Below are 72,089 nucleotides of genomic sequence, written 5' to 3'. Positions count from 1 at the left end.
AAAGTGATTGAAGCAGGGGTGTGATATACCAATAATATACTTTCTATATAGTGCATTTAGGTAGTGCAGCATTTGTTTGCGGTTTTGTTGCGTTAACGCAGCTACACAAAGTGACAAACGCCATCGAAACAAATCATTTGTACTGGTGTGATATACCAGTTGCCCCCCCAAAAAACTGATTGAAGCATGGGTGTTATATGCAAATAATATACTTTCTATATAGTGCATTTAGATAGCGCAGCATTTGTTTGCGGTTTTGCCGCGTTACCGCAGCTACACAGAGTGACAAATGCTATTGGAACAATGATTTCTACTGTTTTTCAGCTGATCAAAAGTTTAGGACCACATGCCTTTAAAAGGCCAAATCTGTACAATGTGTATTCATTGTCATTCATTTTCTGTCAGGTAGTCACACGTTGTGATGGAAAAGGCAAAAAAACTCTCCCTTTTTGAATGAGGTCGGGTTGTTGAACTGCATAAGCAGGGTCTCTCACACCGCGCCATCGCTGCTGAGGTGGGACGCAGTAAGACAGTCATTTGGAATTTCTTAAATGATCCTGAGGGTTATGGAACAAAAAAGTCAAGTGGAAGACCCAAAAAAATTTCATCAGCACTGAGCCTGAGGATCCAATTGGCTGTCCGTCAAGACACTGGACGGTCCTCGACCCAAATTAAGGCCCTTACTGGTGCTGACTGCAGCCCCATAACCATCAGACGGCATCTGAAACTGAAGGGCTTCAAAAAAAAAAAACGTCTTCATAGACCTCGTCTCCTTGAACGCCACAGAACTGCTCGTTTGGACTTTGGAAGAAAGTTTTATTCTCTGATGAGAATTTTTTTTACCTTGATGGTCCTGATGGTTTCCAACGTTACTGGCATGACAAGCAGATCCAACCTGAGGTGTTTTCTACGCGCCACAGTGGAGGGGCCGCCATAATGGTCTGGTGTGCTTTTTCCTTCAGTGGAACAATGGAGCTTCAGGAAGTGCAGGGGCGTCAAACGGCCGCTGGCTATGTCCAGATGTTGCAGAGAGCATTCCTCATGACTGAGGGCCCTCGTCTGTGTGGTAACGACTAGGTTTTTCAACAGGACAACGCTACAGTACACAATGCCCGCAGGAAAAGGGACTTCTTCCAGGAGAATAACATCACTCTTTTGGCCCATCCTGCGTGTTCCCCTGATCTAAATCCAATTGAGAACCTTTGGGGATGGATGGCAAGGGAAGTTTACAAAAATGGACAACAGTTCCAGACAGTAGATGGCCTTCGTGCAGCCGTCTTCACCACTTGGAGAAATGTTCCCACTCACCTCATGGAAACGCTTGCATCAAGCATGCCGAAACGAATTTTGGAAGTGATGAACAATAACGGCGAAGCTACTCATTACTGAGTTCATGTTTGGAAGTTGGATTTCTGTTTTGGGGGGGTTTAGTTTTATCAGGACTGTACCAATAATATACTTTCTATATAGTGCATTTGGGTAGTGCAGCATTTGTTTGCGGTTTTGCTGCGTTACCGCAGCTGGACAGAGTGCCAAACGCTATTGGAACAAATAATTTCTACTGGTGTGATATACCAGTTGCCCCCCAAAAAAAGTGATTGAAGCAGGGGCGTGATATTTCAATAATATACTTTCTATATAGTGCATTTGGGTAGTGCAGCATTTGTTTGTGCAGCTGCGGTAACGCAGGAAAACCGCAGAGTGCCAAACGCTATTGGAACAAATAATTTCTACTGGTGGGATATACCAGTTGCCTCCCAAAAAAACTGATTAAAGCAGAGGTGTTATAAACCAATGATATACTTTTTATATAGTGCATTTAGGTAGTGCAGCATTTGTTTGCGGTTTTGCTGCGTTACCGCAGCTACACAGAGTGAAAAACGCTATTGGAACAATGATTTCTACTGGTGTGATCTACCAGTTGCCCCCCCAAAAAAATGATTGAAGCGGGGTTGTTATATACCAATAATATACTTTTCTATATTGTGCATTTGGGTAGTGCAGCATTTGTTTGCGGTTTTGCTGCGTTACCGCAGCTACACAGAGTGACAAATGCCATTGGAACAAATAATTTCTACTGGTGTGATATACCAGTTGCCCCCCAAAAAAACTGATTGAAGCAGGGGTATGATATACCAATAATATACTTTCTATATAGTGCATTTAGGTAGTGCAGCATTTGTTTGCGGTTTTGCTGCATTACCTCAGCTACACAGAGTTACAAACGCCATTGGAACAAATAAATTCTACTAGTGTGATATTCCAGTTGCCCCCCCAAAAAAACTGATTGAAGCAGGGGTGTTAAATACCAATAATATACTTTCTATATAATGCATTTAGTTAGTGCAGCTTTTGTTTGCGGTTTTACTGCGTTATCGCAGCTACACAGAGTGACAATTGCCATTGGAACAAATAATTTCTACTGGTGTGATATACCAGTTGCCCCCCAAAAAAACTGATTGAAGCAGGGGTGTTATATACTAATAATATACTTTCTATATAGTTCATTTAGGTAGTGCAGCATTTGTTTGCTGTTTTGGTGCGTTACCGCAGCTACACAGAGTGACAAACGCTATTGGAACAAATAATTTCTACTGGTGTGATATACCAGTTGCCCCCCACCCAAAAAAAAACTGATTGTAGTAGTTTTTCTATATGGACCTTTGTCTGTCGGGTATATAAAGCAAATGCTTTATATAAATATAAAAAAATAATTAACTGATCAAAATAAAAATAGTTCAAATGATATTGACCCGCGAGATGGACATAAACATCTCAAAAAGAGTTCAATCAAGAACCTGATTATTTTGTGCAATCAGTAAAACAGGGTACAAGCGTCTATGCAAAAATATAAATGGTTTTTTATACAATAGTTTAAAAAAACAATCAAAATTTTATCAACATAAATTTCAATAATATACAATGATATGCAGTATTCAGAATTCACCACTATATGGTGCTAACAAAACACTACTCAACCAACACAAAAATATTATGCAATACGGCTTTAAAATTGTGAGAGATTTACAATCAATGGATTATGTGAAAACTCAATCAAGAAGATGACAGATACGAGCCCTTCCTCTGCCCCAAAATGATGACCAATCTCAGATAATGGTAGTTTTGAAACAGAACTTATAAATTATTGGCTTGATATCAAACTAGGGAGTAAAGATTCCCAACAGAGAGTTTCTCCAATATTATCCCCTTCATTCAGTTATATGCATCGTAACTGAAATCAGAGAAAATACTGATGTAGCAACTAACGTTACACATCCGCAAATGAGCGGGTTTCTGGCTAAGTATCAAGCCAATTAATTTAGATCAATACTACATAAAACAAAAATAATACATTACCCAAGGGTCAAGTGATGTGCAGAGTCTTGGGGCAGCCAGCTCTCAAGAGTTTTTCCCGATAATCCAAATGTTTCTCCAGAGATCTCCATTTCTTTTTTTTTTTTTCTTCTCTTTTTTTTTCCCTCTTTTTTTTGGTAACTGGTTTCTTAACCCAAAACTTATCAGATGAACACACCCTGCTAGTCTGGAACTTTTAAATCATTGTTGGATAGGTGTGTGCATTGATAAGGAGCATGATGTGTTAATACTACCCAGAATGCACTTTTGCTACTGATGTAGTATTAACTGCTCATATCTAGGTGGCACTGTTGTATAAGCAATAAGCATCATCATGTATAGCAATCAGCATCATCATGTATAGCTTGGAAGAAAGACGAGACAGAGGGGATATGATAGAAACTTTTAAATACATAAAGGGAATCAACAAGGTAAAAGAGGAGAGAATATTTAAAAGAAGAAAAACTACTACAAGAGGACATAGTTTTAAATTAGAGGGGCAAAGGTTTAAAAGTAATATCAGGAAGTATTACTTTACTGAGAGAGTAGTGGATGCATGGAATAGCCTTCCTGCAGAAGTGGTAGCTGCAAATACAGTGGAGGAGTTTAAGCATGCATGGGATAGGCATAAGACCATCCTTCATATAAGATAGGGCCCGGGGCTATCCATAGTATTTAGTATATTGGGCAGACTAGATGGGCCAAATGGTTCTTATCTGCCGACACATTCTATGTTTCTATCATACCATTAAGGGTTAACTCATACATGCCTGATATTTTCAATACCACACACCTCGGACATCTGGAGTCCTTGTCTTAGAGCCGAGGGACAAACTTTGATACATGAATGTATACTTTGAGGAACATCTAGACAATTTTCACACTGTGGAGTTCATGTTCAGATAAGAAATACAATGAAGCCTCAGAATCTGCAGGTGCGGTGTATCTTCTAACCATCTAAAAGTATAATATATTGTTACAATAACACTAGCTTTTGAACGGTACAGTAATCTTCTCATGGACTTACTTTGGCCTACATGAAAATCCATACAAAACAGTGAATATAAATCAACATTGCTCTTAAAGGCAATGAATACCTATTATAACTAAAATAAATAGATATAACTGTTTACACTTATAAAAAGCACAACAAATCCCCCTTCATTACAATGTAATCCAATAGAGAAGTTGGACTACATTGGAATGTCACAAAGGGCTTTTCATTCGGATTCCTCAAGAACCGGGGTGCGCAGACTCGGTTTGTAATGCTCCAACCAGAGCTTTGCTAAATTCTTTCTGAAGAACTTTATCCAACGCACCACTTGGATGGTCAGGAAACTTAACCATCCCAGAATGGTGACAATCAGCACACCCCATATATAATCCGCCCCCCATGTCCAAACAGAGGGATTTAACATATCATTGTCCAACGAAGAATACTGTAACGTGTCCATGGTGACGTTATCCTTCCTGATTACCATGCGGACTGTATGGCTAGGCTTGTCTAGCAGAAATTTTAATTATGGATTTATGGTAATCTCTTGGTTTTGGAAGGCATCAATACTCTTCACTTCCCCTTCAACGTCCTCTATGTCGACCGGATATAGAGTACGGTTTCCAATAATATTCCTGGAATTACGGGGCACTTTTACAATGGAGACACGAGAAGGTAGGGCAATGACTTTCACCATCACATTTGAAAAAAACTTCATATCTGGTAAACGGTTACTAACAAGCCATTTGTCTTGTATCAAAACAGCGTTCACTACCTTAGCCTCCTCGATTTTAGACAGGGTCACCTGGCACTTTTCTGATCTATGTTTCTCATATTCAAGACCACGCAACGCGTTGGTTGCGTCATAATTGACCCGGAATGTTACGCAATTGTCCAGAATTGGGACAGAAAGCCAGTCCGTTTTCCAGGGCTGGTAGGCTACAATGTCAGGAGTCTGAATCCTAACGTGGATATTGTCTTCCCAAGTACCCACATTATGAATTCTTTTCATCTGGAACACATTATTTGTAGAAACAACGGGAAATGAAAGAAGAAAACAGACTTCCATCTTTCTAGGATCAATATACAGTCCTGATCAAAAGTTTAAGACCACTTGAAAAATGGCAAAAAATCATATTTAGCATGGCTGGATCTTAACAAGGTTCCAAGTAGAGATTCAACATGCAACAAGAAGAAATGGGAGTGAGACAAAATTTTTTGAGCATTCAATTTAATGAAAACAACGAATAAACTGAAACGGGTGTTTTTCCGCTGATCAAGAGTTTAGGACCACACCTCCAAAAAAAAACAAAAAACCCCAAAACAGAAATCCAACTTCCAAACATGAACTCAGTAATGAGTAGCTCCGCTGTTACTGTATATCACTTCCAAAATTCGTTTCGGCATGCTTGATGCAAGCGTTTCCATGAGATGAGTGGGAACATTTCTCCAAGTGGTGAAGACGGCCGCACGAAGGCCATCTACTGTCTGGAACTGTTGTCCATTTTTGTAAACTTCCCTTGCCATCCATCCCCAAAGGTTCTCAATTGGATTTAGATCAGGGGAACACACAGGATGGGCCAAAAGAGTGATGTTATTCTCCTGGAAGAAGTCCCTTGTCCTGCGGGCATTGTGTACTGTAGCGTTGTCCTGTTGAAAAACCAAGTCAATACCACACAGACGAGGGCCCTTAGTCATGAGGAATGCTCTCTGCAACATCTGGACATAGCCAGCGGCCGTTTGACGCCCCTGCACTTCCTGAAGCTCCATTGTTCCACTGAAGGAAAAAGCACACCAGACCATTATGGCGACCCCTCCACTGTGGCACGTAGAAAACATCTCAGGTGGGATCTGTTTGTCATGCCAGTAACGTTGGAAACCATCTGGACCATCAAGGTTAAATTTTTTCTCATCAGAGAATAAAACTTTCTTCCACCTTTGAATGCCCCATGTTTGGTGCTCTTTTGCAAAGTCCAAACGAGCAGTTCTGTGGCATTCAAGGAGACGAGGTCTTTGAAGACTTTTTTTTGTTTTTGAAGCCCTTCAGTCTCAGATGCCGTCTGATGGCACCAGTAAGGGCCTTAATTTGGGTCGAGGATCGTCCAGTGTCTTGACGGACAGCCAATTTGATCCTCCGGCTCAGTGCTGATGAAATTTTTTTGGGTCTTCCACTTGACTTTTTTGTTCCATAACCCTCAGGATCATTTAAGAAATCACTGTCTTACTGCGTCCCACCTCAGCAGCGATGGCGCTCTGTGAGAGACCCTGCTTATGCAGTTCAACAACCCGACCTCGTTCAAAAAGGGAGAGTTTTTTTTGCCTTTTCCATCACAACGTGTGACTACCTGACAGAACATGACAATAAATCCACATCTTTGCACAGATTTGGCCTTTTAAAGGCATGTGGTCCTAATGTTTGGATCAGCTGAAAAACTGCCTGTTTCAGTTTAATCGTTATTTTCAATTAATTGAATGCTCAAAAAATGTTTTGGCTCACTCTCATTTCTTCTTGTTGCATGTTTAAGCTCTATTTGGAACCTTGTTAAGATCCAGCCATGCTAAATATGATTTTTTGCCATTTTTCAAGTGGTCTTAAACTTTTGATCAGGACTGTTCAATGGTATGGCAATCCTCATGTTGAATGCTAAGTTCAGTTGGATGTCCTCTACTTTCTCTTCACTGAACTTTTTGTAGCATTTTACGAATGATATCATAAGAAACAAAGTCCTTCCCTTAAGTCCTGCATCCCACTTTGTACTTCATCATGATATACTTGAGTATGGAAGTCAATACGCTCTTTTAGGGAAATAAGTTCTTATTTAAACTGTTCATTACTCTCATGAAGATTTAGTGAATGAGTCAATAACTTTGAGTGTAAGTTGGTGGTAACGACAGTATCCTCTACAATGGAATATAAGTCCGATAAATGTTTTTTCTGATTCTCCATCTCTGCATGAATACTCATCAGGTTCCTTTTCAGTGAACCTATCTCAAGTTCCAATGTCTTAATGGAGATGGAATTAACATCTGATACACCGGTGGAAATGACAGTGCCCACTACGCCAAAGATTATGGCGGCTGTAATCGCAGAAATGAACCGCTTTGGTCCTCGACTTGTTGAAAACTGTTCTCTGGTCATGGTTTTCCTTGTCTGTTCCAGGATCTGTGTAATCCTTTCCTGGGAATAGCCGATGTGCATTTGATACCACATCTTTATCTCCAGAGACGAAATCTCGGAAATGTTGAACTGTTTTTCGACGAAGACTCGTGGATCCAAACTGACGTATATCTTTTGGGATAGAACCCTCTTATTCGTCAAGAATCCTGTGGTATCCTGCAGCATGATCCCAGATGAAGGGCCTGGTACAGCAATCGGCCTGGAAATCCTTCCCCAAGATCAGTACGATGTAGACAACGGCAACAACCCTCAATGCCATCTTGCACCTGAAATATATTGTATGACAAATATAAATACATACATCTTCCAATTTTTATCACTCCTGCAAGAAAAAAAATTAATACTACCATACAACTTTGATTTGGCATCGTTTCTTTTCTTGGACAGAGCAAGTTCTCGATACAAAAGTGAGTCAAGAGATAATTAGTTACAGAAAAAAATATATGAGGATAGGTTAGTACATTTGTATGTTCATACTATACCAATCCTGGGTTTCCGTCTTTAGCTGGAACTTTGATATCTCTTCACTCATCATCATCCGGTAATCCTTCCATTTGGCGAACTTGTGACCTAGGATGACAAACACGGAATTGATTAATATGCACTCATTTCTCTATAAATTCATCCCCCTTAGGAATTTTGATCTTGTAGACCACAGGTGACAATTTGTCAATGAGGCAGGTACTTCTTTTCCTTCACCTGATCCCGGGTGAAGTTATAGAGATAAACCTGATCGGAAATTTAGTACTCCTTTTGAGTAGTCTTCAGATCATAGTAGGTTTTGGCGCTTACGGCTGCTTTCTCCAGATTCTTCTGGGCAAATGCAAAAGCATGCTTAAGGTGCTTACGTAGATTCTCTATGTATTGATGGGCTGTTGAAGCATTTATCAAATTTTGGTTTGTTGTCCGGTAGAGTAAATTCTGGGGTAACGCCATCTTCCTGCCTGTGATCATTTCGAAGGGAGAAAGTTTGGTTGCTGCGCTTGGATTGGCTCTGATGGCCATGAGAAGCAGAGGCAACTTTACATCCCTGTCCTTACCGGATTCATTGACAAATTTCTTTAGAATGTTGACAATTGTTTGGTTGTAGCGTTCCACTCCACAACTAGAGGCTGGCCGGTAAGCTGTATGTAACTTCCTTTTTACTCCCATTATCTCCCACGTTTTTGTCATCACCTAACTAGTGAAATTACTTCCGTGATCGGACTCGATGCGTTGGGGAAGACCGAACCTGGAAAACACGTGGTTAATAAGTAGAGACGCACACACTCTTTAACTGCAAGTCTTGCAAGGCAAACATTCTACCCATTTTGTAAATAGACAAGTCACGGTTAACATATATCTGTTGCCTTTTGATGAAGTTGTTACTGGTCCAATAAAGTATATCTGGATGTCTGACCATGGCATGGACATCCCCCTTTTCATCAGCAGTGCCCGATGAGTGGGTGCTTGCGGTTGGAATTGAGGGCATATTAAACATCCTTGACAATATGTGCGAACGTCTTGCAACATATGAGGCCAATAATCGTAATCCCGTAATAATTCATACGTTAACTTCTCACCTCGATGACCAGCCGTTGGGGCATCATGGGCGTGTTGTAACATCAAACCTCGGTATGCCGTAGGTACCACCCATTGTGAGATACCATTCTTCGGGGTTCTTACCAACAATCCATCCTGTAATGAGAATTGGGACTTACCCTTCATCAAAATTCGTAACTCTTCCTTGCCTGCACAGTCTTCTATGGTTATGGGACAATTCTGCGGATCTTCAATGTGTTTATAAAACATATTAATAACTGGAGTTATCCCCCTCTAGCCCATTGGGGCTCTGAGGTTTTGTTTGCTTGGGTCCTACCTGTTGTCGCTGGGTTTGTTGGACAGATCCTGTAGACTGAGGGTACTTACGTGACTGCGTTTCAAATTTAAAGCTAGGGTTTACCTTGGCTTCTGCTATGCTTTGTTCTGGGGAATTTTTATATCTCCTCTCACCTGTAGCATGGCTTTCACTGATATTATACAGTGAGGTGGCAGCCGTCACCAACCTGTCCAATGGAGCTTTGAGATCAAGATCTCTAGCCAGGGTAAGCTTAATTTGCATGGGCATTGCATCATAAAACAGTTGTTTGAATGCCTCAGACTTCCAGTTTAAGGGATCTATATGCCAACCCATAGGCATTTTTAAGGATGGGGAGGAATTCCCGGGGACTCTGATTGGGTCTACATGTGAGTTTATAGATATCACGTTTTGCAGCAGTCACAGTGCGGTAAGGGCCGAATTCTAATTTGACCTCATGCAAAACATCTTGCCAATCCTGAATTCTCCTCTCCCTAAATGAAATAAAATAGTGGCGATATTTACCATTAAATGCCTATCGTAGGAATCTAATCCTGTCCGCATCAGAATACAATTTTAAAGAATCCATGGTGGACTGGTACAGTTCTAAGTGATTGGCAATTTCAGGAGAACCCTTAGAGAATTTGGGCACAGTGAAATTTAGAAATTTAATGATCCTTTTCTGAACACTGAGTATTTTTCTTTCTAGAGACCACCTCAGCATATGTTGGTCGTCTGAAACTCTCATCCCCCTGATGGGCAATCTTATACCTGCGTGGTAGGGAATGGATCACTTGCTTTCTCACATCACTGTCATAATCACTCATGCTCCGCACACTTCCATCAGACCCACTTGGCACAGGTGACTTAACCCTAACATTCCTCTCTAGAGGAGGACGTGGAGGGGCACTTCTGTGTCCTTTTGCGTCGCTAGCGCCTAGTAAGGCAGTTACAGCTTGAAACGCCTGACTTAATTGGGTTAAGGCCTCCTGTGTAATCATGCCATCACCCTCAGTGGCTTAGGGTCTCGGATGAATTGCGCTTTAAGAGCATGTGATGATGACATATCTACATTTTGGGGTGTGAGAATTGGAGGGTCTGGAGATCCCTCATGATCAGACAGATCACTTTGAACATTAGCTACAGTTTGGCTTAGTTCATTTGTTTGCTGCAGACTGTTATGAAGGATATGCAGCTCCTCTGCCTCACTTTTTAATTTGTGATAGGCAGCATGGCTGTGATCAAGCTCACATTTTAAGTCCTCAATCGATGCCTTTGCAGATTCTAATTATTCTTCCATATGGGATACATATCTTTGCATTTTTGTTATATGCACATGTCTACTCTCTGAGAAAACACTGACCTCTAATATTGCATACAGAATTGATGGCAACATCTTTAAGAGGTGTTGGTTTTTACTGGCAGTATTTTTAAGCACAAGATAAGTTAGTTGTCTCCTGACTGTGCCAAGTGGCGTCCATACATCCACACATTCTCTCTTGGCTTCTGCCTGCAACTCACTTATCCATGCAGCCACGTCATGATCCAAATTTAAATGTGAATTTACATATTCAACAACGTTATGGATTAACTGCTCCGGGCTAGATGGACTATCTCCTGTTGCAACATCACTACCCGCTTCACTACCAGCTGCACTCATTTTCTTACAACAAAGTTATACACAGATCTATAAATAATCTGGTTAGCCAAGAAAAATATGGAACGGTTTACTATTTGCACAAATAATCAAAAAATTAACTCGATCTCGCTGGGGCCTCCATTTTATGTCGGGTATATAAAGCAAATGCTTTAAATAATAAATAAATATATTTAAAAAAATTAACGGATCAAAAGAAAAATTGTTCAAATGATATTGACCCGCGAGATGGACATAAACATCTCAAAAAGAGTTCAATCAAGAACCTGATTATTTTGTGCAATCAGTAAAACCGGGTACAAGCGTCTATGCAAAAATATAAATGGTTTATTATACAATAGTTTAAAATACAATCAAAATTGAATCAACATAAATTTCAATAATATACAATGATATGCAGTACCCAGAATTCACCACTATATGGTGCCAACAAAACACTACTCAACCAACACAAAAATATTATGCAATACGGCTTTAAAATTGTGAGAGATTGCCCAGACTCCTATACCTGTTTCAGACGATCCCGTCGGGTCCCCGCTTCTTATTTCGCTCGATTAAGGAGACTTGCTTCTCGCTTTATGTGGGGTAGGTCCAAGACCAGACTGAACTACAATCTTATGACTAGATCAAAATAACACGGTGGCACGGGTCTACCCGACTTCCTATCATATTACAGAGCGGCGGTTGCCAACTGTGTAATTGACCTCACTCACAATCTTGACAGGAAGTTGTGGGTTGTATTAGAACATGCTTTGGCCCCGGGCCTAGTCCCTGGCGTCTTCTGGTTACCGAAAAACACCCTAACCCAACTGCCCATCCAAAGACTTTCGCCTTTTCTATCTTCCTTAGTAGATATCTGGTCTGGGTTTGCCTCCACAGCTCGATTGGCCACGATCCCTGGCCCATTCACAAACATATCTGGACATCTGTTGCTGCCAGCTGCACTATCAGCCCTACCATCTCTTGGGTTACAATCCAAACCTCAGGTCAGGGTCAAAGACATATATTCCGTCAGGGGGTTTATGGATCTTAAAGACTTAGGGCATCTCATACCTAACTCACCGGACGATGGTTTCACTACCTCCAATTGCGCAGCTTCACTGGATCTCTGGCACCAGTTCGCAACTCCAATCCTCCTTTGAGAAACTATGCCTAGCTACCTCTGCTCCTGGGCATTCTATATCCCTCATATATAGCATTCTGAATTCGGGAGAGATCGGGGATGACATGGGGGAGTTCCCTGCTCTGGTTAAGAAAATTATGCAATCATGGGAAACCGACATGGGATACTCTCTTACGCCTGATCAGTGGAAGAGATCTCTTTTATTCACCCATAAGTCCTCGATATCTTGTAAGATTCAGGAACTCAATTATAAGATCAGCCAGTTTTACCCCTCTGTCCCGGACACATGCTGGAGGTGCCTGAACTCTAGGGGCACCATGGTACACATTTGGTGGGACTGTCCAGGAGTAGCCACACTATAGAGTGATATTTTCACGCTATATGATCATCTTTACAAAACCCACACACCTCCATCTCCCCAGTTGGCTCTTCTCTCAGTTTACCCGGGTAGAATTAATTTGGTCAAGAAAGGCATCCTTAGATTCTTTATCATAGCAATGCGCCAAATCATACCCCGGGTTTGGCGCTCAACAGAAAGCCTTCTCAGAGTTACTTGGGTTGGGGCTTTAGATTGTCTGCTGCGCATGGAGGAGCTGGGTGCCGAAGACCAGGGATCTGGCGTGGCACATTCTAGACAATGGGAAGCCTGGTACCAGTTCCGAGCGTCGGCAAATTTTTCGGGTTGGTTGACTTCAGGTACTATTACTTAACGTTCTCATGTTAGTTTTACTGCTATAAAATCTTGTCTGGATTACAAGTACACTACCTCTCCCCTCCCTTCCTTCCCCCTTCTTCCCCTTGTCCCTCTGTCTTGTTTCATCCCCCCCTCCATTCATCTTGAATCGATGATTGCTGACTTTATATTTGTATGGAGCTATGATACTTGAATACGTATTTTTCCTGTGACTCATTATGTCTATGCTTACTATGGTTTTCAATAAAGACAAATTGAACCATAAAATTGTGAGAGATATACAATCAATGGATTATGCGAAAAACTCAATCAAGAAGATGACAGATACGAGCCCTTGCTCTGCCCAAAAATGATGACCAATCTCAGATAATGGTAGTATTGCAACAGAACTTATAAATTATTGGCTTGATATCAAACTAGGGAATAAAGATTTCCAACAGAGAGTTTCTCCAATATTATCCCCTTCATTCAGTTATATGCATCGTAACTGAAATCAGAGAAAATACTGATGTATCAACTTACGTTACACGTCCGCAAATGAGCGGGTATCTGGCTAAGTATCAAGCCTATTAATTTAGATCAATACTACATAAAACAAAAATATACATTACCCAAGGGTCAAGTGATGTGCAGAGTCTTGGGGCAGCCAGCTCTCAAGAGTTTTTCCCGATAATCCAAATGTTTCACCAGAGATCTCCCTTTCTTTCTTTGTTTTTGTTTTTCTTTCCGTCTCTTTTTTTTTTTCTTTTTTTTTGGTATCTGGTTTCTTAACCCAAAACTTATCAGATCAACACACACTCCTAGTCTGGAACTTTCCAATCATTGTTGGATGGGTGTGTGCATTGATAAGGAGCGTGATGTGTTAATACTACCCAGAATGCACTTTTGCTACTGATGTAGTATTAACTGCTCATATCTAGGTGGCACTGTTGTATAAGCAATAAGCATCATACCATTAAGGGTTAACTCATACATGCCTGATATTTTCAATACTACACACCTCTGACATCTGGAGTCCTTGTCTTAGAGCCGAGGGACAAACTTTGATACATGAATGTATACTTTGAGGAACATCTAGACAATTTTCACACTGTGGAGTTCATGTTCAGATAAGAAATACAATGAAGCCTCAGAATCTGCAGGTGCGGTGTATCTTCTAACCGTCTAAATGTATAATATATTGTTACAATAACACTAGCTTTTGAACGGTACAGTAATCTTCTCATGGACTTACTTTGGCCTACATGAAAATCCATACAAAACAGTGAATATGAATCAACATTGCTCCTAAAGCCAATGAATACCCATTATAACTAAAATAAATAGATATAACTGTTTACACTTATAAAAAAAGCACAACATGTCACAGGGTAATTTTGAAAATGACAGGCAGAGGAAGAGGCAGGCAATTCCTCTGGAGTGGTAGGGGTCGGGAGGTGCATCAGGCCGGAGCCTAAGTGGGAAGTGGCAGAAGGTGCGTGCGATAACGTCTTGCCTCTTCTCCTTCTCCACTCTCCTCCGATTTGTCCTCCACTCCACCTTCCACCGTGCCGACGTCGCGTTTATCTGGCAAAAGGCAGGCTTCCGTGCCCCAAATGTTCGAGCTAAAAAAGATGATGACGCCGGATAACCCTCTTGCCCAATGGCTGACCACTGGCTTGTCGGAACTGCTAGCCCGCCAACTACTGCCATAAAAACTAGTGGACTCAGAGGCCTTTAGAACATTTGTGGCCATTAGAACACCGCAATGGAAGGTCCCCGGAAGGAAATATTTCTCCCAGAAGGGCATCCTGGAGCTATATGGCCACGTTCAGTGGCAAGTGAATGTATCTCTGGCACACAGTGTCTTTGCCAAGATACATCTGAAGGTCAATAACTTTTACTGCCCACTGGGTGAACCTTCTGATGACCGTCAAGCATGTAACCCGTGGCACCCGTGTGGATTTGGTGTTACCGCCACGGATTGCATGCAGGCCTGCCTCTTCTTCTCCTCTTCCTACTCCATCCTCTGTCTCCTCCTCGGCTGACTCCTCCTTTTCCACTGCTACAGCCTCTTCCGCTGCACCCCCCAAGCTCCCCAGAACCTATTTGACGTGCCAGGTGAGACATTGCCATGTTGTGCTGCGGCTGTTGTTCCTGGAAGCCAAGAGCCACAACGGTCCTTCACTCCTTTCAGCTTTGCGGTCACAGGCCGATCAGTGGCTAACCCCGCTCAATTTGACAGTTGGTAAAGTGGTGTGCGACAATGGTGCCAATCTGCTGAGTGCGCTGAAACAGGGCAAAATGACACACGTGCCGTGCATGGAACACGTCCTGAACTTAGTCGTGCAGTGATTCGTTGCCAAATATCCCGGGATCCAGGACGTCTTGCGGCAGGCCAGGAAAATCTCTGGCCATTTGAGAAGATCTTAGATGGCCATGGCTCACCTTGCTGACGTTCTTTGGAGACACCACCTGCCCTTCAGACGTCTGATTTGTGACTGCCCGACGCGCTGGAACTCCACCTTGTATATGCTTGATAGGCTGTTCCAGCAGAAACGTGCAGTTAACGACTACCTGTACGAACTCTGCGGCAGGACAGGTTCTGAGGAGCTTGTTTTTTTCCACTGCACCAGTGGCTGCTCATACAAGACGCATGCAGATTTCTGCGGCCATTTGATGAAATCACCAAACTGGTCAGTCGCAGCCAGGGCGCCATCAGTGACATTGTACCTTACGCCTTCTTTCTGGAGCGTGCATTGCAACGTGGCTACTCTATCTGAGACAAGTCAACAGGAGTCTTAAGAGGAGTCAGAGGAGGATGGTGCCAGGGCGGAGGAGGATCAAGAAGAGCATGCTTTAAACTTTTCGGGCATCCCTGGTGTTGTCCGTGGCTGGGGGGAGGAGACCGAGGACGACATTCTCCTGGACGATGAGCAGGAGCCAGGCCACTCCACCGCTACTAATTTAATGCAAATGGGGGCCTTCATGCTCAATATGTCATATTCTAGGTTCTTCAAAGTAGCCACCTTTTGCTTTGATTACTGCTTTGCACACTCTTGGCATTCTCTTGATGAGCTTCAAGAGGTAGTCCCCTGAAATGGTCTTCCAACAGTCTTGAAGGAGTTCCCAGAGATGCTTAGCACTTGTTGGCCCTTTTGCCTTCACTCTGCGGTCCAGCTCACCCCAAACCATCTCGATTGGGTTCAGGTCCGGTGACTGTGGAGGCCAGGTCATCTGGCGCAGCACCCCATCACTCTCCTTCATGGTCAAATAGCCCTTACTTTCAAAGTTTTCCCAATTTTTCAGCTGACTGACTGACCTTCATTTCTTAAAGTAATGATGGCCACTCGTTTTTCTTTACTTAGCTGCTTTTTTCTTGCCATAATACAAATTCTAACAGTCTATTCAGTAGGACTATTAGCTGTGTATCCACCTGACCTGTGAAGTGAAAACCATTTCAGGGGACTACCTCTTGAAGCTCATCAAGAGAATGCCAAGAGTGTGCAAAGCAGTAATCAAAGCAAAAGGTGGCTACTTTGAAGAACCTAGAATATGACAGATTTTCAGTTTTTTCACACTTGTTTGTTATGTATATAATTCCACATGTGTTAATTCATAGTTTTGATGCCTTCAGTGTGAATCTACAATTTTCATAGTCATGAAAATAAAGAAAACTCTTTGAATGAGAAGGTGTGTCCAAACTTTTGGTCTGTACTGTATATCAAACCCCTAAATCAGTATTTTGTGGAAGCAGGTATCTCGCAGGCCTCAATTAATATTTGGTGGAAGCAGGTATATCAACCCCTTAATCAGTATTTTGTGGAAGCAGGTATCTTGCAGGCCTCAATCAATATTTTGTGGAAGCAGGTATATCAATCCCCTTAATCAGTATTTTGTAGAAGCAGGTATATCGCAGGCCTCAATCAATATTTTGTGGAAACAGGTATATGAAACCCCTAAATCACTATTTTGTGAAAGCAGGTATCTTGCAGGCCTCAATCAATATTTGGTGGAAGCAGGTATATCAATCCCCTTAATCAGTATTTTGTGGAAGCAGGTATCTAGCAGGCCTCAATCAATATTTTGTGGAAACAGGTATATCAAACCCCTTAATCAGTAATTTGTGGAAGCAGGTATCTGGCAGGCCTCAATCAATATTTGGTGGAAGCAGGTATATCAGTCCCCTTAATCAGTATTTTGTGGAAGCAGGTATATCGCAGGCCTCAATCAATATTTGGTGGAAACAGGTATTTCGAACCCCATAATCAGTATTTTGTGGAAGCAGGTAAATCGCAGCCCTCAATTAGTATTTTGTGAAAGCAGGTATATCAATCCACTTAATCAGTACTTTGTTGAAGCAGGTATATCGCAGGCCTCAATCAATATCTTGTGGAAACAGGTATATCAAACCCCTAAATCACTATTTTGTGAAAGCAGGTATCTTGCAGGCCTCAATCAATATTTTGCGGAAGCAGGTATATCAATCCCCTCAATCAGTATTTTGTGGAAGCAGGTATATCAAACCCCTTAATCAGTAATTTGTGGAAGCAGGTATCTGGCAGGCCTCAATCAATATTTGGTGGAAGCAGGTATATCAGTCCCCTTAATCAGTATTTTGTGGAAGCAGGTATATCGCAGGCCTCAATCAATATTTGGTGGAAACAGGTACATCAAACCCCTTAATCAGTATTTTGTGGAGGCAGTTATATTGCAGGCCTTAATCAATATTTGGTGGAAACAGGTATTTCGAACTGCTTTATCAGTATTTTGTGGAAGCAGGTTTATCGCAGCCCTCAATCAATATTTGGTGGAAGCAGGTATATCAATCCCCTTAATCAGTATTTTGTGGAAGCAGGTAAATCGCAGCCCTCAATCAGTATTTTGTGAAAGCAGGTATATCAATCCACTTAATCAGTATTTTGTGGAAGCAGGTATATCGCAGGCCTCAATCAATATTTGGTGGAAGCAGGTATATCAAACCCCTTAATCAGTATTTTGTGGAAGCAGGTATATCGCAGCCCTCAATCAGTATTTTGTGGAAGCAAGTATCTCGCAGGCCAAGTATATCGCAACCCCCATTTGCTGCAAGCAGGTATATCGAACCCCTTAATCAGTATTTTATGGAAGCAGGTATATCACACCCCTCAATTATTTTTTCTGACACAACAGTTATATCACACCACCCTGTTTACTTGGGGCAACAAGTATATCGCAGCCCTCAATCAGTATTTTGTGGAAGAAGGTATATCACACCCCTCAATCAGTTTTTTTGGGGGCAACAGGTATATCACACCCGTTGCAATTAGTTGTTCCAATAGCGCTTGTCCCTCTATATAGCTGCGGTATCGCAGCAGAACCGCACACAACTGCTGCACAGTACAAATGCACTATAATATACTTTCTATGTTAGAAAGTAAATTATAAGTATATCACACCCCTCCGTATATCAAACCTATCGATAGCACACCTATACCAGTCCTTAAAATGGACTTTTGTGGCCCTATTAGCTAGCGTTTGGTGTCCCTAACAGCCTGCCCCTGTTCCACAAAGCAACCTCTCCCTACACTGGCAAAACACAGAATGTAAAATGGCTGCCAGATCGGGTTTTGTGATAGGGTGGGGGTGTATCCCTGTGCTGAAACATCTCAATTGGCTGTCCTGTCCCACCTGATGGATATGTCATGGGTCAAAGTTCGGCGCAATGCAAAATAATATGGCGCCGGCGGACATCTCCATATGTTCGGCGAATCGCGAACCATCAGGAGTTTTCCCTAGTTTAGGAAGGGTAATTACTGTATAATTGCAGATTGATTATCCTTAGAGAAGGTGTCAGAAGACATTGCCTATTGAAACATATTGCACAAATAGGGATAAAGTATGGAATCTGATGTTTTAACCCTTTCCATAAAGTTTTCTCTGCAAAAAAAGCTTGTCCTGCAAAAATAAGCCCTTACAATGTATGTGAATGGAAAATTGGAAATGTTATGGCTCTTGGAAGGAGGAAGGTTAAAAATGACACAAGAACAATAATTTGTCTGTGTCCTTACTGTGGGTGATTAAACAAGAAGCCCAGTTTATCAATAATCTAAATTCAAGAAAACCAGCATTTTATCACATCCCTAAAATTCCTAAATCAATGTCAAAACCTTCCAATAGGCCTACTGTTTCTGGAGTAGATAGTCTGACAGCCAATCTATATAAATATGTAGACGCTCAGCACTGGGGATGCGTGGAAACATTGCCAGCCAAAGATACTCAGCTTGTCCTTCCAATTTAAAATACTATTGTCTAGAAACCAAATTATATAATTGGGACTTTGGATGTCACATCATTGGTTTGGCATGTTTGGTTTGGAGAGATAAACATCGGGATGCTCGGGTGCTCTACCGAGCACCTGAGTATAATGGAAGTCAATAGGAGAACCCGAGCATTAAACCAGGCACCCCCTGCTCTGAAGAGGGGATGGTGTCTGGTTCATAGGAAAAGGTCAGAAATTGATGGAAACACCATCGAAATGGTTCAGGAACAGCATGGGGGGGATGTCTCGATGCATCTTGGACTCCCAGGTCCCCGCTGGGAACCATGTTGTCCGAGTAGTACGCCACCTATACAGACTGGCAATAATACGAAAAAAAATAAAAAATTTGAGGAAAAATTGTTAAGAAACATTCTTTCCTGTATATTTACTTGTATATAAAGTGCAAGTGCTGCCAAAAATTACAAGGAAGAGGTACTCCGATACAACCTGTATATCACATAATGGAGGACCTCATTCACATTGTGGTACAATAGTTCAGGTAGTGGGACTCCTACACTCATAAAGCCTATGCACTAAGTGAAAGGGCCGCCCTAAATTACAAGGAATCGGCACTCCAAAACACCCTTTGTTGCACATAAAGGAGGGCATCATACACACCCTTGAAAAATTATGATTGATGGCCTGCTGGTGAGCCTCAAAAACATTTGGAGCAAGGGCCTGCTGATCTGACCATCTAAAACATTAGGGGCGAGGGCCTGCTGCTGCATTGGTGACTCTAGATAACCTATGGGCGATTGCACGTCCCTGTGACGGCGACAATCCATTCGGATGTCTGCCCTATCAACTTTCGATGTTCTTTTCTGCGCCTACCATGGTGATCACGGGTAATGGGGAATCAGTGTTCGATGCCGGAGAGGGAGCCAGAGAAACGGCTACCTCATCCAAGAGAGGTCAATAGCTGAAATCTCATTGGCTGTTGTTACCTTGCCTATTTTTTTTTCTAATTGTGAACCACCCAGAGAGGGTGGGTCAAGTTATTAAAGCACAAACATCTAAGGAAGGCAGCAGGCGCACAGCAATTACCCACTCCTGACTCGGAGAGGTAGTGACGATAAAGAACAAGAGGCCCTGTTATTGGAATGAGTACACTTTCCGTTAACGAGGATCTATTGGAGGGCAAGTCTGGTGCCAGCAGCCGACTTGCTTCTGACCTCCACAACGTTCACCTAGTGTGCCGCCATGGTGAGGATTGTGTTGACCAGACTCTTGGCTACTGAGACTGGACTTGTAGGTGATGGCCTGCTGCCGCTTTGTTGACTCTAGATAACTTTGGATGTCTGCCCTATCAACTTTAGAGCAATTTTTCAACAAGGACCTTCTGGTATAGCACCGTTTTGCTTGTCCTCTCCACCAGAGGAATGAGAGACGAGAAGTTCTCTTTGTAGCGGGAGTCGAGAAGGGTGAACAACCAGTAATCCGTATTGTCTAAAATGCGTATAACGGGCGGGTCGTGCGAAAGGCAGCCTAACATGAAGTCAGCCATGTGTGCCAGAGTACCAACAGGCAAGACTTCGCTGTCGTCATCAGGAGGATGACTGTCCATCTCCTCATCCTCTTCCTCCTCTTCTGCCAACCCACACTGAACAGATGAAATGAAACTTCCATGGGTACCACCCTCTGTAGCGGAGGCAACCGTCTCCTGCTCCTCTTCATCGTCCAATTTGCGCTAATAAAACGGACGGAGGGTGGTCTGGCTATCACCTTGTGTAATGTCTTCTTCCCCCTTTTCCACCTCTTCCATATGCAAAGCGTCGTCCTTAATTGTAAGCAGCGAGCGTTTGAGTAGACACAGAAGTGGGATGGTTACGCTGATAATAGCGTTATCGCCACTCACCATCTGTGTCGATTCCTCAAAGTTTCTTAAAACCTCACAGAGGTCAGACAACCATGCCCACTCCTTGCTTCTGGTTAGCGAAAGCTGGGTGGAAAGGCGACGACCAGGTTGCAGCTGGTATTCCACTACTACCCTCTGCTGCTCACAAAGCCTGGCCAAGATGTGGAACGTCGAGTTCCAGCGCGTGCTCACGTCACACAACAGCCGGTGAGCTGGCAAGTTAAAGCGCTGCTGCAGCGTTGACAGACCGGCCGAAGCTGTCGATGACTTGCGGAAATGTGCACACACATGGCGCACCTTTACCAGTAGCTCAGGCAAATTGGTTTAGGTTTTGAGAAACCGCTGAACTACTAAGTATAAGACGTGGGATAGGTATGGGAACTGTGTGAGTTTGCCGAGCTCCAAAGCCGCCACCAAGTTACGGCCATTATCACACACACACATGCCTGGTTGTAGGTTGAGTGGCGAGAGCCGCAGCTCAGTCTGGTCTCTTATCCCCTGCAACAGCTCTACGGTGGTGTGTTGTTTGTTCTCTAAGCATATCAGCTTCAGCACGGCCTGTTGACGCTTCCGCACTGCAGAGCTACACTGCTTCCAGCTATTGGCTGATGGCTGACTGGTGCTGCACGCAGATAATTCGGAGGTGGATGTAGATGAGGAGGAGGACAAGTGGGGGTTGGAGCCACTAACGTAGTTGCTGGTGGAAACCCTGATGGAATTAGGGCCCGCAATCCTCGGTAGCACCTGTGCCATGCTAGGGTACGACTCGCGTCCCTTGCCAAATGCACTTGTCCATGTGTCCGTGGTTAAGTGGACCTTCCCAGTAACTGTGTTGGTCAGGGCACGTGTGATGTTTTGGGACACATGTTGGTGTAAGGCGGGCACGGCACACCTTGAAAAATAGTGGGATGGCTGCCAACATCATGCTGCAGAAGGCCTCAGTGTCAACAAGCCTAAATGGCAACATTTCCAGGGCCAGTAATTTTGAAAGGTGCGCATTTAGTGCTATGGCCTGTGGGTGGCTTGGTATTTGCGCTTGAGTTCAAATGCCTGGGATAATGACATTTGGACGCTGCGCTGGGACAGGAAAGTGGATTTGGTCACTGATGGTGCTTGGGAAGGTCCACTTATTATGGTGCTTGGATGCCATGTGGCGGATCATGCTGGTCGTGGTGAGGTTGCGTGTGTTCATGCCCCGACTCATTTTTGTGTGGCACAGGTTGCAAACTACTATTCTTTTGTCGTCCGCACTTTCCTCAAAAAAGCGCCATACTGCGGAACACCTACCCCTTGGCAAGGGAGATTTACGCAAGGGGATGCTGCATGGAACAGTTGCGGGCCTTTGTGGTGTGGCCCGCCTTCTCCAATTTGCCACCCCACTGCCTCTTCCAGCCTGTTGCGGTGCTGCAGATCCCTCCCCCTCTGTACTACTGTCCTCGCTCGGCTTTCCACCTTTCCTTTGTTGGGTCAGTGACCTCATCGTCCACCACCTCCTCTTCCACTTCCTCACTCTGATCATCCTCTTGATTTGTTGACCTAACCACAACCTCAGTGATTGACAACTGTGTCTCATCCTCTTCATCAACCTCGAGTAATTGCGGTTGACTCATTGGCAACTGTGTCTCATCATCATCATCGACCTCATTAAACACTAATTGCCGTTCCCCACCATCATGTTCTTGTGACTGTGGATGCTCAAGAGGTTGGGAATCAGGGCACAAGATCTCATGTCTCTCTTCAAGCGTGCATTACAGTGAGGGCAGTACTTACCTGCACGTTTGTTGGCTGCATAGCAGCCGCAAAACGTGCGGGGAGGAGACTCGAGCATGGCGCTCGAGCACATGTGGTACTCGGCCGAGTACCGCCATGTGCCGAGTATAGCGATGCTCGAGCCGAACGGCAGTTCGGCCGAGCATGCTCGCTCAACACTAATAAACAACCTACTGGAATGAGATTATTTTTGCAAAATGGCCGGGATGGATTTTGCAAATGCAAAATAGGACGCATATTCCATAGCTAAAGCCCTTGGAGTTTTTGCCATGGTTTTTCAGAGTGAATGCTGTGGGACCACTAATGGTTTAGCTCTATAAAATGAAGGTAAACAGTGAGTAATAACTCGCCATGATTTCCAGCGACATCCGTCCAGACAGAGCACAAAGAAAAGACATGACTTTTCTCTGTGCATTCACAGCTACAGTATAAACTGCGGCAGCATGAATTGCAGAGCAGCCCAACATTTAAGACAATAGGAGGTACATCACAGCTGATGGCGACTTTTTGGCATGGAACGCACATCAAAAAAGTCTGTGTGAATGGGGGCTTAGTAGTTTAATAGTATTTTTAGCAGCTCAAATGAACCGCCTCCGGACCGCCTAACGCAGGATCGCGTTCCGGAGGCGGCAGCGCTGCGCAGAGTCACGCATATACTCGTCATCTCGCGAGACGCGAGATTTCGCTCAAAGCCGGCCCGCGCATGCGCATCGCAGGCCGGCAAAAGTTAAAGAACAATTTCGTCACCAGCCTGCCAGCAACGATCATTGGCTGGCAGGCTGGCGATTTTCAAAAAAACGAATCACAAGCCATATAACAGATCATATTAGTAAATATGATCTGTTATATGGCTTGTCTGTCCCTCTGCTGGTCCTTTTCGTCGGTTGGATCCAGCAGAGGAGCAGACTTCACAGTGAGTAGCACCAACACCACACTTTAGCCCCAGATCACCCCCTGCACCCCAATTAACCCTTTGATCACCCCTTTGATCGCCCCTGTCAATCACTTAGTGAAAGACAAAAAGTGATCAGTGTAAACTGTCACTTTTTTTTTTCACTAGTATTGGCTGTTAGGTTTTAGGATAGTTTAGGCCCCTTGGTTAGGTAGTTAGCGATCGGTTAGCGCCCAGCCCACCGCACCGCAGTCACTGATTCGCTGATTAGCGTATCGCTAATCAGCATTTGTACTTTTATAGTATCTGTAAGTGATCAAAACTGATCATGGTCAGATCTATAATAGTATTAGTGTCACTTTAGTTCGCCCTCCACCCAAAACGCAGTGTTTGCCCGATCAGGCCTGATCGGTCGCCCACACGTGCGTTCACCCACGCCCGCCCCACCGCAGTGACAAAAATTTTTTTTTTTTTGATCACTGCACATTCACTTTACAAGCACTGCGGCGATAAAAAAATCAGTTTTGATATTTTTTATCAACCGCAGCGGCCTCCGGTACTTCGTAGCCTCCCCTTTGTAAGACAGGCTTGCTTTTTTTCTTGGGTAGTCTCAGGGAATACCCCTAAATTTAGTAGTCCAAAATGTCAAACAGGGGGTATTCTTCTGAAGAGGCCTACAGGATTCTGACCCAGTCGGATGAGGAATGGGAACCCTCATCTGACGAATCTAGCGGGTCAGAATATGAACCTGTAGAAAGCAGTGGCTCTCTGACCCAAAGTTCGGACGAGGAGGTGGAGGTCCCTGATAGAACCAGGCGTACCCGGCCCCGTGTCGCTAGACCACAGGTTGCGCAGGATCCGCTTCAAGAGCAGCAGAGTGGGGCTGGCGCTGTCGGATCACGTGGTGAGGCATACACCAGCAGCGCAGCCCTCCCTGGACCTAGTACCAGCACTGCCGTACAACATGGTGAAGTGGCGAGCACCAGAAGGGCAGTTGAAGCTGGTACGGTGGCACGTGCAGTAGTTACCCCGTCGCAGCCACCGCACAGACAGGCCCGTAGAGCCCCTAGAATCCCTGAGGTGCTGGCAAACCCTGATTGGCAGTCACCAACTTCAGCCGCACCATTAGTTCCCCCTTTCACAGCCCAGTCTGGAGTTCGGGTTGAGACGGCTCAGATCGGTTCGGCCCTGGGATTTTTTGAGCTGTTCTTGACTGCGGAGCTCTTGGACTTAGTCGTGGCAGAGACAAACCGGTATGCCACACAATTTATATCCGCCAACCCGGGAAGCTATTATGCCCAGCCTTTCCGGTGGAAACCAGTCCAAGTTTCCGAAATTAAAATTTTTCTGGGCCTTCTCCTCAAGTGACCCCATTTTGGAAAGAAGACACCCCAAGGTATTCCGTGAGGGGCATGGCGAGTTCCTAGAATTTTTTATTTTTTGTCACAAGTTAGTGGAAAATGATGATTTTTTTTTTTTTTTCTTACAAAGTCTCATATTCCACTAACTTGTGACAAAAAATAAAAACTTCCATGAACTCACTATGCCCATCAGCGAATACCTTGGGGTGTCTTCTTTCCAAAATGGGGTCACTTGTGGGGTAGTTATACTGCCCTGGCATTCTAGGGGCCCAAATGTGTGGTAAGGAGTTTAAAATCAAATTCTGTAAAAAATGGCCGGTGAAATCCAAAAGGTGCTCATTGGAATGTGGGCCCCTTTGCCCACCTAGGCTGCAAAAAAGTGTCACACATGTGGTATCTCCGTACTCAGGAGAAGTTGGGGAATGTGTTTTGGGGTGTCATTTTACATATATCCATGCTGGGTGAGAGAAATATCTTGGCAAAAGACAACTTTTCCCATTTTTTTTATATAAAGTTGGCATTTGACCAAGATATTTATCTCACCCAGCATGGGTATATGTAAAATGACACCCCAAAACACATTCCCCAACTTCTCCTGAGTACGGAGATACCACATGTGTGACACTTTTTTGCAGCCTAGGTGGGCAAAGGGGCCTACATTCCAAAGAGCACCTTTCGGATTTCACCGGCCATTTTTTACAGAATTTGATTTCAAACTCCTTACCACACATTTGGGCCCCTAGAATGCCAGGGCAGTATAACTACCCCACAAGTGACCCCATTTTGGAAAGAAGACACCCCAAGGTATTCCGTGAGGGGCATGACGAGTTCCTAGAATTTTTTATTTTTTGTCCCAAGTTAGTGGAATATGAGACTTTGTAAGAAAAAAAAAGAAAAAAATCATCATTTTCTGCTAACTTGTGACAAAAAATAAAAAGTTCTATGAACTCACTATGCCCATCAGCGAATACCTTAGGGTGTCTACTTTCCGAAATGGGGTCATTTGTGGGGTGTTTGTACTGTCTGGCCATTCTAGAACCTCAGGAAACATGACAGGTGCTCAGAAAGTCAGAGCTGCTTCAAAAAGCGGAAATTCAGATTTTTGTACCATAGTTAATAAACGCTATAACTTTTACCCAAACCATTTTTTTTTTTACCCAAACATTTTTTTTTTTATCAAAGACATGTAGAACAATAAATTTAGAGCAAAATTTATATATGGATGTCGGTTTTTTTTGCAAAATTTTACAACTGAAAGTGAAAAATGACATTTTTTTGCAAAAAAATCGTTAAATTTCGATTAATAACAAAAAAAGTAAAAATGTCAGCAGCAATGAAATACCACCAAATGAAAGCTCTATTAGTGAGAAGAAAAGGAGGTAAAATTCATTTGGGTGGTAAGTTGCATGACCGAGCAATAAACGGTGAAAGTAGGGTAGGTCAGAAGTGTAAAAAGTGGCCTGGTCTTTAAGGGTGTTTAAGCTATAGGGGCTGAGGTGGTTAATATGGTTTGGAAAGAGTGGAAAAAATTTGGATGCTGCCTCACATTTTATTTTTTAAGCCAAAAAGAGAAGTAGCCCTTAATACTTTCTCTTCATAAAAAGGAAAAAAAAAATGCATAAAAAAAACTGAATGTGTGACAGCATATTTTTTCATGGTATATTTGGTAAGGGTAAGGGAATACCCTTTAATATTGTACTATAAAATAGTTGAGTTGATGGAATCCGAATTCTTAGTTGTTGTTTTTTTTTAATCAACTAAGAAATATCCTTTTTCTGATATGGTGCAATATGTATGGAGTAAAATTAAACCATTTTAAAGAATAAAGAAAAATAATCTTTAAAATATATCTTTTCTGCTAGATGATGCTACATTATAGAATTCTATGATGTCATAGAATTGTGCGTGGAAAATCTACAGCATTTTACAATACTAGCAAAGTGAATGAGGTTTTACTTAATCTCATGCACACGCTGCATAAAAGAAATCTGCAGCAGAAATTGACATGTGGTGCAGATTTTAAATCTGCTAATTCAATTTACGCAGTAGATTCTCATAGCAGATTTCCCGCTTTGCAATGCAAATGGTGAAATCTATATCTAATCAGAGGAAATCTAAATGGGTCTGCAATCCGGAAGGTGTAGTGCAGAATGGAGGCAGGTAGCCCCTGCCGTTTGCTGTCCATGCCCCTGCACCCCAAAAAAATAGACCTTGTTCTATTTTTTTGCGGTGCCGACGTATCACGGACCCATTCAAGTCTGCATCCGTCTGTGCCAGCCACACAGATGTTGCCCATGCATTGGGGACCACAATTTGCGGTCCCCAATGCACAGAGCCGGTGGCACACGTTTGTGTGTATGAGCTCTTAACCATATTTTTTGTCCATTATCTACAAATTTGGGATGAATTGCTTAAATATAGTCCCACTGTCCCTCTGTGATGGTTCTATTAAAGGTTAATATCTAGAATGTGCAAAAAGCAAAGTAATAAAAGGTAGGGGTGTTCCTTAGGGACATCTGGTTAGATGGGAAAAATTTGTGGGGCCTAAGAATGTGGACAAGGTTTCCAATACTTATCCCACAATTACAAGTCTGCCTTGTAGATTATGTACAGTTTTTTAATCAAATTACAAATATTTTGTTTTTCTGTAACAGTCATTTTGATACATTGTATGGGTTATATTTGCCCTGGGCAGGGCTAGAAGCTGTGTATTTTTTTCTTTTTTTTTCTTTTTAATTGTTATTATTATTTATTTATTTTACTTTAAATTTATGCCCCCACAAGATCATACAAGACCTTTGGGGGACATTTAACTTTACATTTTTTTTTATTGCTGATTTCTTCTGTAACTAGGGCTGACATAGTAGCTCCAGTTACAGGGGGAATACATGGCTGTACAACCTCAATGCAGAGATGATCTGGGTCTACTAAGACCCAGCAGCTAGTGCAGATACCCTGACCCTGGCAATCACATGACCACTGGGGCTGGAGAAGGAAGCAGCATTGTTGCTTATGATCTCTATAGACAGTGCTCGTTGAGCTCTGTAGATAGAGCGATGGTGGATACAGGGATGGTAAAAAAAAATGTTGCTGCCTTTCTGTATGGGGATCCCTACTGTTATTGACAGCATCTCTTCAAAGTTGTTTAGAAATGTCTGTGCAGTGATACGGTATGTGTCGACTGCCCTTACATATAACGGATGGTCGGTCAGCAAGTGGTTAATGATCCTGATATCCTTGTAAAACCTGGCAAAACTAGAGAGAAAATGACTAAACTATAGTTCTATTTTAATAATATTAAAGGAGCTGTCCAGGATTTTAATAATGATGGCCTATCCTCAGAATAAGCCATTAATATCACGGGAGTCTGACAACCCATACCCCTGGCGATCAGCTGTTTCGTGTTAGCTCCTGTGCTGGAAGTCAGCTCTGGTACTATACAGCTCTGTCTATTATAGAGTGGATGGAGCAGGAAACTGCAGCACTGCTCCCGTTTACTACAACTGTATCAGCGCTGCAGTTTCCAGTTCCAGAGCTACAATTAAACAGTTGATGGGTGGGCTGTTGGGTGTCAGACCCTTGGCGACCTAATAAATATGGTCCTGAGGATAGACCATCAGTATGAAAATCCTGGAAACCCCTTTAAGTAATAATGTACAAGTAATATGGTTTGATTGGATTTGTCCAGTGGTTCCATGTAAAATAGAATGTATAATTTATGTTTAAAGCAGTTTTGCAATATGAGAAAATCTACAGTATTCATGTAAAAGGAATAAAAGACTAATGTTTTCTGAGTTACGGCAATTTTGGTCAGTAGTATATGATTGATATATTGTGAACCCCTCCATTGTTTATTTATTTTTATTTTTTTCATTTCTTGTACAGAAGGGGGGGGGGGGTAATGGTAGGTTGAACAGAGGAAATTATTGGTCTGCATATTCCTATTTCTATCTACATACATATACATAAGAGTATGGTTTGTTATCTTATTGAGATTGGAAATAACAATGCATTGAAAAAATGTTCTACACTTTGCTGTCTTTAGTTTATTAAAACTAATATATATTGAAAGATATCTGTTATTTTATTTTATTCCTTTTATTTCTCATCTATCTGATCCATATGCAAGCATCATTTATCATTTACAGTATTATAAGTCTGAGTGACTGCTCATGGCATTTCATATTTATCATAGTGTCACTGATAAGCTAGATAGTTCAGTTGCTAATATTCTCACAGAGATGTGCCTTTTTCCACAGAAGTGTTTGATATTTTGAAAAAGAGCTTGATCCACATTGAAGGCAGTACAGAGGGCTTTATTTCCATCTTACTAGAGTCGCCAAATGCCAGAACTAATAGAGAGGTACTAAGATGCAAGCAGCAAGCACTGCTGATTATTGCTTGTGTTGCTTACCTCATGGAAGACAGGTAAATTGTGTATTTGTTTGTTATTTTAGCTGTGGATCTTCCAATTTCTAGGGATATTGGGGTCTATGGACTGCCCCATGTAGCGCATCAAAATAGCACCAATCTACCTGCCCCATTACATGTACAGTACAGACCAAAAGTTTGGACACACCTTCTTATTCAAAGAGTTTTCTTTATTTTCATGACTATGAAGGCATCAAAACTATGAATTAACACATGTGGAATTATATACATAACAAACAAGTGTGAAACAACTGAAAATATGTAATATTCTAGGTTCTTCAAAGCAGCCACCTTTTGCTTTGATTACTGCTTTGCACACTCTTGGCATTCTCTTGATGAGCTTCAAGAGGTAGTCCCCTGAAATGGTCTTCCAACAGTCTTGAAGGAGTTCCCAGAGATGCTTAGCACTTGTTGGCCCTTTTGCCTTCACTCTGCGGTCCAGCTCACCCCAAACCATCTCGATTGGGTTCAGGTTCGGTGACTGTGGAGGCCAGGTCATCTGGCGCAGCACCCCATCACTCTCCTTCATAGTCAAATAGCCCTTACTTTCAAAGTTTTCCCAATTTTTCGGCTGACTGACTGACTGACCTTCATTTCTTAAAGTAATGATGGCCACTCGTTTTTCTTTACTTAGCTGCTTTTTTCTTGCCATAATACAAATTCTTACAGTCTATTCAGTAGGACTATCAGCTGTGTATCCACCTGACTTCTCCTCAACGCAACTGATGGTCCCAACCCCATTTATAAGGCAAGAAATCCCACTTATTAAACCTGACAGGGCACACCTGTGAAGTGAAAACTATTTCAGGGGACTACCTCTTGAAGCTCATCAAGAGAATGCCAAGAGTGTGCAAAGCAGTAATCAAAGCAAAAGGTGGCTACTTTGAAGAACCTAGAATATGACATATTTTCAGTTGTTTCACACTTGTTTGTTATGTATATAATTCCACATGTGTTCATTCATAGTTTTGATGCCTTCATAGTCATGAAAATAAAGAAAACTCTTTGAATGAGAAGGTGTGTCCAAACTTTTGGTCTGTACTGTATGTAGAGGCTTTTGACTCACATCTCTGAATAAGGCCTCATGCACAATCCACAAAACATGGGTTACGTCTGTATGGTGTCTGTCTTTCGGCAGACGCATTCTGCAGAATGTTGTTCGTAATTTTTAGTCTGGCTACCCCCTCAATTACAAACCGTATTTTATACAGCTCCTTTGATCAAGTATAATAAAAACTTCTGCAACTTTCTAAGGCTACTTTCACACTTGCGTTTTGTGCGGATCCGTCTTGTATATGCACAGACGGATCCGCACCAATAATGCAAATGCTTGTATCCATTCATAATGGATCCATTTGCATTATTCATAAAAAAAAAGTCTAAGTCAAAACGGATCTGTCTTGACTTACATTGAAAGTCAATGGGGGAAGGATCCGTTTTTAATTGCACCATATTGTGTCAGTGACAAACGGATCCGTCCCCATTGACTTACATTGTAAGTCTAGACGGATTCGTTAGGCTCCGCATAGTCAGACGTTCACCAAAACTCTGCAAGCTGCGTTTTAGTGACCATCTAAAAAACGGAACGGAGACCAAACGCAGCCAAATTGATGCATTCTGAACGGATCCTTATCCATTCAGAATGCATTGGGGCTGCTTGTGAGAGCCCTGAAACGGATCTCACAAGCGGACCCAGAAAGGCGTGTGTGAAAGTAGCCTAATATGCATTAAACCTCATGAATGAAAACTAACAGGAGAATCGGCCTTGTCGTCTATCGCAACTAATAAGTGACCAGCATGCATTTCTTTAAGTGAATCTCCATCCTCATTTCATTGCTAAGACTAAAATTATTTATCACAGTCAGAAATTGGATTTTCTAATTTTGAGCTCCACATCTGGTACATATATATATATATGTATATAGTACAGACCAAAAGTTTGGACACACCTTCTCATTCAAAGAGTTTTCTTTATTTTCATGACTATGAAAATTGTAGATTCACACTGAAGGCATCAAAACTATGAATTAACACATGTGGAATTATATACATAGCAAACAAGTGTGAAACAACTGAAAATATGTCATATTCTAGGTTCTTCAAAGTAGCCACCTTTTGCTTTGATTACTGCTTTGCACACTCTTGGCATTCTCTTGATGAGCTTCAAGAGGTAGTCCCCTGAAATGGTTTTCACTTCACAGGTGTGCCCTGTCAGGTTTAATAAGTGGGATTTCTTGCCTTATAAATGGGGTTGGGACCATCAGTTGCGTTGAGGAGAAGTCAGGTGGATACACAGCTGATAGTCCTACTGAATAGACTGTAAGAATTTGTATTATGGCAAGAAAAAAGCAGCTAAGTAAAGAAAAACGAGTGGCCATCATTACTTTAAGAAATGAAGGTCAGTCAGCCGAAAAATTGGGAAAAATTTAAAAGTAAGGGCTATTTGACCATGAAGGAGAGTGATGGGGTGCTGCGCCAGATGACCTGGCCTCCACAGTCACCGGACCTGAACCCAATCGAGATGGTTTGGGGTGAGCTGGACCGCAGAGTGAAGGCAAAAGGGCCAACAAGTGCTAAGCATCTCTGGGAACTCCTTCAAGACTGTTGGAAGACCATTTCAGGGGACTACCTCTTGAAGCTCATCAAGAGAATGCCAAGAGTGTGCAAAGCAGTAATCAAAGCAAAAGGTGGCTACTTTGAAGAACCTAGAATATGACATATTTTCAGTTGTTTCACACTTGTTTGTTATGTATATAATTCCACATGTGTTAATTCATAGTTTTGATGCCTTCATAGTCATGAAAATAAAGAAAACTCTTTGAATGAGAAGGTGTGTCCAAACTTTTGGTCTGTACTGTATATACAAAGTTGTTTTGTTGCACATAGAAACAAATCACAACACAGCTTTCATTTTTTGAGATATTTTTTTTAATAGTTTTCACAAATATGGCCCATAGATTTAAAACTGAGGGAGCTTGGGAGCTTACTGTTATTAAAGGGAATCTGCCACCAGGAAATTCATGTTAATTAGACCAGTCACAATGCCTTGTAGGGCTAGCTCAACTGAATGTATTGATGCATTTCACTTAGTGACCAATTGCTTCACTCTGGAGAAAAAAGTGTTTTTAATCCATATGCAGATGGATAACTGTCATATTCATTTTTTTTTTTTCCGGGCCATCCGTCTCCGATTAGAAAAGACGGGCTGTGCAGCCAGACGCTATGCTTCTGCCTCCCGTGCTTCCCTGGGAGACAGAAGGCTGGGCACTGGAGTCTTAGGAGTTAAAATTACATTTATATTCCCTCTTTCTATGCAATCTAATGCTCCGTTACATTCACTGACCTGCGATCCCTGTGATAATAATTCATGAATCAGCCTCCAAAAGTAGAAGCACTGTGCGCAGTGAGCCGGCGGCTGCTTAATGAATTATTATCACTGGGATCGCAGGTCAGTGAATGTAACGGAGCATTCGATTGCATAGAAAGGGGGAATATAAATATAATTTTAACTCCTAAGACTCCTGTGCCCAGCCTTCTGTCTCACAGGGAAGCACGAGGCAGAAGCATAGCGTCTGGCTGCACAGCCCGTCTTTTCTAATCGGAGACGGATGGCCCTTAGCAATGCTCTTTTGAAGAGTGCTGCTAAGGGCCATTTCAGCCCCAGTTTTCTACCAAAAATAAACGTTTTGGCTAAATAAAGTCTATTGCAAAATTGTTACCTATCACTTGCCCTACACTTCAGCAAAAATAAATAAATAAATATGACAGTTATCCTTTAAGTGTCAATCAAGAAGGAGAGGTTCTGGCAGAAAAAGTAGGGGAAGCAGGAGTGCACAGAGTGGCTTGGAGCAAGCCTTGTGCCATCTAACTGCTCATTGCATATGGATTAAAAGTACTTTTTCTCCAGAAAAAAACAAACAAACAGATTGTAAGGTGAAAGGCATCATTACATTCAGCAGAGGTAGCCCTAGAGGCATTGTGCCTGGATTGTCCGAGATAATTGAAACACTCAGACAATCCCAGGAATGGCCTAAAATAATAAATGTTATACTTAATGTCTATGTACACCTTCTGGGCATTTTTTTTAAATGATTGTATTTTACTCATTTTTGGCTAAATATTCAGCCATTCTGTCACAAAGGGTTAGGCTTCTTTCACACTAGCCTTTTTTTGCGGATCTGTCATGGATCTGCAAAAATGCTTCCGTTATAATAATACAACCGCATGCATCCATCATGAACATATCCGGTTGTATTATGTCTTCTATAGCCATGACGATCCGTCTTGAACACCATTGAAAGTCAATGGGGACGGATCAGTTTTTTATTGTGCCAGATTGTGTTAGAGAAAACGAATCCATCCCCATTGACTTACATTGTGTGCCAGGACAGATCCGTTTGGCTCTGCTTCATTAGGCATGGTGACTGAATGGAGAAAAACTGATGCATTCTGAGCGGATCTTTTTTCATTCAGAATTCATTAGGGCAAAACTGATCCGTTTTGGACTGCTTTTGAGAGCCCTGAAAGGATCTCACAAACGGAAAGCCAAAACGCTAGTGTGAAAGAAGCCTTAGGCTAGTTTCACACCTTCGGTGTGAAATCCGGCACACTATTCTGGCAGACAAACAGAGAATCGTCTGGATACAAACCGCAGCATGCAGCAGTTTGTGTCCGTCCGACTCTCCGCTTGGTCTGCTGGAACAGCGTGCGGATTATAATTTATGGGTCCAGCGGGCATTCTATTTGTATCCGGAAACACCGGATCTGGAGGATTTCGGCAGGCTGTTCTCTCCTTAACTGTTTGTCTAGCTGTGTGAGTTGTACTTTCACTTTGTGCTGGTCATATAATAACCCTTATCTCTCTTATCTCTTATTTAAGAAACATTTTTATCAGTATCATAAGAACTGAGCTAAAATGTCTCTTTATGAGATCAGAGATAAGGAGCCTGTCAGCTGAGCTGCCTGATGGAACAGAGTGAAAATACAGATCCTGTTGCTAAAGAATCTTAGCCCTGTACAAAAAAAGGATTCCACATTTTTAATAAAGACCAATTTAAAAAAATTATGTTTAGCTCAAAATGAGTACAATGTAATAATGTCCCAACAAATGTCCCCAAAGGTGTACATAGCCTTTACTTCTTTCTGCAGTGCCATTCTCTGTCACCAGTCTGGTCCTCCAGCCACTGCTTGGTTACAAACTGCAGTGATGAGCAGTGGTCAAATATTATTCTAGGGCTGACAATCACCTTAAGCGCTGATTCACACAACCGTGATTGGGCCGGGAAAAAACTATCCGTGTGTCGCCTGCATGTTCCTCAACCAGCACAGCTCCCCTTACTTGAACTGACTTCATCATAGAGATTTGTGGTGCAGTCATTTCCTATCTGATCGCCGGTCTAATGTACTATACTCACATGATGATGATGTGAGTACAGTACATTAGACCCACAATCAGATACGTAGGAACGGACTGTATCATAAAACACTATGATGAAGTTGTAGATGGTCCGGGAGATGCGGCTGGTGCATGGACTGTGTTTCCTGGACTGAGCATGGCTGTGTAAATCAGCCCTAAATTGCTCTAAACAGGTGAAAGTTGCACTGTGATTGATTGCTATGGGCAACACAAGCAGTATTTCTTTATTGATACCGCCATAGATTTTCTGCAGTGGAATTGTGTTCAGAAAACACACAGTGTTTACAGTAGAAGTGAGGTGGATGAGATTTTAAAATATCTGCTCTACATGCTTAGGAATTGTATTGTTGAATGGATTAGGCAGTGGCTGAGGGACAGACAACAGAGGGTTGTAGTCAATGGAGTATATTCAGACCAAGGTCTTGTTACCAGTGGGGTACCTCAGGAATCTGTTCTGGGACCCATATTGTTTAATATCTTTATCAGCGAAATTGCAGAAGGCCTCAATGGTAAGGTGTGTCTTTTTGCTGATGACACAAAGATTTGTAACAGGGTTGATGTTCCTGGAGGGATACACCAAATGGAAAAGGATTTAGGAAAACTAGAGGAATGGTCAAAAATCTGGCAACTAAAATTTAATGTTGATAAGTGCAAGATAATGCACCTGGGGCATAAAAACCCAAGAGCAGAATATAAAATCGGTGATACAGTCCTAACCTCAGTATCTGAGGAAAGGGATTTAGGGGTCATTATTTCAGAAGACTTAAAGGTAAGCAGACAATGTCATAGAGCAGCAGGAAATGCTAGCAGAATGCTTGGGTGTATAGGGAGAGGCATTACCAGTAGAAAGAGGGAGGTGCTCATGCCGCTCTACAGAGCACTAGTGAGCCCTCATTTGGAGTATTGTGCGCAGTACTGGAGACCATATCTCCAGAAGGATGTTGATACTTTGGAGAGAGTTCAGAGAAGAGCTACTAAACTAGTACATGGATTGCAGGATAAAACTTACCAGGAAAGATTAAAGGACCTTAAAGGGAACCTGTCACCGGGATTTTGGGTATAGAGCTGAGGACATGGGTTGCTAGATGGCCGCTAGCACATCCGCAATACCCAGTCCCCATAGCTCTGTGTGCTTTTATTGTGTCAAAAAACTGATTTGATACATATGCAAATTAACCTGAGATGAGTCCTGTATGTGAGATGAGTCAGGAACAGGACACATCTCAGGATAATTTGCATATGTATCAAATCGGTTTTTTGACACAATAAAAGCACACAGAGCTATGGGGACTGGATATTGCGGATGTGCTAGCGGCCATCTAGCAACCCATGTGCTCAGCTCTATACCCAAAATCCCGGTGACAGGTTCCCTTTAACATGTATAGCTTGGAAGAAAGACGAGACAGAGGGGATATGATAGAAACTTTTAAATACATAAAGGGAATCAACAAGGTAAAAGAGGAGAAAATATTTAAAAGAAGTAAAACTGCTACAAGAGGACATAGTTTTAAATTAAAGGGGCAAAGGTTTAAAAGTAATATCAGGAAGTATTACTTTACTGAGAGAGTAGTGGATGCATGGAATAGCCTTCCTGCAGAAGTGGTAGCTGCAAATACTGTACAGTTAAGGAGTTTAAGCATGCATGGGATAGGCATAAGGCCATCCTTCATATAAGATAGGGCCAGGGGCTATTCATAGTATTCAGTATATTGGGCAGACAAGATGGGCCAAATGGTTCTTATCTGACAACACATTCTATGTTTCTAGGAAGTATTCCAAGACAATATCTGTAGAAACACTGCCTTGATGTGCAGATTTACTACTCCACAGCAAGATTCGTCTCCGTACAGCATTAAAGGGGTTATCTGAGACTAAAAAATGTCCCCCATATGCCCGGGCCCCTCACACTGAATACACTTAACAGGCTCCCTGTTCCGCGGCTGGTCCTGCACCGCCATTGCTGATTCTCCCCATGCGCAGATGAAAACATCCGGTGTCGGGGAGGAGCAGCCAATTGCAGGCGGTGACGGGGATGAGCCTCCCTAGCATCACTCGGCATATTGAGGACATTTTTTTGTCTTGGATACCCCTTTAAAATGTTTAGACTCTGGCGAGGCAAATTCGTTATCACCGAAGTCTCACGGGACTTTGGTGAATAACGTAGGGATGTAAATTTGAACTTGAAAACCATTTTAAAACTTATCTCCAAAGGTGGCTTCGGTACCAAGGTACCAGTCAGTACCGAAGCTGACTTTGGATACCTATTTTAAAATGGTTTTCAAGTTTAATAATCAAATGCTGAAGTTATTTATTAAAGGTGGATCTCCATATAGCATTAAACGAAGATCTGGTCATAACAGAAAAAGCTGGTATAGAATTCTAAGGATATGTTTTAGAAAACGCTCCAACGGAATCCACACTAATTTTCTGCGCTTTTTTTCAGCTTCCCATTCATTTTAATGGAAGAATCAGTGCAGATTCTGCTCCAAGATAAAACATGCTGCTTCTTTTTTCATGAAATGAAATGCATGAAAAACAGCGCAAAAAAGAAAGTGTGAACAAAATCAAATAAAACACATGCAATAACCTCAATGATAAGCAAGCTGTACAAGAGAGGCAATAATATAAGTTAAGACCCAACAAAATCAAGTGAAACTTATGTAATTAATGTACCTCCATGTAGATTTCAGTCTAGTCACATGGTTTTTAAAAACCAATAGGAGATTATTTTCATTAATGAAAAGTCACATTAATCCATTTAACCGATTATAATGTATATCTCATAAGTATTCAGAACCAATTAAAGACTAGTTTTTCTTTCATTCATGAAAAACCCTTTGTATTCGACAAATTAGCAGACTACTATATTTTTCATTAAGTAAAACACCAAAAGAGAGAGAGGCTAGCACAAATAGTAATGGATATAAACTTTATTATAGTCTCAGTACGAGACAAAAAATCCAATAAAATACAAGTAAGGGACAGTACAATGGTGAATAGAGAACACACAGGAAAAAATTGGACACCACTAGGCAATCAACATATCAAGGCTGGTAAGATCATATACGTACAGCATAATATATAAGTAACCCAAACTAAGTGTCTGTTATATATAACCAGCCAAGGCTATCAGGACAGAGTTGAAGTCAAGTACAGTACATAGATGTATAAAGTGCAAAGTGCAAAATATTACAAAGTACATGGATAATGCATACTGAACTGTTAACTGAGGAGCCATAGAGTAAATACATAAAACCAGGATAAGAAACAAACAAACAGGCATACAGAAAGCAGCCTGCAAAGAGGTAATACCTCCAAATTAATAAAACCTAAAAGCAACCATGTGTGAATGTATTCCGGGCCGGGCCTACACCCACACATGTGAATAAACACACATATAGAGACAATTAATAAAGGAACACAAAAACTCAAAAAATGAATAAATAAGAGTCAGGAATACCGCCGCCGAGGTCAATCTATACGTATAGTGGAAAATTATTACAGGCTCCTCAGTTAACAGTTCAGTATGCATTATCCATGTACTTTGTAATTTTTTGCACTTTGCACTTTATACATCTATGTACTGTACTTGACTTCAACTCTGTCCTGATAGCCTTGGCTGGTTATATATACCAGACACTTAGTTTGGGTTACTTATATATTATGCTGTACGTATATGATCTTACCAGCCTTGATATGTTGATTGCCTAGTGGTGTCCAATTTTTTCCTGTGTGTTCTCTATTCACCATTGTACTGTCCCTTACTTGTATTTTATTGGATTTTTTGTCTCGTACTGAGACTATAATAAAGTTTATATCCATTACTATTTGTGCTAGCCTCTCTCTCTTTTGGTGTTTTACTTAATGAAAAATATAGTAATCTGCTAATTTGTCGAATACAAAGGGTTTTTCATGAATGAAAGAAATGAAAGAAAAACTAGTTACTTTGCGTGCAGGCTTGGCACGGGTACTCACGTCTGTGAGTCATTTATTATTGGTGTATATATATTTTTCATTACTAAAACGTAATGTGTTTTTATAAAACCAATTGAAAGGTTCCTATTGTATTATACTTTTATAATTAGCTGCTAAATAACATTGCACATCTCTTCAGCCGCAATGGTACGATGAATACCTGGCTATTACTGTGGCAGGCGCAGCACTATGAAGTGCCTTTTGCGCTGTGGCATTAGAAGAATTATGATATCTCTGACTTTTAGTCTAACCAGACTGTCTGTTACTCTGTAATTCATCTAGCGCCGTTCTATGGAAACAGTAGGTTTAAAGAGCACACCAAATGCTTGAAATAACGTCTTTATTAACTTCAACTTGTCTTCATATAACACTGCTGCTTCCGCAGCAGATATTCCATGTACAAAACACGTGTTACATAAAGATTCATAAAATGGCGGTATGCATAAGATGGTGGTTCAACTGTTCAATCTTGTCATTCAACATACAATGGTGGATATATTTCTCTCTTGAGTATCTGTACTCTCACTTTAAGTTATTTAAGCACTTTATGATCTCTCTGAGATGTATATCTGAGGTCTAACTAATAGTTCACTTGCTGAATTTGGTCGCAATTTGCAATATGCAGTTAGCAGTAACTATTTGCAGATTGGTTGCGTATGATCTGGTATGGTTGTATGCAATTTGGATAGCAATATGGAATTTGAATTTGCATTTGAACTTCGTAGTTTGCAATTGAATTTGGTGGAACTGTAAGTAAACACACATATAACTGGTTCAGTATACAGTTCTAATCACTATATTAACAGAAGGAACATTATATAACTGTTTTAAATACCTAATTTGACCTCTCTGCTTCCATAAAATACAGCTCTTAGTGGAGTGAATGTCTGTTCAGCTTCTCTCTGTGGTGAATAATGATTCCAGCAGCTCATGCTAGGGGAATTTCCCACACAAGCTGTGTGTGAGGCTGGCTGTAATTGGTCAAAACTCCTGGGCTTTGTGAAGCTATCTGGGATTGGTCAAGACTCCTGCCTAGCGACAACAGTTTAACTCTATGCTTTCTGTTGTTTCTGCTGTGTCATTGAGCTTACCTTACATTATATAATTAATCTTAAAGTCATAGTATCTTTTCTGCTTCTGTGAACACAAAATATAACAGTTATATGACATCCAAATATGAAGTCACTGTAAATAACTCTGCTTTTGTCTTTAACACACAAACATAGGAACTGTTTTAAGGTTATTGGCAGGTCTAGCTGTATAAACACATAAACTATGTTAGCAACCTAGGACAGGTCTTAGCTGGCCAGCTTCACTCCCACCAAAAGTACCTATAATTCTATGTTCTAAGTGGTAGGACTTAAACATAAATTTGAGGAATTTTCCATCATGTTCTCAACTTCCAAGTGTCTTTTATCACTCTGAAGTAGAACAACTAACTTCTGTATAGGACGTTCGAACTTGAGTGGAGAAGTGAGATGTTTACCTTTTTGTCAAGTTTTAAGTCTCCTATTTGTAACAGCACTCTTCTTACTAGTTTGTATTCATCCTTTTGAACTTCTAGAACTTTGGCCAATTGCCATTGACTTCTAGGTAAATCTTATTTCACTAACACTATGTCACCAACTTGGACATTTCTTCTGGGTGTTTGCCATTTACTTCTTAGCATCAGTTTGGCTAAGTACTCTTTTCTCCATCTATTCCCAAACTGTTCTGATAGATATTGAACTCTTTGCCATCTCCTTTTGGCATATAAATTCTCTTGGGTGAACTTGCCAGGTGGTGGCTGTATGTAATCAGACTTAAGGTGAAGTAGATGGTTGGGAGTTAAAGGGTCCAAACTTGTTGGATCATTGATGTTATCAACTGTAAGTGGACGACTGTTAACAATAGACATTACTTCATGGAATAGGGTCCTAAGTGAAGCATCATCCATTCTTCCGGCGTTCTTTTTCAACACTGAACTTAACACATTTCTTACAGTTCTGATTTGTCTTTCCCAAACTCCTCCTGTATGGCTTGCATGTGGAGCATTCATATGAAAATCACACTGTTTCTCTAACAAATACTCAATTCATTCTTTGCTCCGACAAAATTACATCCATGGTCAGATCTAAGCTCTCTGACAGTACCTCTAATGGCTATGAAACATCTCAAGGCGTTGATGAATGCATCAGTTGACATATCTTCTAACATTTCCAGATGAATTGCTCTGGAGCTCATCCATGTAAATATTAGCCCATATCTCTTGTACTCCTTGCGGTTCTGTTTGATGATGAATGGGCCAAAACAATCCATTCCGCTATAAAGAAATGGTGGTGATGGGTTTACACGATTTGCCGGTAAATCTGCCATTCTTTGTTCTTTTATAGGTCTACATGCCTTTCTGCAGACTACACATTTACTTATATACTTTGCTATAACTTTGCTTTCTTTCACAATCCAGTAACCACCTTCTCTCAAACAGCTTGGGGTAAAGCTTCTTCCTTGATGCAAGGATATGTTGTGGTAGTGAGCAATAATCAATCTTGTTAAGGTAGAGTTTTTGGGTACAATTGCTGGATGCTTCACTCTGCTTGGTAACAATGCTTTTTCCAGTCTCCCTCACACCTTCAGTATACCATCCTTCAGAACAGGATTAAGCTTGTACAATGGCTGGTTGTTTGGAAGCCTTTTGCGTTCTTGACTAAGTCTCTTCAACTCTTCACTGTAGAATCTCTGTTGAATGAGTCTTATGAGTCTTTCTTCTACAATCAACAATTCCTTCTTTCTGATCTCCATTGTCAAACGTTGAATTCGAGCTACTACATTTATGACCGTATTCCATTTTGAAACATCTGGCTAGTCTTTCAAGTATGTCATCTTGACACTTGGAAGCAGTGCTCAATGTTTGTACTACTTTTACTTCTTGATCACCCATAGACATATCTGTGTAACCTTTATTGGGCGTGATTTCCTTTTCCCAAAGGAACTCTGGGCCTATGAACCAATGTGAATTTTTCAATTCCGTTACATTCAGGCCTCTTGAAGCATGATATGCTGGGTTATGCTTTGTGTCAATGTGATGCCAATGTTCTGGATTTGTTATTTCCCGAATTTTCTTAACTCTGTTGGTGACAAAGATATGGAATCTTCAAGCTTCATTGTTTATATATCCTAGGACAACTTGTGAGTCTGTCCAAAAATATTCTTCATATATTTTCAATTCCAATTCTTCTTTCAGAAACTTGCTTTCTGATGCTGAAACTACGGCTGCTGTCATTTCAAGTCTTGGTATTGTTTGAATACTGGTAGGTGCAACTCTGGCCTTCCCCATAACCATGGCATAGTGTATCTTTTCTTCTCCTATCACTCTGATGTAGGAGCACTGACCATAACCATGACTAATGGCATCTGAAAAGTGATGAAGTTCTATTTTCTTGTACTTTCTGAAATCATGAGGTACAAAACATCTGGGTATCTGAACTTATCTCAAGTTTTGCAAGTCTCTTATCCAACTCTCTCACCTTGGCCTCAAATTTTCAGGTATGGGCTTGTCCCATCCCAACTTCTGTCTGCATAATTCTTGTAGTATTTCTTTTGCTTTGAGGATTACTGTTGCCAAGAATCCCAATGGATCATATATAGAAGCCACTGCATCTAGTTGCAACTGTCTCTTCAGTAGATACTTCAAAGAAGAACTTGTCTTTCTCTACATTCCATCCCAATCCAAGTACGTTCTGAACTGGAAAATTATCATAATTGAGATCTACATTCTTCATTGTTGCTGCACGTTCAGATTCACTGATGGATTCCAGTACCTCTCTGTTTTTTCAGATGAATTAATGAAGGCGCAGGTTTTCTCTTGCGCATAACTCTTGGCTTTCTTTCACTAGTTTGATTGCAGATTCTGTGGACTCTAGACATATAAGACCATCATCTACATAAAAGTTTTTCTTTAGAAAATTTGCTACTGATGGGCAATCCTTTTCATTCTTATTGGCCAGGTACTTCATACCATAATTGGCGCAACCTGGAGACAATGCTGCTCCAAGCAAGTGTACTTTCATTCTGTATTCTGCTGGCTCTGTTTCTGTATCTCTGTTCTCCCACCATAGGAACCTCAGGAAGTCTCTATCTTCATTCTTCACATGAAACGGGTGGAACATCTTTTCAATGTCACACATCACTGATACGGGATACTTTCTGAATCTACAGAGTACTCCAGGCAGAGTGCTTGTAAGGTCTGGTCCTTTTAGTAGATGATCATTCAGTGCAACACCATCGTACTTTGCTGAGCAATCAAATACTACTCTAATCTTCTCTGGTTTCTTTGAGTGATAAACACTTTGATGTGGAATGTACCATACTTCTTCTTTAGGTTGGTTATGAACTTTCTCTGCATGTCCTTCTTCGAGGATACCTTCCATGAATTTCAAATAATCATTCTTGAGTTTGGGATCTCTTCCCATGCTTTTCTTCAAATATTAAAATTTTGCTAGGGCAAGATTTCTGTTATTTGGCAGACGAGGTCGTTCTCTAAAAGGTAAGGGTATTTCAAGATGACCTTGTTGATTCTGCTGAATACTTTCTTCTAGAGTGTGTACGAACTTTATGTCTTCTTGAGATACACTCTTTTCTTTAGAACTTATGTCTGCAAAGTCGGATTCAAGGATCTTGATTACTTTTGCTGGACTTACAGTTGGTAACTCTTGGACAGATATTCGATGACACAATCCTGTCACCTGTCTTGAGTTAGCGATTTTCTGTTTTGCTCCAACAACATCCCATCCTAGATCAGTTTGAACAGCGTAGGGTTCACCCTTCTCCTCCTGTGATTACCTTTCATGGTACCAAGGCTTCGGGACAATCGTAGCCCATCATTCCAACTCCAAACTCCTTCAGCTGGGACATTTCATGAGATATAACAGATAGGTACTCCCATTCATTGGCTGTTTCACAGGTAGGTATGTGATCTCGATCTAGAGGTATATCATCTTTTGTATAAGCTGGAGGTATATCTAATGTGAAGTTTGAATGAAGTCCTTTAACTCTCAGTCCTTTGACTCTTTGAATGTTCACTGTGTCTTTCCCCATCATTGTGGTGAGTTTGAGCTTCACTGGTTCTGTAGCCACTTGTAATTTCTTTCAGATTCCTTGATCAATGAAGGTGACGTCACTCTGGTCATCCAGTAGCGCATAGGCGTATACCTTCTTGTTCCTCCTTTTAGGATTTGAAATGCAAACTGGTACTACCATTGATGTGCCGTTGCTTTCGCCTTCTTTCACTCTGCAAGAGAATACTGATACTTTCTTTTCTTTCTCAGTATCTTTAGGTATTGAGGATTTATCCTTCTTTGGACGTTCTTCATGTAGTGGTGTAGGATGGCGTTTTTGCAAACGCTGCATGTGGCCATCTTCTTACACTCCTTAGTAACATGGCTTTTTCTTAGACATCCGAAACACAGTTGGTTATCCAGTTCAAATTTTTTATTTTCTTCTGGGGACTTCTCCCTCAATTGTTGGCACTTGTGTATAGAGTAGTTCTCTCCACAAAACATACATTGGAAGGTAGTCTGAAGATTTGTTGGTTCGGTCTCTCTACTGGTATCTGGACCTTTAGCTGCTGTGTTGGTTGCAAAGCTAGTTGCTCTTGCGTGTCTTATATCTCTCACAGGCCTTTCTTCTAAGGATTTTAAGATGTAAGATGCTGTTACTGGATTAAATGCTATCCGTGCTTCCTTATTGATGAACTCTGAGAACTCTTTAAACTTGGGAAGTCCTTACCTAGATCTAACTGTTCAGTCACTTAGCGATTCCATCTAGAAGCCAATTCTTGGGGGCGCATGCGCGCGGCTTGCTGGGAGGACATGCCTGTGTGAGCTCCGCACCGTCCACCGCCTCAATCCCATGATAATCGCCGTCATCACGGCTCCACTACATTAGTGCACTCATGCAGGGGACGCAGAAAACATCCCGTGGCAAAGGGAAGTCCAAATTACCGGCTACTCCCGCTTCGTCCCTTCGTCTTCAGAGCTACGCGCCAATCCATCATGGCGGACCAGGCCGCAATGCCGGCAAGCCCTGCCTCATCCACAGAAAGTGAGCAAAGGCCAGCGTCGGAAGAGGTACAGTCGAACCCGTCTGACCTCTATAACAATATAGCAACGCTTTTCCGCACCGAGCTGACTCAAGCGGTGGCTGAATTTACCCGGCAACTACAAGACCTGGGCAACAGGGTGTCTGACATGGAGTCTAGAGCCGATGATTTTGCTGACGCCATTGGAGCAGATAGAACAGACATCGACTTACATACAGCTCAGCTACAGGAGCTCGAACTTAAAATTGAGGATCTTGAAAATAGATCCAGGAGAGGCAACCTACGGGTCCGAGGGCTACCGGAACTTTTCCAAGATCTGCCTGCGACAATGGCGAATCTGTTTACAGAGTTACTGCCAGACACCGAGCCCGAATATCTAAAGATAGACAGAGTCCACAGATCCTTGGGAAAACCGAGATTACCTGATACACCGAGAGATGTAGTGCTTCGTATGCATCATCCTGACATGAGAGATAAGATCCTTAATGCTGCACGGAACCTGTCCAACTTACCTGGACTTCCGTCGTCGGTCCATCTTTATGCCGATTTGGCTCCGTCTACGCTACGGAAACGTAGGGAAATGAGGCCTGTGACCCAGGCTCTCCAACAAGCGCAGGTGAAATACAGATGGGGATTTCCCTTCGCTCTCTCCTTCCAGTTGAACACTCGCAGTCACACCATCCGCACACCGGCTGAGGGAATTGAAGTGCTACAGAAGGCCGGCATTAAGCTAGATCACCCAGAAGTGCCATCCACGCACCCTAGGCCGCAACGCCCGACAAGGGAATGGTCCAGAGTCGTTTCATCTCCAGCCTCAAGAACCAGGCAATCGACGACCTGAAAGCCATTTTGGTTGGTCTCTGAAGTACCGGATTAGCAGAGACTCATTTATTTTGGGTAACTCTCGTTATATCACGTATTCCCTAGCTTTGTTTTTTGCACTTAACTGCCCCTCATGACACACGCGTTTACCTAACGGGACGCGGTGGATCGGACATGCTTGTTGCTCGTCCATAGGGGACAATTGTTTATTGCGGAATCAGGTTTATTCCTGTTTTACCTGATGATCGCAATTCACCCGTTTAAACTGCATTATATGGCATCTTATGATGCATTTCTTTTATTATCTGTTATGTTCTTTTTCTTTATTATTTTCGTTATCGGAGATCCTACATTGAGCCGAATAAGATGTTTGGTATTGCGCATGGTAACTTGCCTTAACTACATCATGCTTTATAATCAGTCATGTGTAAGGTTTTAACACATAATGTTCGGGGTTTTAATTCCCCGAGAAAACGTAACACAGCATTCTCTGCTTATTACAGACATAAACCCGACATAATATGTCTTCAAGAGACTCATTTCACTGCAGTTTCTCACCCTAAATATTTTCATCCCCAATACACTAGATATTTCACGTCCACATTTCAATCCAAGTGTAGGGGGACTATAATCCTGCTCAAGAATAACCTTCCTTTTCAAGTCACCCGCTCCATTGTGGATCGAGATGGTCGTTACGTCATTTTACTGGGTGAATACTGCGGTGAAGTATGGTGTATAGTCAGTACATATGCCCCTAATATTAAGTCAATCTCATTCTTTTCTCATATGCAACACACCCTTGACCCCCTCACTTATGACAAAGTGATCTGGTGCGGCGATTTTAACTTTGTGATGGATCCTGTGTTGGACCGTTCTGCTCCACCCACTATGTCACGCTCGGCTTCTTGTAAGGTCACTATTAAGAAAGTACTGGAATCCCTTGCAATAGCGGACTCGTGGAGGGAGCACAACGGTGGACAGAGGGGTTATACATATTATTCCCCAGCTCATAATGTTTACTCACGCATTGACCACATTCTGTTGTCCAACTCTATGCTCCCCTATATGGCTTATAGCAGACATATGGTGTCTTCCTGGTCGGACCATGATATGGTGATGATTGAGTTGGCCCCAAACACACCCACAAACCGTCTGTTCTCTTGGAGACTTAATGAGTCCCTTTTGACAAGACCAGCTGTTCGTGATAGGATTCAGGAGGACATGAAATGTTTTTTTGCAGAAAATGTTCAACCAGATGTAGACCCTTTGCTTACATGGATCACGCATAAGGCCTACATGAGGGGAAGATTAATTAGGGAAGCATCTCAATTAAAGAAGGGGAGACAGGCGGCCCTTTTGGCGCTTGAAGCTAAACTGAATAGATTGGTACAGGCGCACCAGCGGTCACCCTCACTATATCTGCTTAAAGCGGTCAAGGACACCAAGATGCAAATAAATATTATATTATCAAATAATACAGAAAAGGCCTTACGATGGACCGCATCGTATTTCTATAGATACGCTAATAAACCCGATAAAATGCTAGCTCGGCAACTGAAGGCTAAACAGAAGATCAACCAGGTTTTCCAAATCCGTTCACATACAGGCCAGATAACATCTAACCCTAAAACCATCTATGATACGTTCCATGCTTTTTATCGGCAGCTATACAGGGGTTCAGAGGATGGGCAAGCACAGCCAAGAGATAATTTTCTGTCTTCTATACCACTCCCCCAAGTGTCTTCCGATGCCTCACGGGAATTGGGTAAAGCTATCAGTCCAGAGGAAGTAATTTATACAATTAACTCATTGAAACTGGGGAAGGCCCCGGGTCCTGATGGACTGTCTGCATTGTACTATAAAAAATATGCCACGATATTAATTCCGCACATAGTTCAATTCTGCAACCATCTACTATCAGGCCATACTCCTCATCCCGATTTTCTTTTTGCTAACATCACCGTACTGCCCAGGCCTAAAAAGGACCCCTTGTCTACCACTAACTATAGACCGATTTCCCTGTTAAATTTAGATGCTAAACTTTTTACATCTATACTAGCTAGGCGCCTTAATACACTCCTCCCTGGACTTATCCATAAAGACCAGGTAGGTTTTATACCAGACAGAGAGGCTCCAGATAACATCAGAAAGGTTCTGAACGTAATACAGATAGCCAACACTAATAAGACCTCTCTGGCCATTCTGGCATTAGATATAGAAAAGGCCTTTGACTCTATAAGCTGGGATTACTTATACAAAGTGTTGCATAACATGGGCATTACTGGTCCCTTTGTTAAAGCGATTCAGGCAATTTACTCGGCCCCAGTGGCTTACCTCAAACTCCCAACAACTCATCCCTCACCAATTCATATTTCTAGAGGCACTAGACAGGGCTGCCCACTCTCCCCTGCATTATTTGCCTTGGCCATGGAACCCCTCGCAATCGCTATCAGGAACAACCCCAATTTATCAGGTATTAAAGTAGGAAACACTGAATATAAATTGAGCTTATTCGCCGACGACCTCCTATTATCCCTGACTAATCCCCTCATCTCACTCCCGAACCTCTTACAGCTATTAAACACCTTCTCCTCAGCTTCAGGGCTCAAAATTAACCAAAAAAAATCTGAGCTTCTGTTGTGTAATTCCCCATTGTCCCTTCAAACTTCAATCGCCCAAAACTTTCCTTTTACCCAACAAACCAATCACATCCAATATCTAGGAACACAAATAGCTAAAAAGCTGTCTTCAATCTACAAACTAAACTATATACCACTTTACCGTAGAATTAGGGAGGATTACAAAACATGGAGCAAACTACCAGTATCATGGGTAGGGAGAATACATATTGTTAGGATGGTAGTACTACCCCGCATCCTATACCTATTCAGAACCCTCCCAGTTCGGATCCCCATTAGGGACCTCCGAAATTTGCAGGCAGACACCATGAAATTTATCTGGGCAGGAAAGAGGGCTAGGATCTCCAGGTCCACAATGTGTAGACACAAATCCCAGGGAGGTCTCTCTGTTCCTGATTTTGTCAAATATTACAAATCAGCGGGTTTAGCTCAATTGTTCTTGACACACTTAAAGCCAGATTCCTTCCCCTTATGGGTCTCTTTGGAACAAACCCTGTGTGCACCCTGGACTTGGAGATCCCTCCTCTGGAATAATATCCCCCTGCCTTCAGCTATTCGTACAGCCTCACCGTTGTCATATCAATCTCTGATCCTTTGGAGATCTGTTAGATTTAAGGCAGGCCTTCAATCTAAACATACACCACTATTTCACCTATTTGGGAACCCAGCATTTCAACCTGGCCTCAGGCTGGAGACTTTTAGATGGTGGATTTCCAATAATTTCACCACCCTTTATAAATTCCTAGCTAGGGGAAAGCTTATGTCCATAACTGACTTTAAGAACAAATACAACCTACCAGAATGTGAGTCATTTAATGCATTACAGATTTTTTCGTGTCTCCAATCCCTGAAGATTAACGACACAAATGTGGAATTTACACCTTTTGAAAGATCTATCACTTACTCACTATATAAACAAGGGTTGTTATCTAGGATGTATGGTTTTCTTAATGCCCTGCCAGAGGGATTTAAACTACCATATATGTTGGAGTGGGAGGGGGATATCCAGGAAGACCTTTCAGTTACGAAATGGCGTCAATGCTCACAGACTTTAAATAAGACCTCTTGGCAAGTTACATTAGCGGAAACCTCTATCAAGGTTCTCCATAGGACATATTTAGTCCCCTTTAGACTTCACCGTATCTACCCTGAGGTTTCTCCTCTTTGTTTCAGGGGATGCGGGGTGAATGGCACGGTCTTTCACATTTGGTGGTCTTGCCCAGTGGTGCAGAGATTCTGGAGTAAGATTTGTGACCTGATCTCCTCTGTGCTGGGCTGTGCCCTTCCCAGGATACCTACCTTATGCCTTTTAGGCGATAAACTCTCTAGAATGTGTTACTCCAAATTTAAGTTATCTCAATATATGTTATTAGCAGCCAGGATCCACATTGCATATAAGTGGCGGTCAGCAGACCTTAGCTTCCAAGCAGTAATTGATAGAATCAACAAACTATTATTATACGAGAGACTGAACGCAATTCGTCAAGACACATACGAGGCCTTTGAAAAGTTGTGGGGGCCCTGGATATCCTCCTCATATTCTACAGCTTCACAGCATAGCTTGACTCATTATTGAACACAATCCTTAGAACACGTGTCACGATGTATTTACATTATAGGGAAGATATGTGTATCTAAATATTTCATAACATTACATTGGTCTAAATTGGCGCTTCAATGCGATCTTCGTATGTTGGTTTATTTTATGTTATTTAATTTGGCTTTATGTTTTGTATTATTCCTTTTATTTTTATTGCAAACTTATCACCACATTCCACTCGGATGTATTGATACCTGCTATACATATATGTCATGTTTATCGTGTGGCATCTGATTCACGTAGCATTTTTATATCCCAGAAATCCAATTAACATAAACTCACTTGTTTCTGTACCTTCTACAATACCTTCTAAATGGTAAATACATGGTATGACATATATATAAATCGATACATTGTTACACATAGATAACACATTATATGAATTATTGATTAACATATGTTGTAAACTAAATATACCATACAGAGATATATATATATATAATATAATTATGAATATATAAATTGAACCTCATACAGCAGGTGTGCCTCAAGGATATGAGTCCGTATCAAGAACCTTGTTCCCTCCAGACAGACATGTCTTAGGGAGTTGACTTACTCCTTACAGATGGTCCCATATCTTTAGCAATAACTTTTAAATACAATGTCCGTTTATGTTCACAATTATATTTTTATATAAACTGAACTTGCCATGAACTCATCTTGGCTTCTTCAGCCACATAATAGAACTTTGGTTCAGGCTGATTTTATTCTTAACCCCTTAAGGACTCAGCCCTATTTCACCTTAAGGACTTGACCATTTTTTGCAAATCTGACCAGTGTCACTTTAAGTGCTGATAACTTTAAAACGCTTTGACTTATCCAAGCCGTTCTGAGATTGTTTTTTCGTCACATATTTTACTTCATGACACTGCTAAAATTGGGTCAAAAAAATACCATATTTGCCCAAAATTTTGAAAAATTTGCAAATTTCAAAGTTTCAGTTTCTCTACTTCTGTAATACATAGTAATACCCCCAAAAATGGTGATGACTTTACATTCCCCATATGTCTACTACATGTTTGTAGCATTTTGGGAATGATATTTTATTTTTTGTGGATGTTACAAGGCTTAGAAGTTTAGAAGCAAATCTTGAAATTTTTCAGAAATTTACAAAAACCCCATTTTTAGGGACCACTACAGGTCTGAAGTCACTTTGCGAGGCTTACATAATAGAAACCGCCCAAAAATGACCCTATTCTATAAACTACACCCCTCTAGGTATTCAAAACTGATTTTACAAACTTCGTTAACCCTTTAGGTGTTGCACAAAAGTTATTGGCAAATGGGGATGAAATTTGAGAATTTCATTTTTTTACCTAATTTTCCATTTTAACCCATTTTTTCCACTAACAAAGCAAGGGTTAACAGCCAAACAAGACTGTATCTTTATTGCCCTGACTCTGCCGTTTACAGGTATATGTGGCCGTAAACTACTGTACGGGCACACAGTAGGGCGCAGAGGGAAAGGTGCGCCGTATGGTTTTTGGAAGCCAGATTTTGCTGGACTGGTTTTTTGACACCATGTCCCATTTGAAGCCCCCCTGATGCTCCCCTAGAGTAGAAACTCCATAAAAGTGACCCCATCTAAGAAACTACACCCCTCAAGGTGTTTAGGTTTTGCACAAGATTTAATGGAAAATAGCACAAGATTTAATGGAAAATAGAGATACAATTTCAAAATTTCACTTTTTTGGCAGATTTTCCATTTTTTTTTCCAGTTACAAAGCAAGGGTTAACAGCCAAACAAAACTCATTATTTATGGCCCTGATTCTGTAGTTTACAGAAACACCCCATATGTGGTCGTAAACCGCTGTACGGGCACCCGGCAAGGCGCAGAAGGAAAGGAATGCCATACGGTTTTTGGAAGGCAGATTTTGCTGGACTGTTTTTTTTGACACCATGTCTTATTTGAAGCCCCCCTGATGCACCCCTAGAGTAGAAACTCCAAAAAAGTGACTCCATTTTAGAAACTACGGGATAGGGTGGCAGTTTTGTTGGTACTAGTTTAGGATACATATGATTTTTGGTTGCTCTATATTACACTTTTTTGTGCGGCAAGGTAACAAGAAATAGATTTTTTGGCACGTTTTTTTTTTGTTATTTACAACATTCATCTGACAGGTTAGATCATGTGGTAATTTTATAGAGCAGGTTGTCACGGATGTGGCGATACCTAATATGTATACAATTTATTTTATTTATGTAAGTTTTACACAATGATTTAATTTTTAAAACAAAAAAAATGTTTTAGTGTCTCCATAGTCTAAGAGCCATTGTTTTTTCAGTTTTTGGGCGATTATCTTAAGTAGGGTCTAAGTAGGGCCTATTTTGGGGTGCATATGACTTTTTGATCGCTTGCTATTACACTTTTTGTGACGTAAGATGACAAAAAATTGCTTTTTTTACACCGTTTTTTTTAAAAAAAAATTACGGTGGTCACCTGAGGGGTTAGGTCATGTGATATTTTTATATAGCTGGTCGATACGGACGCGTCGATACCTAATATGTATACTTTTTATTTATTTATTTATTTAAGTTTTACACAATGATTTCATTTTTGAAACAAAAAAAATCATGTTTTAGTGTTTCCATAGTCTAAGAGCCATAGTTTTTTCAGTTTTTGGGCGATTATCTTGGGTAGGGTATGATTTTTGCGGAATGAGATGACGGTTTGATTGGTACTATTTTGGCGTACATGCGACTTTTTTGATCACTTTTATTACCTTTTTTGGGAAGTAAGGTGGGCAAAATTAAAATTTTCTCATAGTTTTTATTTTTTTATTTTTATGGCGTTCACCGTGCAGGGAAAGTAACATGACCGTTTTATAGATCAGGTCGTTACGGACGCGGCGATACCTAATATGTGTAGTGTATTTTTTTATTTATTTTTTTATTCAGTGATAAATGTTTTTTTTTTATCTTAACTTTTTTCACTTTTTTTTGACCCAGACCCACTTGGTTCTTGAAGATCCAGTGGGTCTGATGTCTGTATAATACAGTACAGTACCCTATATAGGGTGCTGTACTGTATTTTACTTACACTTTGTCTGAACAGATCTATGCCTTTTTAGCATAGATCTGTTCAGCACCATGGACAGCAGGATGCCTGAGAAGGCGTCCTGTTGCCATGGGAACCTTCCCTGTCTGCTCAGTTGTAGCCACAACTGCGCAGATGGGGAAGGGTAAGGACGGGGCTGTCTGGGGGCTCTCTCCCTCTCCCATTGGGGGGCTGGAAAGGCACAGCAGCCCCCTGATGGGAGAGGGAGGGTGCTCCCTGAGCTGTTAACCTTTTCCATACAGCGGTCCGTACGGACCGCTGTATGGAAAGGGTTAAACGGCTGACATCGCATCACCGATGTCAGCCGTTTATACCAGGGTGTCAGCAATGTGCTGACACTCTGGTATAACCACTGTCCACCAACGATTATTCAATTGGAGGCGGGCGGGGGATCGTGATCTCGCCTGCCGCACCGCGCACCTCCCGCACCGCCTGCGACACCCCCCCTGCACCACCCGCCCACATAATATCATTCAGGGGTGCAGGGGGGTTAATAAAACTTTATTTCGGGCATTTTAAAGTTTGATCCCCGCGGTCAGAGACCGCAGGGATCAGAATCAGCTAAAAGCGCAGCAAACCGCAGGTCTGAATTGACCTGCGGTTTGCTGCAATCGCCGATACGGGGGGGGGTCACATGACCCCCCCGGCGTTGTGACAGGATGCTGGCTGAATGATTTCAGCCGGCATCCCGTTCGGATTAACCCCCGGGGCGCCGCAATCTTATTTTAAACTCATGACGTACCGGTACGTCATGGGTCCTTAAGGACTCAGGAAACATGCCGTACCGGTACGTCCTAAGTCCTTAAGGGGTTAAAGGCAATGAGATGAGCATTCATTTTGATTATAATGTCATTAGATAATATTGTATACGTATGAAAATGCATAACATTAGTTAGCATCCTGTGGTTTTCTAGAACATGTGGGATAGCATTGCTGCATGCTTGCAGGAAGTCACCATACTTTTGGAGTTTGAAGTGTTCTTGAGGACCTATTTTAGGCCAGTTATTCAGTTTCTCTCTAAAGGCTCTTTGTACTAAGAAAGGATGACCATATTTGGCATTCAATTTTTCCCAAGCTTCTTGTAGGCTTCTTCGTCTTTTCTATAGAAGTTACTTTCAAGAATTTCCTTTGCTTCCCCACCAACATATCTCTGAAGGTAGAATAACTTGTTAACTGGGCTGAAGCAATTATGCTCAATGATCATTTCAAAACTTGCCTTCCACTCTATGAACTTCAGTATGTCTCCCGAAAATACAGTAGGTTCCGGACCGGGAAGTCTAGCTAGGACTGTTCTCTGTGGTCTTGCTGGGACAATGGTTGTAACATTCTCCTGAGCATTGCTGTGGCATCTAGGAATAGAATCATCTGGTTCTATTTTCTCACTTAGTTCGGAATTAGGCGAGTCCCTTTCTTCTTCTTTTCCGGTAGAGATAGAGGGTAAATTCACACACCCTTTTCCTGACACTGGACTAGGCCTCTCTTTGTTTTTCTGAGCAGGGATGGAAGGATAATGACTTATTTCTTCACTACAAGCTGGAGATTCCCTTCCATCTTTCTGGGCGTATGAATCTCTGCTCTCTTGACAGCAAGTTGTTCAGCTAATTCCTTTCTTTTGGATGAAGTATTTTTGGACTCTGATATGTGGGTGGCACTTCTGCTAGCGAAGGAAGTCACACTTGAGATTGTGGTACCACCTAAGGACCTAGCATAGTCTCTCATTAAAAGCTCATTCATTCTACTTCTTGATTTAACTTCATCATAGTTTTCTGCAGATGATAGTTCTCTCGTGAGCTTTACCAAATCTTTAGTGACCGCAGTACATGTGTCCATGTTCCTTACAATATCTTGGGAAGGTGTCGTAAACGACAGCAGGTTGACATATGCTGCCATAAGCTTGGATTCAGATTCTTCTACCGTCTCTACCATATCACTCAAGTTCCTTTTTATACTTTCTTGCTTTAGCTTTCTACGAATATCTTTAATGTATGATTTCCACCTATCATACATCCTGGCAAACTTTTTCTCTTTTAATGCTGCTTCTTGCTCCAAGTTTTCCAGCATCTTTGAGGTCAGTTTTCTGGCACGTGATGACCATCTTAGTTCATCTGTTTGAGCTATATTTGTTTGAGGCAAGACTAATGCTGCATCAGACTCTTCTACCTCAGACAGGTTCCCTTGCTCTTCCCCCTCTACTCTTTCTATCTCTGTATCTTCTAACAGTCGCATGGTAATACTAGGCTCAGACATTTTACTTTAAATGCTTTAACAATCAATAATAATGATAAAATGACTTTCACTTTAAATGTAACAGCGATAAATGCAGGCAATAAATGACTTTCACTTTAAATGCAATAGAGTCCGTGTATTACAAACTGTCCTTTGTCTTTTATTCCTGAACACAAAAATGTTACTTTATACCAAAACCTATGTGCAATGATGAGTAATAAGGAAAGCTCTGACCTTATTCTGAAGAGCAGGAACAAATGTCAGTCTTAAAGGAGACGTGTCTTTTCTTGATGATGCGATGCTCTGTGCTGACTTGCGATGCTTTGTGATGACTTGCGATGCTCTGTGATGACTTGCGATGCGCTGGCTTGAATACGCTGCTGCAGGCTTTAGGCCTAGTGGCGGGAAACTAGCGGGCTGTAGTAAATGGATAGCGGTGTGGGCACTCTAGCTCTGGACTTTTGCCTCGCACCATGCGTCTCTTTCTCTCTCTAGGGATCGCAGGAGGGTTGGCGCTCTTTCTCTGACTATTTTGCCTTTGCCATTCTGCCACTTTAGGAGTCGGCTGCAGTTTGACTAATGCACACGTTCTATGGCCTCTATGGTAGCTTCGCTGAGGTGTCTTTTATTGCTCAATCATGGAACAGTTGCTGCGCGGCGGTATATGCTGGCGCTCTGCTGCTCTAATGCGCTCTTTACTGAGCATGTTGAAGTGCCTTTTGCGCTGTGGCATTGGAAGAATTCTGATATCTCTGACTTTAAGTCTAACCAGACTCTCTGTTACTCTGTAATTCCTCTAGCGCCGTTCTATGGAAACAGTAGGTTTAAAGAGCACACCAAATGCTTGAAATAACTTCTTTATTAACTTCAACTTGTCTTCATATAACACTGCTGCCTCCGCAGCAGATAGTCCATGTACAAAACACGTGTTGCATAAAGATTCATAAAATTGCGGTATGCATAAGATGGTGGTTCAACTGTTCAATCTTGTCATTCAACATAAAATGGTGGATATATTTCTCTGTACTTTCACTTAAAGTTATTTAAGCACTAAGCTGATTGCGATATGGCGATTTGGACGACCAAAAAAGGTTGCGATTATTTTTTGCTTTATAAGACACACTGTACGTCTCATAAAGCGATGGTTGACTTTTTACGTGGCTGACACTGATGTATCGCCGGCCGCTGTGCTGCACAGCGCGGCCGGCGATACTTCAGTTACAGGGCGGGGAGGGGCTGGAGGTAAGTTGCGGCGGGCCCTGCGCACATAACTGTCTTTGTATGCAAAGTCTTTCTTTACTGCTGAAACAATCGCTCTCCTATTGATAAACTCCTATTGATAAATTCCTATTGATAAAATCACCAGCCTATGTACTCACTATGAATGCACCGCAGCGAGCGGGCCGGCCGGCGAATGACTTCAGTCAGTTGCGCTCCTGCTTCATTAATGAAGTGGGAGTAGCGTGACTGACTGACTGAAGTCATGCGCCGGCCAGCCCGCTCGCTGCAGTGCATTCATAGTGAGTACAGAGGCTGGTGATTTTATCAATAGGAGAGCGATTGTTTCAGCAGTAAAGAAAGACTACATACAAAGACAGTTATGTTAGGACACATGAGGGGACATTAATAAAGTAATGCTGTGACACATAGGGCCATGAGGGGGACATCTATGTAATGCTCATTTACACAGGATTATCGCTACTATGTAAGCGTTCTATGTCACGACCAAAACAAGCGCTGTATATATCATGCTATGTATGTACACATTGTAACTGCCTCTGTACAAAGTTTGCTCATACTGTATGTACCATATTACCTGTTGTGCAGTCATTGCAAGGAGTTGGATCCTTCAAGAATTTATTATTACTGCTCAATAAAAAGAAAATTGACAAGAAATTTCTCCACCTTGACATTGTGCTTGGTTGCCATAAGATTTGGCTCTAGGACTCCCCACTAGGGATGAGCGAACCCGAACTGTATAGTTCGGGTTCGTACCGAATTTTGGGGTGGCCGTGACACGGACCCGAACATTTTCGTAAAAGTCCGGGTTCGGTGTTCGGCGCTTTCTTGGCGCTTTTTGAAAGGCTGCAAAGCAGCCAATCAACAAGCGTCATACTACTTGTCCCAAGAGGCCATCACAGCCATGCCTACTATTGGCATGGCTGTGATTGGCCAGTGCACCATGTGACCCAGCCTCTATTTAAGCTGGAGTCACGTAGCGCCGCACGTCACTCTGCTATGATCAGTATAGGGAGAGGTTGCAGCTGCGACGTTAGGGCGAGATTAGGCAGATTAACTCCTCCAAAAGACTTCATTCTGTGATCGATCTGCAGCTGTGGATCATTGAAGTGCTATTATTGACTTGCTCACTTTTTTGAGGCTGCCCAGAGCGTTTTTAGATCACTTTTTTTCTGGGGTGATTGGCGGCCATTTTGTGACTTGTGGTGCGCCAGCACGAGCTATCACCAAGTGTATTTAACCATCGATAGTGTGGTTATTTTGTGCTATATCCTACATCAGCTGCAGGCTGAGCCTGTGTCACCGAAGTGCATTTAACCATCAACAGTCTGGTTATTTTTTGGCCGTATACTACATCTGGTGCAGGCTGAGCCTGTGTCACCCAAGTGCATTTAACCATCAACAGTGTGGTTATTTTTTGGCCATATATTACATCAGGGGCAAGTTGAGCCTGTCACCCAGCGCCTAAAAAATAGACCTGACATTTCTATTCAACCAAATCTGCACAGTTTTAGCTGGTCAAGTTATTTGTAGTGACCGTAAAAGCAGACTTTTTGTTCTGGGTTGAAAAAGCATTCCCAAATTTGCCATTCTGAAAAGAACTAGTTTGTGGTATTTGAGGCCTACTTGAAATCTATCCCAAAAAGAAAATCTTACATTGAAGGTATTGATAGTGTCATTCAGAAAAACCTAAGACACACGCTAGCGTGCTGATAGAAGTGTCATTCTGTGATTAAACCTATAACTGTCACACAGCGCAAAAAAAAACAGGTCTTACATCTCTATTCAACCAAATCTGCACAGTTTTAGCTGGTCAAGTTATTTGTAGTGACCGTAAAAGCAGACTTTTTGTTCTGGGTTGAAAAAGCATTCCCAAATTTCCCATTCTCAAAATAACTAGTTTCTGGTATTTGAGGCCTACTTGAAATCTATCCCAAAAAGAAAATCTTACATTGAAGGTATTGATAGTGTCATTCAGAAAAACCTAAGACACACGCTAGCGTGCTGATAGAAGTGTCATTCTGTGATTAAACCTATACCTGTCACACAGCGCAAAAAAAAACAGGCCTCACATCTCTATTTAACCAAATCTGTACTGTTTTAGCTGGTCAAGTTATTTGTAGTGACCGTAAAAGCACACTTTTTGTTCTGGGTTGAAAAACCATTCCCAAATTTGCCATTCTCAAAATAACTAGTTTCTGGTATTTGAGGCCTACTTGAAATCTATCCCAAAAAGGATATCTTACATTGAAGGTACTGATAGTGTCATTCAGAAAAACCTAAGACACACGCTAGCGTGCTGATAGAAGTGTCATTCTGTGATTAAACCTATACCTGTCACACAGCGCAAAAAAAAACAGGTCTCCCATTTCTATTCAAGCAATTCTGTACTGTTTAATCTGGTCAAGTTATTTGTAGCGACCGTAAAAGCCCTATTTTTTTTCTGGGTTGAAAAACTATTCCCAAATTTGCCATTCTCAAAATAACTAGTTTCTGGTATTTGAGGCCTACTTGAAATCTATCCCAAAAAGGATATCTTACATTGAAGGTACTGATAGTGTCATTCAGAAAAACCTAAGACACACGCTACCGTGCAGATTGAAGTCTGATTCTGTGATTAAACCTTAACCTGTCACACAGTGCAAAAAAAAAACAGGTCTCACATTTCTATTCAATTGTCTGCCGGGTGTTCACTCCAAGGTCATGGAAGTCACGCCTGCGGCCACCCCGTTCTCCGAGGGATATGTCCTGAAATCCAGCTGAAAGCTGCAGAACATCAGTCGGAGGTCTCTCCACTACTGGCGGGCCTCTCTGACGCCCTCTTCCCACAAGCAAAGGCTCGGCTGGTGGCTGCTGGGGTCTTTCAATGCGTCTAGGTTCTTGAGCCTCTTGCTCCTGTCCAGGCTGTCCTTGGCTGGGCTGCCCCCTGGCACGTGCTCTTCCGCGGGCTCTGGCTCGTCCACTCATCTTCTATTCCTGAGAGGATATAAACCGCTAATAAGGTCAATCTGCCGCCTAGCAGCTCCGCCGTGGCACAATCACCTCAGAACTCGCACACTGGTGACTTTAGGTATCTTCACTGGTCACTTTGAGCAGAATGATGACATCCGAGTCACGGCACCAAATGTAACCCTCTTTTCCTTGCACCATCTGCGACACCTCCAGCTTTCACACTCACTCGGTCACCAGCTCCTCCAGGCATAAACTCTAAGTGGACTCTAAGGGACGACACTCAGGTCTTCTGTGGTTTAAAGCTTTATTGAGGTGTAGTGCACTTGGCTGGAGCCTGTAATACAACAGGGAAAAACTGCCACTATGTGGTATACAGCCAGTTCACCAGCCCACCTATATCATAACAGGCATTCATTATATTACATTCCCACATACATGTTACAGGATATAACAAAGCATACAGAAAAATGAACAAGAGAAAATCATTTACAAAGATATTGCAGCAGGGTGACCTGGAATACAGCATGTCTTGCAGCCATTTTAGGAAGAACACATGTCTCTTTAACTGTACATCATCTACTCAGCCTAGCATGTGCTGCAGGGTTTAAAGGCTGCTAAAAAACATACAGTCACCTCTTTACATTCTACAGAACTATTATGGGTATATATTATAACTTTTTACAATAGATAAATGAACTTTAGCTTTAGAGAACTTAGACAGAGATCCTACCTACTTCACAGTAAATGTCTGCACTGAGGAGACCAAACCAAGTAGCAGAATACACAGGGGGCTTTCTGGAAGAGTCCACTGTAAAGACTCTGTCTGTTAAAACTTTCCTCAGTTATCTAATAGCACATTTGAAGAGGTTTATTTAGCATGTCCTGACTCTCTGCTAACAGCTTATGAATATATGGAACTATATTTAACAAGTGATCATTGCTGCAGCTCCTGTATATTGGTATGACCCTATTGCAAACCTGCAGACTGGATATTTGGTGAAACTTCATGTGGTTCATATCGACTGTACTACACCACTGACTTGGTGCCTGGGCCTAAATATGTGACAGTGGCCTGTTCCAGTGGTGGGTGACAAAATGCCTGATTCTCTGCTATGACATGAAGACAGATTCTGCGCTGACATAAGGCCAGATTCTCTGTTACGGGACAGCTCTCCTCTGTCTGGGTGCCGGGGCCTAAATGTGTGACAGTGGCCTGTTCCAGTGGTGGGTGACGTGAAGCCTGATTCTCTGCTATGACATGAAGACAGATTCTGCGCTGACATAAGGCCAGATTCTCTGTTACGGGACCTCTCTCCTCTGCCTGGGTGCCTGGGCCTAAATGTGTGACAGTTTCCTGTTCCAGTGGTGGGTGACGTGAAGCCTGATTCTCTGCTATGACATGAATACAGATTCTGCGCTGACATAAGGCCAGATTCTCTGTTACGGGACCTCTCTCCTCTGCCTGGGTGCCTGGGCCTAAATGTGTGACAGTGGCCTGTTCCAGTGGTGGGTGATGTGAAGCCTGATTCTCTGCTATGACATGAAGACAGATTCTGCGCTGACATAAGGCCAGATTCTCTGTTACGGGACCGCTCTCCTCTGTCTGGGTGCCGGGGCCTAAATGTGTGACAGTGGCCTGTTCCAGTGGTGGGTGACGTGAAGCCTGATTCTCTGCTATGACATGAAGACAGATTCTGCGCTGACATAAGGCCAGATTCTCTGTTACGGGACCTCTCTCCTCTGCCTGGGTGCCTGGGCCTAAATGTGTGACAGTGGCCTGTTCCAGTGGTGGGTGACGTGAAGCCTGATTCTCTGCTATCACATGAAGACAGATTCTGCACTGACATAAGGCCAGATTCTCTGTTACGGGACCGCTCTCCTCTGTCTGGGTGCCGGGGCCTAAATGTGTGACAGTGGCCTGTTCCAGTGGTGGGTGACGTGAAGCCTGATTCTCTGCTATGACATGAAGACAGATTCTGCGCTGACATAAGGCCAGATTCTCTGTTACGGGACCTCTCCTCTGCCTGGGTGCCTGGGCCTAAATGTGTGACAGTGGCCTGTTCCAGTGGTGGGTGACGTGAAGCCTGATTCTCTGCTATGACATGAAGACTGATTCTGCGCTGACATGAAGCCAGATTCTCTGCTATGGCATGAAGAGACTGATTCTCTGCTGACATGAAGCCAGATTCTTTGCTATGGCATGAAGAGACTGATTCTCTGCTGACGTTAAGCCAGATTCTCTGCTATGGGACCTCTGTCCAATTGATATTGGTTCATTTTTATTTTTTTTATTTTTATTTTAATTCATTTCCCTATCCACATTTGTTTGCAGGGGATTTACCTACATGTTGCTGCCTTTTGCAGCCCTCTAGCTCTTTCCTGGGCTGTTTTACAGCCTTTTTAGTGCCCAAAAGTTCGGGTCCCCATTGACTTCAATGGGGTTCGGGTTCGGGACGAAGTTCGGTTCGGGTTCGGATCCCGAACCCGAACATTTACGGGAAGTTCGGCCGAACTTATCGAACCCGAACATCCAGGTGTTCGCTCAACTCTACTCCCCACTTAAGAATGAGCTGACTAAATATGTTTGGATAAACAATCATTAGAATACAGACGGGGTGGCACTGCTTCAAGTTTCACATGCAGGCTAACAGATCTCCTTCTTATCGTGTACTTGTATCCCATATGAAGTGGTGCTCTGCCGTTAGGCCTTATACGAATGTCCCATAAGAGAGAAAAAACACATAAGGGGCACACCCCGTGTGGCGCACATAAGTTCCATCACTGGGGAGTCGGTCCGATACCTCATCTCATGTATATGTGGTAGGTTCTATGTAAGCAAGACCATTAGACATCTGAATGAGATATTTAGGGAACATTTGAATTCCATTAATACAGGTAAAGGCTGTCCATGTCTAATAGAACATGTAAAATCAGTGCATAATGGTGATAGCAGAGTTTTGAGGTTTGCAGGAATCGAGTTGGTTTGTAATCCACCAGAAGGGGGAAATAGACATAGAGAGCTTCTGAGAAGGGAAGCCAGATGGATTATATGATCCGGAGCTATGGGCCCTCTAGGCCTGAATGATAAAAATGATCTGGGAGTATTTTTGTAAGTAGATGTACCCAGATGATTGTTTTTCATATTTTGTTTTATTTGTATGTTTAAGAATGTTTTTTATGTATTTGACTGACTCCCCTGTGATGGAACTTATGTGCGCCACACAGGGGCGCCGGCACATAAAGATGACGTATGTATGTCAGAACGTCAGTGGCCTGAGGAAGCGATGAGGCGCTAAACGGCCGTCACCACGAGCTACATGCCTGCGCTATGCTGGTCCCTCCCATGTGTATGCTGATGCTTGTAATGCACGAATTTCTGGAATAAAGAACCCCATTTTTTCGGTGAGTGCCGCTAATGTGTTTTTTTCTCTCTTATAGGACATTTGAAAACTAGCCTTAAGCCTGTATTACACTGGCAGATTTTCTGCCAGATGATCGTTAACAAGCATTCGTAGTAACGCTCGTTAGCGATCATCTGGCAGTCTAATACTGCGGCAGATTATTTTATGCTCGTTCATCTGGCAATTGTGATCTTACAGCGTGAAAGTCCTGACAATCGACTGCAGAATCAGGTGGTGTAATACAGCCTTTAGACTCAACAGGTTTGCAGTGATGTTGAAGGACCCAGTGATGTCAACAGCAGATAAATGGGATATGTTCACCTCTGTCTAGGACAAGAACCTCCCCACTAATGTGAGAAGGGATCTAACCAAGCAGCCTATTCTTTATTGATGCAGCATAGAGACATTGTACATGTATTGCTTGATCTTATCAAATTGTCATGTATTTGTCAAGCAGTTTGTAGGAGAGCACAGCTGCTCTGGTCTGTCTTAGGTTTGAGAACATACAGTATGTCTTCTTTGTGTTCTTGACTACTTCAAATGCCCAGCACTGGAGATTCTTCTAGGTGGGCTCTACACACTAGTAGGGATGTCTGTATTGCCAACAAGGTCATCCTATCCCTGAGTTGCTTTCATTACCTTAGAGATGAGCAAGTCTTTGGAGACAGAGAGTAGTTCTGGTTCAAACTTTTTGGCTTGCATTTCCACATTTATTTGTAGACATCTTTTTTGTGCCACAAGAACCAGGGATCTGCCTGTGCTGCTGTTGATATGGGGCCTAGAACTTTTATCATAGTTTTGATGATTATCAGTTCGCTGATGGCGCTGGTCGCATAGTTCTCCCGCTCCGGACCACTTCTCGGAAATGCGGCTCACAGCGACCTTCCTGAAGCCTTGCCTCACCATCCTGATACACCTAATACTCACCCGATATGGGGAAAGTGCGACGGCGCCCGGCTCCGCCGAAACTGATCGGATTTTTCGGTAAATCGGGTCCTGGGGATTCGGGCCTGAAAGGAGTCACGCCGCCTGCATGCTTTCCTGCCTCCTCTGCAGCCATGCCAGTGCCTTCCAGCTGCTTCCACCGGCACAAAAGAGATCAGGAGAGACGGTCAACTTCCCACTTACCTTACCAAGGCTGTTATGCGATCCCTGCTGTATAATTTGCGCTCCTCCATGAAAGAAGATTTGATGGGGATGCTAAGAGAGCTGAAAAAAGATATCCAGGACATAGGTGACCGTACGGCACACTTGGAAAATAAAATGGCAGAGTTCGCTAACTCGCATAACTCCCTCATAGATGCTCATGTAGCAGTGGAGGAAGACGTTGCTAAATTAACAACCAAGCTGCACGACTTAGAGGATTGCCACAGGCGCAACAACATCAGGATTCGAGGAATACCTGAGAACGTAGAGGCGGCCAGGCTAGAACCACTCCTCAGGCAGCTTCTTCAAGCTGCGTTGCCCTCGTCCACAGACAGGGATCTGATTATCGATCGCATTCATAGAGTGCCGAAACCTCAGGGATTAGATGCAGCTATACCCAGAGATGTAATTGCTCGATCCATTTTTTCACTGTCAAAGAATCCTTTCTGAGAGTACTGCGGCGAGACCCTATGCCATCTGAAATCTTCCATGGCATTTCTATCTTCGCCGACCTGTCTGCGGCCACTTTAGCCAGGAGAATGGTAATGGAGGCGAATTCCTAAGTGCTCAGGGAGCTTCTTGTGAAGTACAGATGGGGCTTCCAGGTAAAGCTACTGGTGGATCACGATGGGGCCTTACAGGCCATGCACACTACTCGAGAAGCATCCTGAAAATTGCTGAAGTGGGGCCTCATAACTGAAAAAGTGAAGCTGGCCAGCGTTGGCGAGGTTCGTCCAGATAAGATTACCCCGGACTGGGACACTGCCTGACATGTGAGTTCTTGGCTTCTAGGAACAATCAGGCCCAGTTTTTTTTTATAAATGATGGTCCGAGGAAGGGGGTGTTTTTTCCACCCCAAGTCTCCTCCTTATTCCTACTCTTTCTGACCATAAAGGTCAGTAGCCCCCTTTGGGCACTATTGCTACGTTGGCCTTTCATCTTTTATTAGAACTCATATTTTTCTTTTTCTCTTTTCCTTCTTTAATTCCCTCCCTGGTAACCTTTGTGGGTGATCCTGCGCCTACTTTTAGTGTGTTAGCCAGTATGCAACAGCAAGAGTTAACTACCCAAGAAACAGGCGGAGTGCGTGTATGTATTTAGAGGGTTTAATGTCTATAGGTCATGGGATTGAAGGTACTCTCTCTTAATGTTAGGGGTTTAAACTCCCCATACCGACATACACAGCTATGGACAGAAGTCCTTCATTCTAAAAGTGACTTAGTTTTCATTCAAGAATTGCACCTGCTGGAAGGAGATGTGCATAGATGTGTACATCAGAGGTTTTCCAACATCTTTCACTCTTGCGCAGTAAAATCTACAGTTGCATTTTTACTGGTTAAGAGTGTTACTGATTCTATGGGTAGATACATTATTTTAATATGTACGATAGATGGTAAACCTTATACATTGGCGTCAATTTACGCTCCCAATGTCAGACAGTCGGCCTTCAGTAGGAGGCTTTTCAATAAGATACAAGTGATGGCTGTTGGGGACGTTGTGATAGGGGGTGATTTTAACTGATCTGATTAAAAATCACCACACAAGTCATAGAGGTGACTTACAGGCAATCTTACGCAAATCGCCTTATCACGATATATGGAGATACCAACATGGTGAGGAGCGTGACTACACATTCATCTCCACGGCCTATTTGTCCCAATCACGGATTGACTTTTTCCTAATCTCTAGAGGTCTGCTTCATAGGGTTGAGCGGTCTGACATTGGGAGCGCCACCTGGTCAGACCATGCGCCTGTAAGTTTCGTGATAGCAGATGGCCTACCTCCTCCTCCCTCTCCACAGTGGAGGATGAACTAATATCTTCTCAAGTGTCCTGAGACGGTTAATGGTTTCTCTGTTACATTGCAGGAATTTATGCGCTTTAATTATACTCCAGAAATCCGCATAGATAGCCTGTGGCTATCACACAAAGCGTATATCCGAGGTATGCTGTTGCAGTCTGCTGCACATCTGAAAAGAGTTAGAAAACAAGCAATGGGAGAGGCCTTGGCTCAACTACAAGAGATAGAAAAAAGACATAAAGCACACCAGTCTTCCAATACATTAGAAGAATTTCAGAAGTGCAAGCTACATCTAAGATCTCTGCTTTTATATCGCCAAGAATCAGGGTTGAAACGTTTTAAATCACACTTCTATCATACAGGAGATAGAGCGGATGCCTTGCTAGCCCGCAGACTAAAGCGCAAGCAGGCGGAGGCCAAAATTGATAGACTGCACTACACTACCTGACTAATCACTCACCCTCAGGACATAGGTAATGCATTTGCATCTTATTACTCTTCACTATATAACTTACACTTAGATCAAAACACCCCTCAGCCCTCTTCATCTAAAATCACGTCTTTTCTGGACTCCTTAACCCTCCCCAATCTGACGTCGGACACTTTAAATGCTTTAAATCAGCCCATAACTAAAGAGGAAATTCTGAAAGCCATCAAGGCTACCCCAGTCAACAAGGCACCTGGACCAGATGGTTTCCCGGTAGAATATTACAAAACCTTCAATTCCCTGTTGCTCCCCTTTATGGAAAAAATATTTTCTACTTTTATGTTGACCGGTAATATACCCCTCAATATGCTTTCTGCTACAGTGGTAACCCTGCCCAAACCTGATAAACCCCCTACTGCTCCAGAGAATTTTAGGCCTATATCCTTACTTAATGTGGTGTAATGACCGGCGTCACGCAAAGGGAGGGAAATGGGAAGGCCCTGTCCAAGGGAGAGGGAAAGGTGGTGACCCCTGACTCACCTTGCAGCTGGCACCTGACTGCCCTGACGTCCCTAGACGGGTTCCTCACCCGTACGCCGATCACGTGCCTAAACCCTGGCTTTCCCTAAGATGAGCCCTGTGTAGTGAACGGGGGCGGTGGGATCACTAGTCCGCACCACTGACACTAAAGGAAAACACCAAGGAGAGGACAGACAATACAGACAAAACATATAATCCCAGGTGGGCGACAACAGCAGACCACCAAGGCCCACAGGGATCCGGAGGGTAACACTCTGGAACAACAACCAGGGAACACAGTTACACAGCTCCAGTGGGTCAGTATAGAAGTCCAGGCAGGAAGCTCTATATCTGGCAACCAGAGAAGTGTGAGAGGGGAATATAAGGAGGTTGGGAGTGCTGGACAAGAAACAGCTGAGGAGAAGGAGCTACGGATCTCTGAGTGAGCCAAAAAGGGTTGCAAGGCAAACCCAGAAAGCTACCATAAAGAAACAGCACTATGTTTCTACATAGAGCGCGCAGCCACCCGCTGCGACTTCCTGACCCCGGGTATAACGGAGTCAGGCGTGGCTCTTGACACCCTTGTGACAGTACCCCCCTCTCTACGAGGGGCCTCCAGACACTCAGGACTAGGTCTCTCAGAATGAGAGGCATGAAAATCCCGAACTAACCTGTCGGCGTTTACCTCAGACGCTGGAACCCACATTCTTTCCTCGGGACCGTAACCCCTCCAATGCACCAGATATTGAAGAGAGCGGCGGACCCGACGAGAATCAACAATTTTGGATATTTGAAACTCTAGATTACCATCCACAACAACAGGAGGGGGTGGCAGCGGTGACCGTTCTAGAGGTGGAACATATTTCTTGAGTAACGACTTATGGAAGACGTTATGGACTTTAAAAGTCTGAGGTAGCTCCAGGCGAAAAGCCACGGGGTTAATGATGGCTACTATTTTGTAAGGGCCAAAGAACCTAGGACCCAGTTTCCAAGAGGGAACCTTTAATTTAATATTCCTAGTAGACAACCACACATAGTCATTCACTCCTAGGTCCGGACCTGGCGACCGTCTCTTATCAGCCATGCATTTATATTTACCTCCCATATTTTTCAAGTTAGCTTGCACCTTCTGCCATACCGATGAAAGAGATGATGAAAACCGTTCCTCTTCGGGAACCCCAGAAGACCCCCCCTCTTTGAAAGTACAGAATTGGGGATGAAAACCATATGCACCAAGAAATGGTGACTTGCCAGTAGATTCCTGACGGCGATTATTTATGGCAAACTCGGCTAACGGTAAATATGATGACCACACCTCTTGGTTTTCAGACACAAAACATCTTAGATATGTCTCAAGGTTTTGGTTGGTACGCTCAGTCTGTCCATTCGACTGAGGATGGAAAGCTGAGGAAAAGGACAAGTGTACCCCCAAACGGGAACAAAAAGCTTTCCAAAACTTAGAAATAAACTGGGTTCCCTGATTCGAAACAACATCTGAAGGGATCCTGTGAAGCTTCACGATTTCACTGATGAATACCTGAGCAAGAGTCTTAGCATTAGGTAGTGCGGGTAACGCAATGAAGTGTACCATTTTGCTAAACCTGTCCACTACTACCAAGATAACTGTTTTACCCGCAGACAAAGGTAAGTCAGTGATAAAATCCATTGACAGATGTGTCCATGGTCTATTGGGAATGACAAGTGGCAATAAAGACCCTGCAGGACGTGTATGAGAGACTTTCGCGCGCGCACAAGTAGAACAGGAAGAGACAAAATCCATTACATCCTGACGCAACCTTGGCCACCAAAAACGACGAGACAATAGCTCCAAGGTTGCTTTACTACCCGGGTGCCCAGCAAGTGCCGAATTATGATGTTCCTTTAATAATTCGAGATGCAGGTTCAACGGTACAAACAATTTCTCTGAGGGGCAAGAGACCGGGGCGTCCCCCTGGGCCTCTAACACCTTCCCCTCCAGAACAGAGTGTACCGCAGAGAAAACCACTCCTCTTTGTAGAATGGGTACCGGATCACTCACATTACCCCCTCCAGGGAAACAACGAGATAGTGCATCTGCCTTGGTATTTTTTGCCCCAGGACGATAGGTAATAACAAAGTTAAACCTGGTAAAAAATAGCGACCACCTAGCTTGTCTAGGGGTGAGATGCTTAGCTGATTCGAGGTACAGAAGGTTTTTGTGGTCCGTAATCACAGTGACGGGGTGGATTGCCCCCTCTAAAAAGTGACGCCATTCTTCAAACGCTAGTTTAGTAGCTAATAGTTCCCTATTGCCAATATCATAGTTCTTTTCTGCTGCAGATAGTTTTTTAGAAAAGAAAGCACAAGGACACCATTTGCCAGGAGACAGACCCTGAGACAGCACAGCCCCCACTCCCACCTCTGACGCATCGAGTTCAACAATAAAAGGCTGGGAGACATCAGGTTGGATTAGTACAGGTGCCAAGGTAAACCTTTCTTTTAGAGAGGAAAAAGCAATTTTAGCGGCGTCAGACCATTTAGAAAAATCAGTCCCCTTCCTAGTCATGTCAGTAAGGGGTTTTACAATCACCGAATAATTTTTAATGAATTTTCTATAGAAATAAGCGAAGTCCAAGAACCGTTGCAGTGCTTTGAGGTTCTCAGGAAGATCCCAATCTAAAATTGCCTGGGCCTTCCTAGGATCCATACGGAAACCTGAAGCAGATAATAAATAACCTAGGAACTGTATTTCCTGAACGGCGAAGACACACTTTTCAATTTTAGCATATAATTTATTCGTCCGTAGGACCTGCAGTACCTGTCTGACATGCACCTCATGTGTTTTCAGATCAGACGAATAAATTAAAATATCATCTAGGTATATCACCACAAACCTGCCGATAAGATGACTAAAAATGTCATTAACGAAATGTTGGAAGACAGCAGGAGCATTGGTCAGACCGAAAGGCATGACTAGATTTTCATAATGCCCCTCAGGTGTGTTAAAAGCTGTCTTCCACTCATCCCCTTCCTTAATACGAATCAGATTGTAGGCCCCCCTAAGATCAAGTTTGGAGAACCACCTAGCACCCGCAATCTGATTAAACAGGTCAGGAATGAGAGGAAGAGGGTATGGGTCTCGGATGGTTATCCAGTTTAGTTCGCGGAAATCTAGGCAAGGACGCAGGCCCCCATCTTTCTTTTTAACGAAGAAAAACCCTGCAGCCACGGGTGAAGAAGAGCGTCTGATGTGTCCCTTAGCCAAGCTCTCGGAGATATAATCTTTCATGGCTTGTCTCTCCGGACCCGAAAGATTATATAACCTGGTCTTGGGTAATTTTGCACCGGGAATCAGGTTAACCGGGCAATCATAAGGACGGTTATTTTCAGAAAAAACGTCCTCAAAGTCCGAAATAAATGTAGGTAGGGTAGCTATGGAGGCGACTAAGCAATTACTATTTAAGCAATTTTCTCTGCAATGCTCACTCCACTCCAATATCTCCCTGGCCTGCCAATCCACCACTGGATTGTGCGCTACCAACCAGGGAAGAACCAACACCACCGGAGTGGGAAGCCCCTCCAGAACATAACATGAAAGCAACTCGTTATGGTGGTCCCCTACCCGAAGGTGTAAGTTATGGACAATGTGAGTGAGGTTTCTCTGAGACAAAGGAGCAGAATCAATAGCGAATATGGGAATAGGTCTCTGTAGCGTACCGAGAGACAAACCCATAGTGTGGGCAAAATGGGCATCTATCAAATTTACTCCTGCTCCACTGTCTAGAAAAAAAGAAATTGTCTCCATCTTAATGCCAAAAACAACAACCGCTGGCAACACAAATTGCGATGTTCGTATGGAGGAAACGTATACCCCCCGGCTGACATCCTCCACACAGCCTGGGGTTAGTAGTTTTCCGACGTTTTTTTGCTTTTGAGGAAGGAAGGACAGACATTAATAAAATGACCCCTCTCCCCACAGAAAAAACAGGAGGACGGACCTGACGAGTAGTTCCTCCTAGCTGCATAGGCTCGTCTAAGTCCGTACAGACTAACTGCTGCTTGGGAGGGGTTACCAATTGCTCCGGTTTTTTCAATCTGTCCCTAAGACGTCTATCTATTCTGATAGCAAGGGACATAACCGCATCAAGGGAAAAGGGAGTCTCATACAGCGCAAGCGCATCCTTAATCCTTTCGGATAACCCAGAGCAGAACTGACTCCTGAGAGCCAGGTCGTTCCACTGGGTATCCGTAGCCCACCTACGGAACTCTGAGCAATACTCCTCTACTGGCCGCTCTCCCTGTAGGAGTCTCCGTAATTTTGATTCAGCCAGTGCGACTCGGTCAGGGTCATCATATATGAGACCCAAGGCCCCAAAAAATTCATCCACTGACCGGAGAGCCTGGGAATCAGCGGGTAAAGAGAACGCCCAGGATTGCGGGTCCCCCTGCAGCAGGGAAATAACAACCCCCACCCGCTGTTCTTCATTACCAGAGGAGTAAGGGCGCAGCTTAAAATATAATTTACAGGCCTCACGGAACGTCACAAATTTGTCCCTTCCCCCAGAAAATCTGTCAGGAAGAACAACCTTGGGTTCCGCAACAACCTGGTTACCTGTAGCAACCGCTGGGCTTGCGGTCTGTTGTAATTGCTGCTGTTGCTGGAGGACCGACGCCTTCAATCCTGCCACCTCAAAAGACAGGCCTTGAAGTTGCTTTGACAAAGCAGCAATTGGATCCATACTGGATTCTAAGTAGGTAGAAAGAAAATTATTATTTTTATATTTTTTTTACCTACACAAAATAAGGGCCAGATATAATGTAATGACCGGCGTCACGCAAAGGGAGGGAAATGGGAAGGCCCTGTCCAAGGGAGAGGGAAAGGTGGTGACCCCTGACTCACCTTGCGGCTGTCACCTGACTGCCCTGACGACCCTAGACGGGTTCCTCACCCGTACGCCGATCACGTGCCTAAACCATGGCTTTCCCTAAGATGAGCCCTGTGTAGTGAGCGGGGCGGTGGGATCACTAGTCCGCACCACTGACACTAAAGGAAAACACCAAGGAGAGGACAGACAATACAGACAAAACATATAATCCCAGGTGGGCGACAACAGCAGACCACCAAGGCCCACAGGGATCCGGAGGGTAACACTCTGGAACAACAACCAGGGAACACAGTTACACAGCTCCAGTGGGTCAGTATAGAAGTCCAGGCAGGAAGCTCTATATCTGGCAACCAGAGAAGTGTGAGAGGGGAATATAAGGAGGTTGGGAGTGCTGGACAAGAAACAGCTGAGGAGAAGGAGCTACGGATCCCTGAGTGAGCCAAAAAGGGTTGCAAGGCAAACCCAGAAAGCTACCATAAAGAAACAGCACTATGTTTC

This window comes from Bufo bufo, chromosome 9 (assembly GCF_905171765.1).
Source record: "Bufo bufo chromosome 9, aBufBuf1.1, whole genome shotgun sequence".
In the NCBI taxonomy this organism is placed as follows: Eukaryota; Metazoa; Chordata; class Amphibia; order Anura; family Bufonidae; genus Bufo; species Bufo bufo.
Note: the sequence above shows the minus strand (reverse complement) of the source record.